We start from the raw sequence: 72,089 nt of genomic DNA on the forward strand, positions 1-72,089 counted from the left end.
TGCAGCTTCACAACACAGAGAAACGACGTGTCATTGGCTGGGAGTGCTTGTAGAGGTGATTCCTGTTAACCCTCTGCATCCTGCAAACCTGACAAAAATATGTTCTGCTTTACTAGAGCTGCAAGACAAGGGGTATCGGCAGCAGGAACACAAAGTCTGCCATATCATTTCCTGCCTGCTGAGGAGTATTGTTTTCTTCCTTCACAGCCTTGCTCAACGGTGGATCGATGTGATATCCTCACACTTCCTACGGTGATATGCACACCTGGTAAGATTGTTCCTAGTGCATACATCAGCTTTTACAATGATATCCACCCCTTGTTTTCCTTAAATTCTTTGTGCACACATTAACTCATACTGTGATTTGCACACCTTTAAAACGTTTGTGCGGTTTTTTTGTTGGGAGACATTTTACAGTGATCTCAAGTCTCATTTTTGGAATATCTCTGTACTACCACTGTGAAGTGAATTTATCATAGCTTATTTGCTTATCCTATTTTTTACCGCTGTTGCAACTTGAGGTGCAGATTACTTTACGGTCAACGCTTATTTTCTCACCTTTGTTTTTATCTTTTGTCACTTCATTGTACACCCACTTCATTACACCCTGAAATGTATTGCTGTTAGTTATGGAAGCTTCTGGTGATAATGTGGTACAAGTACCCGCTGCTTCACCCCAAGTTTCTGTTACCCCACCACCCTGTTTCTTGATGCAACCTGGCACACCACAAATGACTTGGGATGATTGGGTTTTCATGTTTGATAACTATTTAGAAGCACTGGACGGAGGCGAGTTTAAGACATCTTGTGAAAAAGCCGAACTGTTGAGTGTTGTGGGTATGGAGGCTCAGAGAGTTTTTAGATATCTCCCTCAAGATGTCTGGTACTAATGGAGAAATTATTCAAGATGTGTATGTAGAGGCTAGACGCAGACTTGAATTATGTTATGCCAAGGAAGAAACCTTAGTTATGTCTAGATACAAGTTTTACACACAACATCAGAAGGTAGAAGAGAGCTTTGATGTACTTGTGTCTAGATTTCGTGAATTATCCACAAACTGCAAGTTTGGAGCGATTACAGAGTAACTTAATAGGGATCAACTTATTGTTCAATGTGCCAATAAGAAAATCCAAGAAAGGTTATGGGCTGCTAAAAACCTTAGTCTCAGTGATGCTATGGGTATAGCCAAAGTTTTGGAACAGTCCAATGTGTGTATGAAGGAATTAGAAAAGACTGATCAGAAAGTGGATGTTTCGAAGGTTGGTGCTGTGAATAAATTCCCTCAACCCAGTACTTCTTGAGGTACATTTTTTGTTCAAAGAGGTAGGTCCTTACCCCCCACTGTTTCCAACAAATGTTGCAATTGTTGTGGCAGTCTCAGCCATAGTTCTGATTCTAAGTTTTGTTTTGCTCAGAATAAAGAATGTTTGAGGTGTGGTCATTTTGGTCACTTTGCAAAGATGTGTAGGTTGGCTCAAATGCGCAAAGTTGCTTGTGTCACTGAAGATGATACTAAACTGGTTGAAACTACTGATAGGCTTTTACGTGTTGATGGGGGCGTGCCTGGAGAGGGAGAGGATGATTCACGCAGACGCAATAGACCCAAAGCATTGTTTAAAGTGAATGGCAAAGAGGTGTCACTCATGGTAGACGCTGGTTCCAAATACACTATTGTCCCCAAAACCTTATTCACACGCTTGTGGGGAGGTACAGTTTTGGAACCCAAGGATATCACACCTTCTGGATATCAAGGGGAAACTATAGACATATTGGGGTTCATGGTATCTCAGATTGAGTTTGGAGGTGGATCAGCTTCTGCGAAAGTTTACGTCATCCTGCCATTCTGGGTTGGGTTCACCAATTCGATTTACATATTAAAATTGAGCCAAGGGCTCCCATGCAAGTCATGGTTGTTGATGATGATTCTCTTGAGGATATTTTAAATTCCTTTAAGCACGTGTTTAATGAGAAACTTGGTCTCCTTAAAGGTTACGTTCACAAGATTATTTTAAAGAAAAACGCTAACCATGTACAGCACAAACTCAGAAGGTTTCCTGTTGTTGTGAGAGAAGGTGTTAAAGCATTATTGGAGGGTATGCTTAAGGAGGGGATTATTGAACCAGTCAAGGCCTCCGAATGGGTTGCACCTGTCGTGATCCCACGCAAGGCAGACGGTCGCCTGAGATTTTGTGTGGACTTGAGGTCGCTCAATCAGAATATTGTGGATGACACCTTCCCACCCACGGCCAAATATCAATGAATTTGTAATGTTACTAAAAGGTGGCAATTTTTTTCTCTAAATTAGACCTCAAGAGCGCATACCACCAAATAAAGCTTCACCCGGACTCTAAACCACTCACAGCTTTCATCACTTTAGAAGGGACTTTTCAGTTTACCCGCATGCCTTTTGGTCTCTCATCTGCTGCCAGCGTGTTTCAACGCATGATGTCCCACATTTTTAAAGGTGTACCCAACGTCTTGTAGTTCCAAGATGACATCATGGTCTTCAGTGCAACATTCCAAGAAAAAAATGCCATATTAAATCAGACTCTACAGAGAATCTCTGATGTTGGAATAACTTTGCGCAAGGACAAGTGTTCTTTTCTCACTGAAAGTGTTGAATATCTAGGCCATACGCTGTCATTCGAAGGTGTTAAACCTAAACTTAGCCTTTTTGGAGCCATTGAGCAAGCCCCAAGACCCAATAATAAAGATCAGCTAAGATCATTTATGGGTCTCATTGAATATTATGATAAGTTTGTTAAATATTTTGCTGGCACGACTGAGAGTCTCAAAGCCCTTTTGAGAAAAGGTCAAAGTTTTATGTGGGGAACTAAACAACAAGAATGCTTTGATGACATTAAGAATGAGATTTGCAATGCTGGCATTTTATCGCCTTTTGATGTCAAACTACAGTCAATAATAACTGTTAATGCGAGTGCTACAGGTTTGGGTGTTGTCCTCTACCAACCACATTGTGGTATGGAGAGAACAGTAGCATTTGCTTCCAGGACACTCTCCAAGTCAGAAAGTAACTACTCAGTAATCGAGAGGGAGGATTTGGGTGCTGCTTGGGGGATGGAATACTTCCATAACTTTGGCTGGGGTGCTGAATTCTCATTACGTTCTGATCACAAACCTCTCCTCACCATACTTTCTCCTGGAGGGGCTGGCAAAGGATCAGCACGCTTAGCCAGGTTAGTGGCCAGGCTGCAAGAGTGTCATTATTTTCTTGAGTACATTTCTGGCTGGCAGAATAAGCGAGCTGACTGTTTATCTAGGTTGTTTATAGATAGTGCTCAGGCAGAAAACCAACATGATGATCCTGTTGCCTCTGTGGAGGATGTGGTTCATGAAGGAGCAGGTGCATTTTCCCAGGAGGATTGGAATGTGGAAATGTCTAGAGACGATGCTCTTGGAGAAGTAATGCATCTAGTGTCTTCTGGTAGAAGAAGAGACAGTTGTGTCTCTACATCTGTGCGACCTTTTCTTAGAGTGTTGGATGAATTGTCCACTTGTGGGAGAAAAATATTCATGAGAGGTGACAGGTGTGTTCCTCCGTCTGGTGTGAGAAATAAAATTATTCAAATAGCACATGAGGGTCACCAGGATTTGACTCAGCGCCATGTTAAAACTCAATTTTGGTGAGCGGACATGGATAGTCAAATTACTGATTCTGTTGTCAATTGTAAAGTTTGCAAGGAAAGTGAGAAGAGACTCGTGGTAGGCAAGCAGGTGGTCCTGGGTCACATCTCCAATCCTGGCAAACCCTGTCATAGCTTGTGCATAGACTTCATCAGCCCGATGTCTGACATGGATGAAGATTATAGATTTGCCCTGGTTTTGGTGGATGTGTTTTCCAAATGGCTTACTGTTGTGTTTTTGAGGGGAATCTCTGCTATTGTACATTGTAAGTCTTAAAAAAAATGTTCAGCAGGAAGGTACCCCTTCTCTCCTCATTACTGACAATGGTACCCAATTAGTCACCTAGGATATGGAAATCTTTCTCAGGATGCATGGCATCACTCACCATCGCACCTCTTTATACAATCCCCAGGGAAATGGCATGATCGAGAGGGCCAACAGAACAGTGAAGGGTGGCAGTTTCTTTTGGTTTGGGAGTGGGCCCATTGCACAATTATAAAGGAAGCTACTTCCAAATCCCCTTTTGAGATTACAAGAGGCAGGTCTCCTGGGAACAAGATGGTGCCCTCCTGGTTGGAAGAGTTGGTACATAGAGATGGCTCTCTCATTCCAGGTGATTTAAGGGGTGGAGGCTCCAAGGCGTGTGTGGTAGAAGGTGATTGGGTCAAGATCAAACCTGGGCGCACAGCGACGGGTCTGTCCAAAGTCAAAGGACCCTACAAAGTTCTATTTGCTTTTGACTATTATGTCACTCTTGAAAATGGTGAACGCTGGAATCAACGCAGAGTAGCTTTGTACTAAAGAGGTGGTGTTTGTTCAAGAAAGGAAGAGAGAGAGAGTTGAGGTGGCTACTTGTTCATAGATGATGTGGATTTTGGCCAAAATGGACAAAGTCAACAAGTCCCTGCTGCGTCAGGGGAGCCTGTCTTTCCTAGTTGTAGCAGTGAAAGGATCACCACTGGTGTGTACTTCGAGAATGATACAACCTCTAGGGTTGGTTGAGTTTGTAGACAACCCAAGTATCTAAAGGACTATATACCATAATCTTTCTTTTTCTTGCATCCTTTTATCCTAGTTTCCCTCATACCTTTGTTTCAGTCTTTCTCCTCTCCTTGGTCTTCTTGCTCTTCCTTTTCTCTTTATTATGGCTTCTCCATCCATCCTTTCTTCTCTTTTTCTGTTCTGTTATTGAACAGAAGGGGATGTGTTATGAAGGGCTCGTGTCCACAGGCGCCCGAGGACGCCTCGCGCCCTCGAGGTCTCATTGTCACTGACAATTGGAACGCAAAGTTTGAACGGGGAGTGGAGAGACGATTGGAGGCTAACAGCGGTGCGGTCGCCTGTCAAGTGTTGGTTCGCTGTCTCCTTGGATTCCAGCTTATAAAGTAGCCACTTACTACTTTCATTGGCCCACTGTATTATTCCCATGCATAACACTCTCCCACTCCAAGCTGACGCCTAACTGAAAGCTTCTGATAAACTCTGTCTTCTCTCTTCATACTCAAGCACTCAAAATCATGCGCCTGCACCCACTGTCACTCATCTAGACGAGCAAAGATTTAACTGGTGGCTTCATCTTTACTTCTGTCCAAGAACAAACAATGCACCTCTACTGTTCCCAAGGTGTAATACCCGTCTCAGCTCATACATGAACCTACAAATGTACGGCATTACGTTGCAAACTCACCCATGCATGAGGACTAGCCTCCGTGCATACTCCATACACACTCTTTAGAACGATCAGAAGGTCTCTATTCAAAATGTCCGTTCATAGATAATTTAATCGCCCTATTACCAAGCTGTTGCTAACACCAGTTAGCGACAGCTTGTAGGCGATAGCGGGCATTTTGGGGCCCACTTTGCCTGTCAGCGATAATTATCACTAATGACATGCAAAGTGGGCGTGCCAAAATGTCAGTCGCTGCAATCGCTATCGCCTATGATCAACACAGGCGTAGTTTTGGAAATATTCGCGCTAAGCGCGAATATGTCCAAAAGCTAACGCCTGCCCTGACCAGTTCTTAGCCATGTTATCCAATGAGAGGTGGATAACATGGCTAAGAGCATTGTCACGGTAATGCCTGAATATCGCTGTATTGACAGCGATATTCACGCATTTCGCCTGTTTTTTATCGCTCCTGAGATAAACCTTGCTAATAGCAAGGTATCTCAGCGATATAAACAGGTGAAGGGCGGCGATATAAATATTCCCGCTAAGTCAACACAGCGATAATTATCACTAGTTGTTGGTAATATGCCCCCTGGTGACATGTGAGTGACCTAACAGTAAGGTCAAAAAGCACGCTCTTAAAGTGTGTAGATTACTCTGCAGTTTGGAATGCTATTCTGCCGTTCCAGTTTTCTGGTTGCTTTACTTTCTCTTAAAAATGGGAATGAAGCACAACAGAAAAACTGCCAGTGTGAGCCCCTCGACAGGGTACCAGCTGGGTTTTGAGTGGAAATTGGTAGCTTTACGGAGATTCCAAGTTGTCCTAAAATCACTCAGTCACTCGGAGTCACTGCTAACCAGAGAACAGATAGTTGGACTCTTGTGGCGGTAAGGGGAGCACAAAACTTCAGAGTGAACAAACGAGCACAGGAGGCATATCAAACCGGCACGCCCAGATGTCCAGATGGAGAATTTTTTTCAGGAGGGTGAATTTAAAATTGCTGCTGAACTTCCTAATCAGTAAACTAGTTGAAAACGATTGGCACATGACTGCCTATCACCGGCACACCTTGAAAGTACTGGTCTTTCATCATTCTTGGAGCTGTAATACTAATTCGGTTCAACTGAACCAATGCAACTACAGTAGGTGAAACAATGATTTGGTAAAGGGAGTTGTGAAGTCTGGAAATGTAGGCTTTTGGTGACATGGCAACTCTAGTTTATCGATACGCCTCACGTCCTGCCTATCTAAGTCCACACATCGCGTATGAATACACTTTTTTTTGCATTGCCATACAATGCTGATCTCAGGTGTACGGATGCTTTCTGACATCTCGCCAAGAATCATAGTCGGAGAACCATCTCAACGACAGTACAGGTATTTAATGGAAGATATTCGCCTCAAGGATGTCTGTGTGTAAGAGCTTGTTTGGCAATGCTCTGCTCATGAGCCCTGCTCTTTCCCACAGTGAAACCTGACTGGGCGTTTCTCCTCCAGAACGCCCTGCCTCTGCTGAGAAGTTTGAACTTGCAGGGCCAAGGGGGGGCTGCTGCAGTCTAATTAACAACTCAAGAGCGATGGCTTTAATGCGCACGAACCAGTCTCAATCTACACGCCCACCAAGTGCGCATCAAATGCTCCTAACTGTGGAAAATTGGCTCTGACGTTCACTTTGACTGCACCATTTACTGTCTCCTCAAATAACCCAGAGATGTCATGTTTCACGCTAATTAATTGAACGCCAGAGACAACCGTGACACGTGAAAGATTCGTTTGTAATGTGCAGTCATATGGCCTGCAAGGGAACATCAAAGGTTCTCCCTCTTTATCTCTTTAGCAGTAACTGCAATAACCACGCTGTCCACACTGTCTCGGTTGTTGACATCAGGATTGACAGGATTCGAAGCTCGAGAGCACTGAGTATGAAACGCACAAACTCAACAGTTTTTAAACTTCATGTTTCGCCATATATAATATCCAAGAACCAGGGGCGGAACTGGGTCTCCTGCAGCCCCTGCAGTGCAGAGGAGCCCCCAACCCTTCAATGGGCCCCCCATTCAGCCCAATGCCAATACATACCTGTGAGACTCAGCCTCTGCCAAGGACAGAATATTACTTTACTAGTGATTCTGTAGGCAGGGGCCCAGCTTCAAGGGGGGTATTTGGGGTTTTCCGATCACCCCCCCCCCCCACCCCCAGGATGTGTTGTCTTACTATTAATTTTGGAACAGGGGCTGTTAACCTGGCACCATTGGCGTGGTTCTCCCTTCCATTTTTGTTGCTGTTGCCTCATGTGTTTTGCTGGTGTTAGCTGCTCAGAGCACTGTGCCAACCAGTGCCACAGTGCAAGTGCTCCCTGTATAAAGTATATATGTTGATTGGACTCCAAGATTGGCTTATTGGGTTTACTGTCAGTAAAGTGCACCAGGAGTGCCCAGGTCTTGTAAATCCAAATTCTGCTAGTGGGCTTGCAGCACTGGTTGTGCCACCCACAGAAGCAGCCTGGTAAAATGTGTCTAAGGTCTGCCATTGCCATGCTGACTGGGCAAGTGCACTCACTTGCCAGTCCCTAACCTTCCCTTAACTTCATATTAGACACCCCTATGGTAGGCCCAAGGGCAGGGTGCATTGTAAGTATAAGGTAGGACAAGCCTTGATGTGTGTGGCATGTCCTATTAGTGAATTACAGACATTTTCGTTTTTCACTATTGTAAGGCTACCTGTTCTCATAGGCCAGAATGGGCTGTTAGAATTTGTACATCCTGTGATCCTAACAGACTCAGGGAACATGATAGAAAATCAAGTTTAGTATGCCTGCACTAAGAATACTAAAATACATCTTTTAGTAAAGTTATTTTTAATGTTCTGTGTTTGCAAATACCACTTTTAGAAAGTTGGTATTTGCTTGCCTAACCTTTTCTGCCCGCCTCTGCTAGGATGTGTATCTGCTGTCTGGTTTCTGTGTGTGACAGGGCAGGGGAATTCCAGGAGACTGGCTGGGCAGCCAGGTGGTGAATATGAGGATTACACCAGGATGGGTGGGAGGAGCCCTTGACTCTGAATAGGGCTGTGCTCTGCAACCACAATGCTGGCTCCACCTCCTGTGGAGCGTCTGATGCCTCTGCCCTGCACCCTGAAAGAAGAAGGCAGCCTCATGTCAACAAAGTGCTGAAGAACTGGACTGAACTAGGCAAAGGCCCCCTGGCCTCAAAGAACAAAAGATTTGTAGTATAAATATAGGAGCCCTGCTCCTAAGAAATTAGATCTTGCTTGAAACAAGAAGAACCTCTGCCTGACAAGAAGGAACTGGGAAAGCTGCCAGGAGGAGTACTGTCCCTGACCTGGGGGATTGGCCTGCAGTGGCTGCCTTGCTGTGAAAGGAGAGGAAAAGACTGAGAGAGACTTTTATCAACTTGTGCTTCAACAATCTCCAAGGGCTTGTGTGTGAGCTTGCCCCCTGAATGGAGTCCCAGGACTATTGGACTCCTCCTGCCTCAACTAGAACTGCTGGAATCTGCTTCTGCACCGTGCCGCTGGACCCGCGATCCAAAATCCGCCTTGAATCCCTGATTTCTGCAAAGCCAGTGCCGGGCCGCCTCGAACCGTGTGTCTCCGCTCCGCTTACGAGCCATAGCTCGCACCGTACGACAACCAGGCTGCACCCCACATCGCTTTCCTTCCCCTCTTCAAGCCACACCGCATCACTGCGTTCCAGCCGCTGGTTGGAGACCCGTTCGCATTGCAGGGCTGAATACGGCTCGTACGCCGCAGCGTAATGGCCATCCTGCAACGCACCGTCTACAACGAAGCATCCCCACTATGAGGTACGGCTCGCACAACGTGCCGCACAGTGAACGCCTGGAGACGGAGACCCAGACCGTCCACATCGCTCCCTGGAGTCCCGCTCCAATGCCTCGCACCACAACACCTGCACGAGCCGGACTCGCATCGGGAAGCCGCCGACAAAGTCCCGGGTACGCCTTCACCTGCACATGCATCGTCCATGTCAAAAGCTACGATCTTCAAGGTACTGTAACCGACTCGCACCCCAGTGGTGTGCGCCTCGGACCGGAGTGTCCGCAAAGTTGTTGTATTGCATTAAGACTCTTTTCCAACGTAGTACGAGTCGCACAGGGTGCGCGAAGCACACAGAACCCTAAAAATACGCATTTTTAAAGAACTCTTGAATCCTGAACAGTATTGTGGCCTATTTTTAAACGTTATTGGATCTTGTGTTAAGCCTTATATAAAATACTTATTTTTGATACAAACCCTAGTGTGATATCCCTTTTGTGGTTTTATCATTGAGTTACTGTATGTGTTCACAAATGCTTAACCTGTAGCACGCTTCTGAGATAAGCCTTGTTTGCTTGCGCCACACTACTTAGAGGGTGAGCAGGGGTTATTTTAGAGGGTGATCCCCTTATCCTGACTACAGGAGAGGGTCAATGCTTGTTACAAGTATTTACCTATGCCAACCAGAGACCCCCAAATCTAACAGTGGCTTTAAGTCGGTTTTGGTGAGGTGTCTGTGGGATTTCACCTGGGAATTTTGCATACAAAAATTGACAAAAACACACACACTCCCTCTCTTCTTTGTTTTGGAGACCCTAAAAAATGTTTGTTTTACAAAATATTGTGTTTCTCTCATTTAGTGCTCCTATTAATCTGTATTCCTCTTCCATTCCACTGCCTCTGAAGCCTCTCTCACGCGCCCTGCTTGCCATATAATGTATTTTAACATCATATACCAGCGTGATGGTTGGCAAATCTTTTGCTCACACCCCCTCAATTTTACTGACCAAGCTACTCCCCTGTAGGTGTAGGTGGATAGTAACTTAAGCTGACTACAGGCATACAAATGTGGTGTTGGAGAAGAGCTTCAAGAAGTGGCTGCCAACTTTGGACCTGAGGAGCCAGGGGTGAGTCTCGGTGCAGCTCAACATGCTCTGATTCTGGGCAAATCACTTAATCTATCCCTGCCTGAAAAGCAAACAACAACTAAATATGAAAGCTTGTGTAATGTAGCTGGGGCTCATGTGAAGCACTCCAATACCTTCTGGGTGAGTTTGAGCTCTAGAAAGCTGCAAACAAAAGACCAAATAAGTCTCTCATTACCGAAAGGAATACGCAGATACAGGGACCCAATTCTGACCCCATACCGATGACCAGGTCTGAGCTAAGCTTTAAAAGGAGCCAAGAAACCACTATTACAACCCAGCCAGCGCCCAAAGTCAAGTATCTTATTCTTAACGGGCGTGGCTTGCGCGCAGCTGTGTGATGGCGGTTCGTGCTTAAACTCCGGGACACTTGAGGCTGTCAGGACGATTTTTTCATCCCCAGAGGCGGCGTTTCTTGTCTGAACCCGGGATTTTCGATTGCGGATTATGCCGTGACCAGCTTGACAGGCATTTCACCACTCTTTGCCATCAGGAACCTGCATTTTTTGTCTTTGGAGGTGCGGCTCATGGGACTTCGCGGGCGTCCGCCATTTTGTGCTTGGTGGCGTCGCTCGCGTTTTCTCTTCAGGACCTGTCTCTCTTCACCGGTGATTACGACTGGTGTTCTTACGGGTGATGAATATCACTTCCTGCATCTTTGGATATTAATTATGAGTGGCCCGCCCGACTGGTGAGTGTCTTCTTCTTTTTTGACATGTTGGAGCTGTTTCTCCCTTACCTCTATGTCGTAATACTTTTATGACACCTTTTTTGGGTTATACTGGTACACCTCTCTGAGACTGCTTCCTTGGATCAGTTCCTCTTATATTTTGGCGCTCTTTTCTTGGTTTTTGCGCGCCATCTAGCACGAGGTGTGTTCCTTCAAGTGCTATAGAGATTCCTTTACGCTCTCTTGCTACCTCTCCGTATGGATGACAATATGGGTCCTTCTCCCACCACAAAAGATTCTAAAGGTGCTTTGAAGAGGCTTAAGCAAACGTCTCCTACTCCAGAGTCCTCACAGAAGGATTCTACTTCCACCTTGGACACTATCTTATCTCGCTTGAATGCGGTCCATGATATTGCACAATCTACAAAAACCAATACGGACTTACTACAAGTTGAAGTGGCAGCTATTCGTAATGATTTTAAAGCGCTGTCTCTTCGAGTTACCAATGCTGAGTCCCGAATTAGTGGTATGGAGGACAATGCGCAACGCCAATCTAAGTCGCTTCATCAAATGGAACGCTCAATGGCGGCATTATGGAGAGACCTCACTGCACAAGAGGATCTGAATCGGAAGAGCAATCTGCGCATTTTTGGTCTGCCTGAGGACGCAGAGAAGTCAGCCTCCTCTATGATAGACTTTTTGTACCAATGGATTCCAGCGACCCTCCAAATTTCCTTTCAGAAGGATTTTTAAATTGAGAGGGCCCACCGTGTGCCCACTTTCCGTCCCAAGTCAGCTGCTCAACCAAGGGTGGTCATTTTTAAACCGCTGCGTCATCAACACTCTGAACAGATTTTGGCTCATACGAGGAAGATTAAGGCGGTAACTTGGGAAGGTCATCGTATTGCTATATCACAAGATTTTGCCAGAGACACTGTTATCCGACGGAAGGGCTTTCTCAATTTACGCAAACGCCTCCTCGATATGCATATTCCTTTCTCCTTCGTTGGCCCTTCGAAGTTTCGTATTACCTTCAAGGGTCGCTCGAGACTATTTGAGGAACCTTCTGAGCTCTCCTCCTTTCTGGATAACCAGCTTGAATTCCAGATGGACTCTGATCCAGCTTCTGGCTCTTCTGGCACTTGACTTCAGTATGCTTGTGCTGTAGAGTGTTTCTTTTGCTCCTGTTAGGATGTTATCTTCTGTTCCTGTCACGATGTTTCTCTTTCCATTGATATTGTGATATACTTTTACTAATAATTATTTCATATTTCGTCCTATAAACTTATACTGCTTTGTGACTTATACATTATGTGCTACCTATGTCTTTTTCTCTTCAGTTCTTCTCTTTTTTACATTGTACTCTCAGCCCATTCTATACTCCCACTTTCGCCTAACCTTTCTGTTGTTTCATATTTTTCCTTCCTTCATACATGTCTATTTTTCTTCCTTCTTTTTCTTTTTTCCTTTTTCTTTTTTAATGTACAACGTGTTTCCCTCTTTCTTTTCTTCGTGTCTCTTCTTATTTTATAATATAGTTATATATATTGTTCTCATTATATGATTTTCTGCTGATGTTTCTCTATAATGTATAAGCGGTTTGATAGCTCCACAGTTTTACCTTCGCAGATTTCATTGGTTTAGGTATATTCTTTTTTAGGTCTCTTTGTTTTATGCTTTCATGTATTTTCCTGTATGCACTCATATATAGGTGATGTATTACTTACCTTTTTATTTATACCCATTACTATCTGATATAGCACTCCTATAGTTTATGCTCAGTGCTTAGTTATACAGCTCTCTCTTAACTAACTGCATAGGTTGATTATGGTCTTTCTATTTTTTTTGGCTCTACACATTTACTATGATTACCTACAAGTATTCATGCTTATTGTTTTTTCAGATGCTCTTCATTACTGAATTTATCTTTTTCAACATTCAGTTCCCATTCATCGAGATTTGGCTGTATTTTATTGTTAACCTAGCTCTATTACCTTGTACCTTTTCTTATTATTCAGTTTTCCTCTGCTTGCTTCTACTCCATATGGCTCCTGATCTCTCTGATCTTTTATACCTTTCTGTCTCCCTCAAGCTCTATTAGGGGATGTATCTATCTATTCTACGTCACTCCTGGCTGTCCCTCTTGCTTGTCCCTTCATGCCCCCCCGTGCATGAACTTGGCCCTTCTTGGTCTTACCCCTGCGGTTTTTGCTTTCCTTCTCTTCTTTTTTCTCTTTTCTCTCCCCTTTATCTCGCTCTTCTTTTCTTTCCTTCCTCTTTCCTCTTCTCTTATCTCTTGGATCTTCTGCTGGTGCTACTGTCTTATGGTGTCTTTGTCATCTCTGCCTCTCTATAATTTAATTTGTGGATTGTCACCTCTTCCATCAATGTTTTACGGATTTTGGCATTTTGTAGGACTATGCCTGGTTTGAACATTTTGTCCCTTAATGTTATAGGGTTGAACCATCCAGTAAAACGAGCCAAAATTTTGGATTACTGTAAATCTCCTTCCTCGGACCTGGTGCTACTTCAAGAAACGAACATCTCCTATAAGGAGGCGCTTTTTCTGAGGAAAGATTGGGTCCTGGATGTGGTCTGTTCTGACGCTTTGGGCAAGAAAAACGGTGTGATTAAGTTGGTTTCTAAAGCTTCTGGTTTATCAGTGATTTCAGCGGAGCATGATTCGGAAGGTCATTGGTTGTTGTCTAGACTTTCTAATGGACAAACTGACCTCTATGTTTTGAATATTTATGCTCCAAACAATGACGATCCTTCCTTCTGGTGTAAGATTTCAAGAAACTAGCTGATACTCCACATCAAGGCAATCTAATTGTTGGAGGTGACTTTAACTTACCACTAGACCCCCTACTAGATAGAAGCTCAGCTTTCTCATTCCACCCTCCTCGAGCTCACAAACAACTACTGCATATGTGCTCTTTACATACACTTCAGGATATCTGGCGCCTTCATAATCCTACTGGCAGTGATTTTTCTTTCTTCTCCTCTCCTCATTCTAGCTTCTCTCGTATTGACTATCTCTTAGTTCACTCATCTCTTGTGCCAATCTCGTCTTCTCCACATATTCATCCTATCCTTGTTTCTGACCATGCCGCTGTCTCCTTTTCTCTCTTACATCTGACCCCTACACAACGACCTCGCTCCTGGAGGATGAATACTGAGATTCTACACGATGTCCCTCAAGTCTTAGCTTTACAGGAAGAGATTGACAATTTCTTCTCTGATAATGAAGGTTCGGTCGACTCCCCCATTGTGTTGTGGGATGCTTTTAAATGCACACTTCAAGGTCATATTATCAAATGTATGGCGAAGAGAAACGCGGACATCAAAAAAGAATTACAGGACTTGGCGGACTCCATTAAACAAAATGAACTTCTTTTTCGTAGTTCAAAAGATCCCCAACTTTTGCAAACCATTAAGAATTTAAAATACTCATATAATTCTATAGTCACCAAGAGAGCTCATATTGGAGTTCAAGCCCAAAAATCTAAACGTTATTGTTGGGTGCTGCAAAGCGTTCTACCTTGCCAGCAGCCGCTTTGGCCCTTGATGCCGAGAAGGCTTTTGATAAGGTTTCCTGGCCCTTCTTACATGCCGTCCTTCGAGCTCATAATCTTGGTGACTCTTTTATTAATATGGTTATGTCTCTCTGCTCCCAACCTAGAGCGAATATTAGAGTTAATGGGGCTACCTCTGATTTTTTTAATCTTCGTCAGGGCACGAGACAGGGCTGTCCCCTATCCCCACTTTTATTTCTGTTATCCATTGATCCGCTCCTTCGGCTTATTGATCTACATCCGAATGTCAAAGGTTTTACTTTTGGTTCCTCCTGCATTAAGACAGCTGCATATGCAGATGATGTCCTCATTTTCTCGGACGACATTGAGTTGGCTATCCCCACTATTACAGACACTATTGATCTCTTTTCTAAAGTATCTGGGTATACCCTTAACAAAGACAAAACGGAACTGTTCCCTTTAAATGCGTATTGTTTCCCAGCACATATGGGTACAGCTGGCTTTAAATGGCAATCCAAACACCTTAAATATTTAGGGATCTGGTTTTGTAGTACTCTGCATGACACGGTACTCTATAATGAGGCGCAAACTCTCATTAAAGTCCGTCATCTTCTGGATACCTGGTCACCTAAACATATCTCTTGGTGGGGGCGCCTTCAAACCCTGAAAATGATGATCACACCTATTATACATTTTGTGTCTTCTATGCTCCCGGTCAAACTCTCTCCTTCCTTTTTTCATGACATTGATTCCCTCACCTCTAAGTTCCTATGGAATGATAAACGATCTAGACTTGCATATAAGTATTTGCGCAAACCCTACTGTGGAGGTGGTTGTAACTTTCCTGATTGGGAGAAATATCAAATTGCCTTCTTAGCCTCGCAAGGGGCTCTCTGGTTCTCTTCTAACCCTCGACATGTACCCTCTTGGATGTTGATTGAGCAAAGTCTTTCCTCTCCCTTGCCACCTTCGTCCTTTCTGACTTCTTCCACTTTATTTATACCTTTTTCTCGTACTATAATTTTGGACACCATTGCAGCGGTCCGTTCCATTGATAAGAAAGTTACTACTCCCATCTATAAATCGAGGTGGTCTTCCTTATGGCGTAATCCTCGCATCAAAATTCTTATCGACGCCGCTTCAATGAATTATTGGTCTTCCAAAGGGATTACCTTAGTCAAACATCTCTATCATTCCAATAATGATCCTCTGCCCTTTTCGTCTTTAGCCCACCAATTTTCTCTTTCTGATCTGGATTTCTATACTTTCTTAAAAATTAAAGTGGCTATCTCTAAACTACGTTTGGTCCCAGACTCTCCTACTATTAGGTTACTTCATGTATGGCTTAAATCTGGTCATGTGGCTTCTAACATCTATACATTTTTATCTTCAACCCCATCTACCTCATCTACTGTCACGCAGCAAAAATGGTGACGTCATTTTAATCAGGACTTCATTAATCATATCTCTTTTGACACTTGGAAATTGATTGGCAAGCTTTCCTTACGTAACAGAATTGCCCCTTCCTTAATCCAATCTAAACTCTTCTCCATCAATCTTCTCCATTGGACTCGAGTTCGCCTGCACGCTCTACACCTGAAGGAGGATAATCTTTGTTGAAGCTGTGGGCTATTTCCTGGGGATTTTATTCATATGTTTTTCAATGCTCACTCCTACAAAATTATTGGGATTTGATACATAAACATCTTATGTTGATTTTTAACACTAAGTTCCATCTCTCCTTCCCCATGATTCTGTTTGGTCCTTTGGCCTCCCGAGATCCGCTACATTTAGAGCCTTTAGACTTACAACTACTGGATCTTCTGCTGACTGTAGCGGTTAAAGTGATTCTTATGGAATGGAAATCCTTTTCCTCTATCTCCTACCACACTTGGTGGGCATGGGTGTCCTTTTTACGGAGTGCGCATTCCTCCGTGGCTGAGGCTCATCTATCCCCGAATATCTCTAGCGGTGTATGGGGACCCTTGGATACATACATGGAGCTTGCTAAAAACGGATTGGTAGATCAGTATCCCTTTGTGGAGTCTGTCTGATGTGATATTCTTTCTTTCTTTTTATGTAGCACTACAGTAGATCCTTTCTCTCTCTTTTTTCCTTTCTCTTTCCCTACCTTTTTCTTTTCCTTTTCTTTACTCTTCCTTCGTCTTTTCTTTCTTACTTTCTCTATCTTTCTCTTACCTTTCTTTCTCTTTCATTTTTTCATTTTTTTTATTACAGTGATACTCTGGATGGCTCTTAGTGCCTTTTGTTTTGCTCTTCCTTCCTCCCGGTCCATTATCATATTTATCTTATTTACCATGTTTTTAATGAAATACTTGTCACTTGTTTTGCTGCTTTGCTGCATTATCCTTGATTTCCATCCCTTGTATCATTTGTCACTGTATTTATTTCTTCATTGGCCTTTTTAATGCCAATAAACTTTTTGAACACAAAAAATACAAGTATCTTATTCTTAACAACTGCTGTGTACTGAGGCACAAGTGTGAAAATACTTCAAGCATTACAAAAGTGAAATGTGGAAAACCTTATATTGTTTCATGTTCTAGAGCTCATATTTGTTACAGAGATTTAGCTAACATGACTCCTCATGACTCAGTGTAGACATCCTACCAAAATGTAAGATTCTCCACTCTGATTGGTTTTCTACTGTAGAAGGAGGGTTGCCTTTATAGACAAAAACATGTCAAGGTCACTCTGTGACATTCTCCAGTGTCACCCCAGACTGAGCTCCTTCTGGCTTAATCTTGATCCTCAATGTATAATTGCCAGTTTGCACATGTGCACTGACCACTAAGCCCAATACTGCTTCTGGCACTTCACCAATTACATGCCTATTGTCATTCACCCTGCAAGCAGCCGATTTCTTACTTCTTGTCCAAGAGCAACATTTGACAGGAATGTACAATTGGCTTGACACTTCTTGTTCTCTCAGCCTTACACAGATGATCACTGGAGCCACTCGTGTAGCTTGCGGCATGATACATCTAATTTTTACTTCTTCTAAGCTGATCTATTTTGGCTCTGCCCATCCTCTCCGATGGGCAGATCATTTTGCCCTTCTTTTTCCTTGGACTCGATCATCTAATTAAACACCCAAAACCATCCATCTGCCATCTTTTGTCAGAGTTTGGTCCAAAATAATACTGGGCCATGTGTTTACAGCTTCTCTAACACGTGTCTCCAGCATTCTCAGGATGCGCTAATACCAAAATTCAGCATTACATCATCTGGATTAACGCTCTTTCCAATATTGTGGCCACTATAACATCTTCTACCAACGTTTGCCCTCGCCTAAATATGCCTTGGTATATCTGTCACTTTACAGACATAAACAGAACTGAACGTATCTGGCACAAGAATTATTCAGAAGTAAAAGCATCTGTAAGACTAGCTTGAAAATCTCTAAAGCTGTTTTCAAAAACGCTACAGCAGAAGTTTCCTGCACTTGCATTTCCGAAGCCAAAAAAGCACCATTGGAGAGCTATAAAGTTGTCAAAAATCTATTTCCTATTGCACCCAAGGCATCATCCAGTCCTCACAGACCCTTTTTGATAGCCGTTCTGACAAAGTTGACACAACATATAAAATGTTAGAGCTTCTTTCCTCATTTCATATTATGTTTCAAAATTTCTGGTGGAGTCTGTGGTATCTCTTCCTACTTTCCATCCCTTTGGCCCTTGCTTGGAAACCTTTTCCTCCCAACAAGAAAAGGTGACATGATATTAAAGCTGGATCCCAAGAAGATCCTGGTCCCAACACGACTAGTTCCATCAGTCGTAGCCTTGGCCATCATTGAACTCTGTCATGCTTTATTATCATCTTCTGGGCTTCCAGACTTTTGGAAACAAGCTATTGTCCGCCCTAAGTAAAAAAAAATGTGATGATCCTTCCATTAATTCTCACCCTGTGTCAATGCTGCTGCTGGTTTGTAAGATTTTTAAAGATTCCACCAATTATGGACTTTATGTCTTCACTAAGTAAAATACTTTTCCGGACCCTGCACAAGCTGGCTTTCGCTCTTGCCGCCACACTGAATTTGTTCTATAAATTGCATTACATAACCATATACTTATTCTGGGTAATGGTGGAAGTGCTGTGCACATCCTCCTGAATCTCTTCATCGCTTTTGGTACTGTCTTGTACCACCACCCTGAGAATTGCATTCTCAAGTTGTGCCCTTGACTGTCAGGCTTCATTCATCTCTAGCCATTCATAGGCCATCTAGCTTTTCTGATTTCAATCTAAGTTCAGAACTCTTTCTTGTGTAGTCCACCAGGGGGCCTCTTTCATACCTACCCAATTTAACATTTATCTTTGCGCTCTCGCCACACAGCTAAGGCACTTCAAATGTAAACTTTTCATTACGCCAATGACACAGAGCTACTCGTACAGCTCAATTCTATCACTGTTCTTTCTTTCACACAAAAGATCAGTAAACTTAGTTCTGAAAGTTTTTTCTCTCCCCATACTTTGAGGAAAATTCACTCTTCTCCCTTTACATGATCGTAGAACTACTACTCAAACGCTGTTAAACACACAGTTGTACTATGTTAACTGTCTATTTGGCCTGGTCAATTACTATAGCCTTATTGCCCGCTGCCGAGGGCTATACCAGTGATTAAAGACCTGAGGGCCAATAACGAGGTAGAGGGTGTTTAACAACAACCGATATAGCCAGAAGCAAAATGCTTATAAGGCTATTAGAACATTTCACCCACCTAGGGCAGAATGTTCTAAATAAAAAGGGAGAGATAGAAAGACAATCATTTGAATGTTTTAGCAGAAGGCTTATACCTACCATTATAAGTCATGAGCCATTTCATTAATCTCAATGGAGCCCTAAACATTCTAATTTTTCAATCTCTTTTAAGGCTTCAAATTAATTAAAGTGCTACGCCAGGCTTAGTGTGAATTGCCTCACAGAGTCTCTCTATGGAAGCAACAATTCAATCTTAATTGGCTACCTGTAGTGAACAGAATTTCCTTCAGTTTAGGGGTTTGTCAACAGATAATTCTTGGCCTGGGCTCTTTCTTGGCACTTTGTAAGCTACCAGTGCACACAGACTCGCTGCTCTTAATCTGCACACCTGCCAAAAATGCCATTGTTTCCCCATTCCGGGCTGGGTGTGAAAACGTATCCCTAACAGCTAAACAGCTAAGGCACTCCATAAGTCCGGAACATGGTCCGACTGAGAAAGTTGGAATGGCGCACCTAACATCACATGTACTGCCAGGACCACAACAAAACTAACAACACACTGGCAGCTAACCCTAAAATGTGAGTAGAACACTACACAGCATTGATCACCCTCCCTCCCTTTTGTTCTAATGCAAGTTCAACAGACCGCTCATACAAAGCCCACAGCCCCATGAACCCAGCAGGGCACACACCACAAGACAGGACCCAACGAGAGGAACACTCCTACAAAGGGGCTCCCATCAAATACCATTAGTAAGGAGAACCCTTACAAGTCTGCAAACTGGTATGTCATTGAATCGAAATCTGATGTATAAATCAGATTGCACCATACATTGAGTGAAAATGAAAGAATGGGAAAAGTGTATCTCTTTTAATACACCCACAGTGTCTTATGAAAATACCCGTCCTGAAGAAGGCCTTCCTCCAAACATCAACATAGGCCCACTCCAGAAGATCGAAACGCGTCGGCGCAAAACATCTTCGAGGCCAAGAGCTACCATTCACTGTACCATATAAGTGTACAGCTGCAATGTACCATGAGAGAAGAAAGTTGGGAATCTACCCTGAGATAGCATTAAAGCTCTGACCTTCTTAGGGCCATAGATATATGGGAATATATAAGCAATAGAGAGGATCAATAGGTAACCAGGTCTCCATCAAAATCACCTTAAGGACACCAGTCAGGTTACATCAACAGATGTTTGTGATATTTTGGATCTATCTTCAGAAACAATGAGGTGACGTTTTGTAGATAAAAAATTTAATACTATAACGTTAGGCCTTCTGTGTTCCTTTGATTGTATAATTTGTCTAACTAATCGTTTTTTTCGTATGAGATAAAGTTTATAATGTTGTGTCAAACACAGTCAAGCACTGATCGCCCTTGGTCTTTATGGTGCTATTTGTAAATTAATATGTGTACATGTGTGTAAAAATAGTGTATTTAACTTTAACAAGTAAAAATACACAAATGCATTTGGTAACAAGTTTGTAAAAATAATTTTTTTAAAATCAAAATTAATCACGGGGAAGCAATATTAATTTGTAAATGTTAATGGGAGTAAAATCCATTTATGGACGCCAATAGGAACACTTTGGAGGGTTCTTTATAGGAAATGTAGTTGAATTCATGGTCTGGGAGGAACCCTTATGCTAGCAACAGTTAAACCTCAGCACTTGTGGACTTTTTTTCTTTGCTGTCAATCTAATCACTACTTCTTCCAGACACTATGAAAGATATGGCTTCCCTCAAAATCCAGCACTTTCTATTTTTTTAAGTTTAATATGCGTTATTGACATACAGGTTCACTATACAACATAGGGCGATATCATAACGATACTTCAAAATAATCAACAAAGTGTTACAGAAATTGCCATAAAACATAGTAGAAAGATGTTTACAATTTTAGGGTTTATAAGGAAACAAAAGGGGGAGGGGAAAGAAAGGGGGAAAATAAGGTAAACTCTGCAACTGAGGATCATATGGCAGTAACTATACATCTAAATAGAAAAGGGTACAATTTATATATTTATATACATCTTTATAATGTTGAATATTAAAAAAAAGAAGAAAAAAGGCAAAGAAATGAAAGAGAGAAATTATGGAGGTAAGACATTTTCCGAACAATTACAAGATACTTGAGTAATAGAAATCTTATTTAAATAAATAGTGGTAACCAAAACATATCTCTATTTATTTGTGGATTACAACAACAACCAAAAGTAGTATCCAATCTATGATAGTGGCATACATTATTCTACAAAGATTTAACTGAGAGCTTATTTGAACATTTCCAATTAAGGGTAATCTGTTGAAAGGCTAAGGCTACCATGAGATCAAACAACCCTCGTTCATGAGACAATAACCTAAGTGAATCTGATAAACTTCCCGTAAAGAGAAGGATATTTGATGAAGGAGTGTGTAGATCAAAAATAGTCAAAAGCCTTGACCAGATTTGTGACCAAAAAGAAATTACTGGGGAACATGAAAAAAGGAGGTGACATAGATCAGCCGATGGGTGATCGCAAGACCAACAGGTCTTTTTTATCAGAGTGAGTAAAGTTGGCAATGTAAATAGGAGTAAAAAATAGGCTGTGATATAGAAAAAACATAGATTGAGTGGTAGATGCAGATCTAGAAATTTTTAATGATTTAATCCAGATCTTGCTCCAGAAGACAGTGCTCCATACACAGCCCAAATCAGACTCCCACGCAAGCTCCACCTTAGTTTTAGTGCGCTCCGGATCAGTGGAGTTGAAAAATCTATAAATGAGAGAGGCCTTTGGAGACAATTATAAGATTCTAGTAAGCGGAGGGGTGAGAATAAAAAACTACCAGAATAGTTTCCATTGATATGCAAAAAAGAACAATGAAATTGAAGTGTAGCCTGGAATTGGGGAAAGGAACAAGGAGAGAGGCCATCAAACATGTCCTGAACCCAAATGATACCCTTAGATCTCCAAGAGCTCCAAAAAAAGGGTCTGTTGTTAATAGTAAGGAGACGGTTGTGCCAAAAAGGAGAGCATAAAAATATGTCTCTAAAAATTATCTTTCATTGTCAATGAGGTCTAAACAATTAAGGGTGGGCGGCCAGCTACGCTCCGTGCACGGAGTGCACGGAGTGCCGTCTCCTACGCATTTTGCGTAGCGGACGTAGCCAGGCGGCACTACGCGCGCTCCACAGACGGTGCGTAGCCGGCCGCCACCCGCCTCCCTCCCGCCCTCCCTAAATACATAAATAAATGAATAAAAAGCTTTTAAAAACACTTACCTTGTCTGCCGCGTCCCCGGGGCGCCCTCTTGCCGTCCCGCGATGCGCGCCGCCATTTCGGATCCTAATGCGCATGCGCGGGCGGCCGCGCATGCGCATTTCTCGTGAGGAATGCGCATGCGCGGCCGCCCGCGCATGCGCATTAGGATCCGATTCGGTGGCGGCGCGAATCGCGGGACGGCGAGAGGGAGCCCCGGGGACGCGGCAGACAAGGTAAGTGTTTTTAAAAGCTTTTTATTCATTTATTTATGTATTTAGTGAGGGCGGGAGGGAGGCGGGCGGCGCGGAGTGGGGCTACGCGGAGTGCGTGGGTGGGCGTAGTTGTGCGCCCACTTCACGTAGCACCGCGGAGCCCCACTCCGCCCACTACGCCCAGGGAGCAAGTGTGTTTGGCCGTAAAAGCTAAGTTTTCTGGGAAAGAGAAAGGGGAAAGCAAGCTACGTTCAATATTAACCCATAGAGGGGTGAGAGAAGAAATGCTTGTCTGGAACCAATGAGAGACCTGTTTGAGACAAAATGCTTTATGATATAATCTAAAATTTGGGAAATTCACACCTCCAATAGATTTTAATTTTGGTGAAATAAAGAAATTCTGGATTTTTTACCATTCCATAGAAATTTGGAGAGAACAGAGTCCAATTTTTTAAAATAAAAAGAGGGAATATGAGCTGGAATCATGGAAAGAACATATAGTAAGATAGGAGTGACAATCATCTTAATAGAATTCAGGCAACCCCGCCAGGAGAGAAAAAGAGAATTCCAGGAGGAGAGTAATTTGGAGACCCAATCGAGAATTTCTTTCATATTTATTGTGATTGAGTCCGGAATGGAGTTGGTAAACCATAAGCCTAGGTATTTAATTCTAGAGCTATACCAAAGAAATTCAGTCAGGTGGAAGTGATGTTTGGAGCAAAATTTGGTTATGGGAAGAATTTCTGTTTTGTCAGAGTTCATTTTGTAACCCGATACTGCCAAAAAGTCTGAAATTTCTTGTAATAATGGGGGGATAGAAGATTCTGGATTTGATATAAAAAGTAAGATATCGTCTGCGTAAGCAGAAAGCTTCAAATTATGATCTTCATATAGAAACCCAGAAACTAAAGCGTTATGATGAATGTGAGATAGAAAGGGTTCAAGGGATAAGATTAAAAGAAGAGGAGATAAAGGGCAACCTTGTCTGACACCGCAGTGGAATGAAAAACGATGAGAAACAAGACCATTAACTATAATGGAGGCAGTAGGTGTGATGTAGAGTAATGAGACCAAAGAAATTAATTTAGGTCCAAAACCATGCCATCGGAGTGTTTTAAATAAAAAATACCAATCGACTCTATCGAAGGCCTTTTCAGCATCGATAGATATCGCAGCTAAGGAATAAGATAGAGTAGACGCTTTGTTCAAAACATTAAAGAATAATCGAAAGTTATAGAAAGCTAATCTATGCTTGACAAAACCACACTGCTCTGGGCCAATTAAATAGGGTAAAAGTTATTCAAGGCGAAGAGCTAATAGTTTAGCGAAGATTTTATAATCTACATTTATAAAGGATGTAGGATGATAATTTTTACTGAATTTAAAATCCCTACCCTCTTTATGAATTAGACAAATAGATGCTTCAAGGAATGTACCAATTGCTTTCCCAGTAGTGCAAAAATACTGAAAGAGGTTGAATAGTTTTGGAAGTAAGAGATTAGAACATTTTAAATAAAATTCCACTGAAAAACCATCTGGACCAGGGGATTTCTTTTTCTTTAATGAACCTAGAGAGCCAGCGATCTCCTGAAGCGATGTGTCTGATTCCAGAGATTTTAAATAATGATCTGAGGAAGAAGAGGGAGAAGTATTGCTGAGATAAGAATCGATAAGGGGGTCTGATGATGGTGATTCCGTAGTATATACATTTTCGTAAAAAGAAGTACATTCATCCAGAATGTCATGATCTTTAAAAGTTGTTTCCAATCCGCTGATTGAAAAGAATCAATCAGAGAATGTTCTTTTCTGTAATTAAGATAGTTAGCCAGGAGTGATCCCACCCTACTATGGCCTTCATAGTATCGGGCGCTGCTACAAAGCAAAATAGAAGAGGCATTATCTGAAGAGATTTTATTAAATTCCAACTTTGCATGGACATGCTTTTGTAGAGTGAAATCCGATGAAGAGGTATAAAATTGATGTTCTAAGCATTTAATATTTGCTAGTAAGGCTTTATGTTGAGTAAGGGCATGTTTCTTTTTGCGAGATACAAAATCAATGATGAAACCCCGGGCAGCTGCTTTAAAAGTGTCCCATACCAAGGCAGGAGAAATAGATGCATCCTGATTAAGAGAAAAGAATTCCGCCACAAAAGAAGTAAAGGAGGAGGAAAACACTGGATCTTGTAGAAGAAAGTTATTAAATCTCCATCTAGAAGACTTGGGCTGTGGACGGAGCAAATCAAAATCAGCAATCACTGAAGCATGGTCAGAAATCAGAATAGGTTCAATTGAAGATGAGATGAGAGTTTTAATGGTTTGGATAGGAATAGATTATCTAATCAAATAAGTGAGCCATGTGGAGGGGAGAAAAAAGAAAAGTGTGCTTGGTCTGGGTTACAAAGTCTCCAAGCATCTACTAAATGTGTCTGTGTAATTGTACTATAAAATTGTTTGTGGGTTTTGTGAGGTACAAAACGTACTTGGGATCTGCGGTCAATAAAGGGGTCTCTGATCTGGTTGCAATCGCCCCCAAGGATAAATAATTCATCTTTGTGTTGCAAGCATTTATTTGTAATAGTGGGCCAGAAGGCATAATCTGGTTGAGTTGGATCATAAATATTGAAGACAGTTAAAAGAATGTTGTTATTAATGAGCAATTTAAATAAAACCCATCTAACATCAATATCTATTTCTTGTGAAACAACAGAACATTTCAACCTTTTATGACATAAAATAATGACTTTGTTTTCCTTTGTAGAAGTAGGCGAAACAAGAACAGAGCCAACCCAATTACGTTTAAGTGTAAGAGCCTCAGCTTCTGACAAGTGACTTTCTTGTAATAAAACTAAATCAGGATTATAGGAGGCTAAATGTGAGATCATTCTCTGCCTCTTTATAGGGTTAATAAATCCTTTTACATTCCAAGTAACAACTCTGAATGGAAGAAAATAGTATACATGGAATAATAGAGCCAACAACAGTGAAGGAGTATAGGAAAAATAAGCAGAGCAATAAAGAAAGAAAAAGGTAAATAAAACAGATGTACCAGGAAGAAAATAGCGATATACATGCTAGAGGAAAGGAGAGAAGAAGGATAGAAGAGTGTAGGAAAAAGGAGGAACAAAAGACACAACCAGACGGGACAGTACATGTCAAAATGACAACTGTGATACATACCCTTTACGGGGAAGAAGAAGTGAGGACCAATGAGAACCGTTACGATGCTAGCGAGTGTGGTATCTATGAACTGTAAATGACGAGATTAATAGGTGTGCGCATTTTCGCTACGCTACTTAGAAGGGTTCGTCTTATTTACAGGTTCTTCAGTTTCAACCCTCGGGTTCCATTTTAGATACGGCATCCATTTTGTTTCTTGCCCTCACGTAGTCAGCGAACAGGCAAATGTCTGCCTCATGATCCTGTGATTCCCAAGACTGGGGGATGGCACGGCAAAGACAGATGGCTCCGCAGCTGGGTAATCTTCCCACGTTGGCCTATTGTTTCAGCTCCGCATGCGCTCGGCTCGAATCCTTTGATCCTGGGATTACGCTTCCGATACAACCTCCACACTCCTTCTCCTTCTGTTGTCTGACTTCCTTGCACCTGTTCCTGTCTCTTACTCTCGTCCTTTTACAACTAGAGTGGAATGTGCATAGCAGCATGATAATGTGCTTTTACAGTTGGGAACCGACAAATGTTACTGTGATTATGTTCCGGGTTTCCGACACCATGAATGAAGCTTTTTAAGTTTATTGTGGGAACTGAGTTGTAACCTTTTGTTCGTTACGTTATTGAATGCTGAAAATGTGTATAAAATGAGCGACGCACATTTGCAATTTGAAGCAGACTCTTGGAACCTACACTCTGTTGTACTTCCCATGACTTTTGCATCCCTGCAGTAATAAACGCTGATCTTTGACGCCGAAGGAAGTGTCCCGTGTCTCTGTCACTCGTGCGCCGAACAGGTATCCTACGAAGGTTTCAGGTGTTGTTCCCTGGCACCGCTGGTTCTTAAAAGTCCAGTCCTTCAGTTGGCGCCCAACGTGGGGCGACATCAGCGGTACCGGTCCAAACCCTGACGATTGCGAGGAACTTCGTGTGAAATCTCCGAGGAAAAGGTGCACCCCGCTTCATCGATCCTGTTGTCGAAATAAGTGGTCCAAAGATTTTTCCCGCGAAGATTCCCGCCTCCTGACGGCTGCAACGGATCGATGCTCTGACTGTCGACCTGTTTTGGTGCCTGGCGTAGTCCTTTGTATGGCGAGACGATAGACGGGCCTTCCTGGTGACGCCATCGAGCTCTCAGTTAAGTATTTGTGGGTCGCTCCCAGTCCTTAGTTGTTGGTGCTTAGTTGTTTGCATGGTTCCATTGCATTCGTGGTCCTTAGTTGTTGGTCCTTAGTTGTTATTTGACAGTTGCAATTGCCAAAAACCGAGGGTTTTGTCTTTCACGAAGATTTAGTACTTTGGTAACCCTTGAAGTTTGATACTTGGTTAGTGTGCATGATGCCTAGCCGTAGTGGTTTCATTGGTTTCTTCAAATGTTGCAACAAGGATTCCCGGCTGGAGGACTCGTGTCCGATACCTCCAGTTGGAACTCCGATATATGAGCTCTATAGTCGACATGGTGTGAGCCCTATTATATATAATGACTGTTGGGTCCGTTATACGAGAAAGGATGGTGTCCTTAGTTGGCCACCACACGGAAGTTTTGGAATGGAGATTTTAGATAATCTAGAAACTAAATTATTTAAGAAGAAAGCTAGGCCAGCTATGTTTGATTCCCTTCGGTTGTGGCGTAAAGAGGCCAAACAGAAAGAAATCAAACAGCTTAAAAAGAATCGTAAAGAAGGTATCGTCCCGATAATGCAAGTTGTACAACAATGTCAGCGAGATAAAGAAGAAAAAGAAATATAAGTTTCTACTAGACTACATGAGAATAGACAAATGTTATCCGGTATTATCAACTAGTCTTGATAAGACAGAAGAGGACTCGAAGGAGGATCCTCTGTTAGCGTATTTGATGAAATCGCCACCTCCTTATGCACAGGGTGCTACAGCCCCTGTAGTTCCCCCTGTAGTCCCTCCTGTAGCTCCTCCTGTAGTTCCTCCTGTAGTTCCAGCGGCTGCTGGTCAGCCTGTTGTTGGTCCTGCGTTTGTCCTACCACCTGGTCCTATTCCTACTGCTCCTTTGCCTGTACCCCCTCAGTCAATTGTTCCTGTTACCTCAGCCGTCCCGGCTACCTCTGCTGCCCCTACGTTCACTTCTAATGTTGTTGCTCCTGTTCTTTTTTCTCCTTCTGTTCGTAATCGTATCCCTAATACTGTCGCTACTCTTTACTCCCCACTTTCTGGATCGTTATTTCGACCCGATGTCTCTGAAACTCCTCAGAGGCGCAGTCAAATCCCTGGTGGAAGGGAGAACGCCACGTTGGTAACTATGGCGCGTAGATGGATAAGACACCCTGCTAACTACCCGCCGCGCGTGGTCTTTGATACGTTTTCTCAGTTTAATGAGCCCACTCAGAGATTTGTGTTTGAAGAAATGTGTAACTTTTTGAGAGAAGAATGGTATAATGATGATTTAGATAATGTACCGCCCGATATGACTGAACTTCAGAGTCAATTTTCGAATGGCATGATTGTAGGTGGAGATGTACGACGTGCATTAGAGCGATTATTAGCCTTACGGTGCACAGTGTTTTCTCGAGTGTCGTTTGATGACGATTCCGATACTCAGAAAACGAACTCTGGTCAGTATCCTATGAGAGAGGTTCCGCCAGTATACATGCCAGGTGATCCGCAAGCTAATCCTGTGATTCTGCCATACTTTCAGAGAGTTTGGATACACCTCCCATGGAACCGATCAGAAGTTTTGCAGGTGAAACAATCTTTACCTGATCCACGCAAGAATCCGGCAGGTTATTATAAGGAGTTGTCTCAACTGGTAGACGCTACTATTATGAATCTTGCGGACATCGACATGCTGTTTGGCAATGTCGTACCACAACCGATTTGGGCGAAAATTCGCCAAGAGAATCATTTAGTTGAGTTGGGTGGTGACTGGGCTACACTAGTAGCGGCAGATGGACGACAAGTTGGTGGGGCTAAGCCTGAGCAGTTAATTACGGAGCTGCCTCAGAAAATCATTACACTTATGAAAACGCTCATGCCAGCGATGAAGGTAAATTGGGACAAATTATCGGCTTGTAAGCAAAAGAAAGACGAGAGTGTCTCCGATTTCTTTACTAGATTTGAGGAGGCATTTGTCGATCATAGTGGTCAGGACATGAGCACCGAAGGTGGTCAACGGTTATTTGTTGATAAGTTTGTGTTAAATTTGTTGCCTGAACTGTGCAACAAATTGAAGAATTCAGAAAGTGCATGGGCTGTTTCAACCACTGCACAGATATTAGCTACGGCTCAATATTATGAGAATAGGGAAAAGGAAGAAAGTGATCGTTCAGATAAGAAAACGAAGGAGCTCAAAACAAAGGTTTTGTTACAGCAGGCATATCCTCCACGATCGAATCAAAATGATTTGCAACAGCAGTATCGACCACGAGACCAGTCCACTAGAATGCAGTCACGATCTGACTTCTCCGACTTTAGATCTACGCTTGGGTATAATCAGTGTGCATATTGTAGAAGAGAGGGCCATATAAAATATTGAGGGACACCCCCGCGCCGCACGGCCACCAGCTGCTGCGTGTGCCTCCTTGCTGCCCCTGCTGCCGCCGTGTGACCACGCCCCCTGCCACCGAGCGGCGTGGTCTCCTGCGAGATAGCACTGCACTCCTGTACCCCTTTTTTCTGCTGTGTGCCCCCTGACTGTTGAGTAGTTATTTTGTGCATTTGTGGTCGTTATTTTGTTTATTTGTACTGTGCTCGTTGTTTGCCGGTCCCCCTGTTTAGCGCTGTCCTCCCTGCCCGCTTCCCGCCACCGCCGCTAACCACGCCCACTTTTCTTCTGTACCCTCCCCGCTCCCGCCTCCCAGCTGCTCCGCCCTCCCTCGCACTTGGCCATATATGGCGACCGTGCGACGCAGGTGAGTGTGTCCTATTCTAGGACACCCCCGCGCCGCACGGCCACCAGCTGCTGCGTGTGCCTCCTCGCTGCCCCTGCTGCCGCCGTGTGACCACGCCCCCTGCCACCGAGCGGCGTGGTCTCCTGCGAGATAGCGCTGCACTCCTGTACCCCTTTTTTTCTGCTGTGTGCCCCCTGACTGTTGAGTAGTTATTTTGTGCATTTGTGGTCGTTATTTTGTTTATTTGTACTGTGCTCGCTGTTTGCCGGTCCCCCTGTTTAGCGCTGTCCTCCCTGCCCGCTTCCCGCCACCGCCGCTAACCACGCCCACTTTTCTTCTGTACCCTCCCCGCTCCCGCCTCCCAGCTGCTCCGCCCTCCCTCGCACTTGGCCATATATGGCGACCGTGCGACGCAGGTGAGTGTGTCCTATTCTAGGACACCCCCGTGCCGCACGGCCACCAGCTGCTACGTGTGCCTCCTCGCTGCCCCTGCTGCCGCTGTGTGACCACGCCCCCTGCCACCGAGCGGCGTGGTCTCCTGTGAGATAGCGCTGCACTCCTGTACCCCTTTTTTTCTGCTGTGTGCCCCCTGACTGTTGAGTAGTTATTTTGTGCATTTGTGGTCGTTATTTTGTTTATTTGTACTGTGCTTGTTGTTTGCCGGTCCCCCTGTTTAGCGCTGTCCTCCCTGCCCGCTTCCCGCCACCGCCGCTAACCACGCCCACTTTTCTTCTGTACCCTCCCCGCTCCCGCCTCCCAGCTGCTCCGCCCTCCCTCGCACTTCGCCATATATGGCGACCGTGCGTACGCGCAGCGGGCGCGCCGATTGTGCGCCGAAGGCGCGCCAAAGGTAAGCCCGTCTGCGCCCGTCCGCACCTGGACCGCGCCCAGCACCGGAACCCCTGGCCCCCGCAGACCCCAGCCCACCCGCCGGACGTACGACGCCGCCACCCTCAACGCACTCAACGCCGGCCGAACCCCTGGATGCTACCGAGCCACCCCGAGACGCACCCACGGACCCTTCAGCTGCCGCTCCTGCAAGTTCACCTGCATCCGGACCTGCACTACACCCGCACCCACCAAGACCAAGACGGACAACAACAGCAGCCACCTGAAGTGCATCCTGCTCAACACCCGCTCCGTCCACAGACACGCCGTCGAGCTCTGGAACCTGCTCGACACCACAGACCCAGACGTCGCCTTCCTCACGGAAACCTGGATGAACGCCTCCTCAGCGCCCGACATCGCCATCGCCATCCCGGACGGCTACAAGATCATCCGGAGAGACCGCGTCAACCAGACAGGAGGAGGCATCGCCATCATTCACAGGAACACCATCCGCATCACGACCAACACCGATGACACCATCGCACCCGCCGAACACCTGCACTTCCAGATCCACGTCAACCCCAAGACCACCCTCAGAGGCACCCTCATCTACAGACCCCCGGGACCACGCACACAATTCAGCGAGGACATCGCCGACTTCATCAGCCCGCTCGCCCTCCCCTCAGCCGACTACATCCTCCTCGGGGACCTCAACTTCCACCTGGAGAACAACGACGACCGCAACACCACCACCCTGCTGGATAACCTCGCAAACCTGGGACTCAAGCAACTGGTGACCACCCCCACCCACCTCGCCGGACACACACTCGACGCCGTCTTCTCATCCAGCAAAGACATCGCCTTCAGCCACGCCACAGGACTCCAATGGACGGACCACAGCTGCGTCCACTTCACCTTCAGAAGAACGACGATCCACCACCACCAGCAACAGGTTGCCCGAAAAAGCTGGAACAAGATCACAGCCGACCAGCTCGCCGCCTCCCTGAGTCAGCACCCTCCCGCCAGCTCAGCGAACCCCAGCCAGGCCGCCAACAACCTCACGAAGTGGATCAGCAACTGCGCGGACGAACTCGCCCCTTTGAGGACCCCGCCCAGCAGATCCGGCAGCAAGAAAGCCCCCTGGTTCACCGACGAACTCAAGAGCTCCAAGAAGAACTGCCGAGCCCTCGAGAAAGTCTGGAGAAGTGAACCAACACCGGACAACATGACCACCCTCAAGCTTGCCACCCGGAAGCACCACCAACTGATCCGCGCCACCAAGAGAACTGCATTCAAGGACCGGCTGGACAACAACGCACACAACTGCAAGGAACTCTTCAACATCGTGAAAGAGTTCTCCAACCCCAACGCCGGAAACAACGACATCACCCCATCGCAAGACCTCTGCAACTCCCTCGCCTCCTACTTCCACAACAAGATCACGGACATACACAACAGCTTCAGCATTCAACCATCGCACACAACGACCGCAGCAACGCCGCCCACCACCACCCTCCGCGCCTGGACTCCGATCAGCACCGATGACACCGTCCGCATAATGAACTCCATCCACTTCGGATCTCCGACCGACCCCTGCCCTCACCACGTCTTCAACAAGGCCGACACTGTCATCGCACCCCACCTGCGGGACATCATCAACACCTCCTTCGACACCGCCACCTTCCCGGAGGGCTGGAAGCACGCCGAACTCAGCGCTCTACTAAAGAAACCAACAGCGGACCCCACCGAACTCAAGAATTACCGCCCCATCTCGCTCCTCCCGTTTCCAGCCAAAGTCATCAAGAAGACCGTCAACAAACAGCTGGCCGCCTTCCTCGAGACGAATGGATCCCTCGACCCCTCACAGTCTGGCTTCCGAGCCAACCACAGCACCGAGACCGCCCTCATCGCTGCCACCGATGACATCCGAGCCCTGATGGACAACGGAGAAACAGCGGCCCTCATCCTCCTAGACCTCTCCGCGGCATTCGACACTGTCTGCCACCGCACCCTAGTGCAGCGCCTCAGCAACGTCGGAATCCAGGAGAAGGCACTGGAATGGATCGTCTCCTTCCTCGACGGAAGGACACAGAGAGTCCGTCTACCACCGTACAAGTCAGAGGCCACCGAAGTCATCTGCGGCGTCCCTCAAGGATCCTCGCTGAGCCCCACCCTCTTCAACGTCTACATGAGCCCCCTCGCGCCCATCGCACGCCAACACAACCTGAACATCATCTCCTACGCCGATGACACCCAGCTGATCCTCTCCCTGACCAACGACCCCGCCGCTGCCAGAGCCAACCTTCACGAAGGGATGAAAGATGTAGCCGAGTGGATGACGACCAGCCGCCTGAAACTGAACTCAGACAAGACGGAAGTCCTCATCCTGGGCTCCTAGCCCTCCGCCTGGGACGACTCCTGGTGGCCCCCCGCCCTGGGCACCGCACCCACACCGACAGACCACGCACGCAACCTGGGCTTCATCCTGGACTCCTCCCTCTCCATGACCAGACAAGTCAACGCCGTCTCCTCGTCATGCTTCAACATCCTGCGCATGCTACGGAAGATCTTCCGGTGGATCCCCACCGAGACCAGGAAGACGGTCACCCAGGCCCTCGTCACCAGCCGACTGGACTACGGCAATGCCCTCTACGCCGGAACCACCGCCAAGCTCCAGAAGAGACTCCAGCGGATCCAGAACGCCTCAGCCAGACTCATCCTCGACATCCCCCGACGCAGCCACATCTCCGGACATCTGAGAGACCTGCACTGGCTCCCCGTCAACAAGAGAATCACCTTCCGTCTCCTCACCCACGCACACAAAGCCCTGCACGATCAAGGCCCGAGCTACCTCAACAATCGCATCAACTTCTACGCTCCCAAACGCCACCTCCGATCAGCCAGTCACGCCCTCGCCGCCGTCCCCCGCATCCGAAGAACGACAACAGGAGGAAGGTCCTTCTCCTACCTGGCCGCCAAGACCTGGAACTCCCTCCCGGCCGACCTGCGCCTGACCCAAGACCACCTCTCCTTCAGGAAGAAGCTCAAGACCTGGCTGTTCGAGCAGTAGCAGCACCCCCCCCCCAAGCGCCTTGAGACCCTCCGGGTGAGTAGTGCGCTCTATAAATGTCCTTGATTGATTGATTGATTGATTGCCCAGCTTTGCGTGACCGGCTTAACGGTGTGTCGGCACGAGGGGGTCGTGGTGGTCCTCAACAAGCACCCCGAGGTAGAGGCCGCGGTGCCCCTCAAAATGAAAATCATGAGCGCCCTCATACCCCATCAGACGCGAATAATTATTTTGACCAACGAAATGTGAGGTCCGATAAATCAGCACAGTATCATGTGGACGATTATTACGCCGAACATGAGATTGATGCAGGTAACCACTACTAGGACAGCCACCGACAGAGAGAGGGAGTAGTATCAGTTCCGGTTGATCAGAGTGGGCCTTATGTCGCAGTTGCTACATCTGGCATAGTTGAGCCTTTTCTGTTAGACACTGGTGCGACGAAAAGTTCCATCATGCACTCGAAACTCCCTGGCGCACCTTTGTCCGGCTTAACAAATGTTTCCATTGGATTCTCTGGCGCCCCTGTTAGCAATCCTGTCTCTAGCCCTTTGTCCCTTACGATTGGTCCTCATGAGCTAGAGGCCCCATTGATTTTATCTACTGGTTGTGGTGAGAATCTTTTGGGCTTGGATTTGTTAAAACGGTTATATGCGACTTTGTACTGCTCTCCTGCGGGAGTGGACCTTACATTAGGTCAGAGAACGATCTCTCCTATGTACTTATCAATTGATAAGTTCCCACCGGAATTGAGTTCCCTTCCTGCGTCGTTATGGGCTACGGGTCCCAATGATGTAGGCTTATTGAACATCCCACCTTATGGGGTTCAGTTGAAATCGAACGTGCGTTTCCCACGTATACCACAGTATCGTATCTCTTTTGATGGTGAGCGAGCACTATTAGCGATCATTTATGACCTGATCGAAAAAGATGTCATTGAAGAGACTCGAGGCAATGTGTGTAATAGTCCTGTGTTACCGATTTTGAAACGCACCGATCCAACTAAACCTCCTGTATACCGCTTTGTAATTGATTTACGAGAAGTAAATAAAATCGTGATTCCCCAGTTTCCTGTGGTGCCTGACATCACGGCTTTGTTGACCCTGATTCCGGCTTCGGCCTCCTGGTTCACGGTAATCGACCTAAAGAATGCTTTCTTTAGTATTCCGATCGCTGAGGAAAGCAGAGACCTATTCGGATTTTCACTGGGTGGTCGCAGTTTTAGATTTAAACGCGCACCACAGAGCTACTGTGAGAGTCCATCGATCTATAGCCAAGCACTTAAAAGTCAGCTTGATGCATTTGTGTTGCCGACAGGCGCAGCCTTAGTTCAATACGTTGACGACCTATTAGTGGCAGCTGATACAGAGGCTATTTGCAAAACCGCTACAGTATCATTGTTGCAGCACCTATGTGACTTACATCACAAGGTGTCACCTTCTAAGCTACAATATTGTTGTCAAGAAGTAACCTACTTAGGTCACTTACTGTCAAAGGATGGGAGAAGGTTGACCCCAGAGAGAATTGCAGCGATTGCTCGAATGACTGTGCCAAAGACTCAGAGAGATGTACGTGCCTTTCTAGGTATTACGTCATACTGCAGACAATGGATTCCAAATTTTTCATTGTCTGCGAAACCATTGATAGCCCTTACGTGCAAGGATGTTTCATCTCCTTTGCCATGGACTGAAGAGTGTCAGAAAAGTTTTTCTGAATTGCGTGATGCGTTGTGTTCGGCTCCTGTGTTGGGTACTCCTGATTACAATAAGCCGTTCACACTTTATGTTCACGAGAGGGACGGTTGTGCGTTGAGTGTGCTGACACAACAATTTGGCGACAAACAGCGTCCATGCGCATATTTTTCTTCGACCTTAGACCCCGTAGCTAGAGCCTTGCCGAGTTGTTTGAGAGCAACAGCGGCAGCTGCGGCGTCCATTCGACAGTCCGCAGGTCTGGTCATGGATAATATGCTCACGGTGATGGTCCCGCATGCAGTCGACACTCTCTTGAACCGAACGAAAACTCAACATTTGACGAGCGCAAGGTTGTCTGGATATGAGTTGACGTTATTGGCAAGTCACATACGGATAAAACGGTGTAATGTGTTGAATCCAGCAACGTTGTTGCCGATCAACATGGAATTAAGTGATGTAACACCACATGATTGCTATTTGAGAACTGAAGAAGAGACGAAGGGTCGTATTGACCTGAAAAACACTCCATTGGTAGATCCCGATGGTACCTTGTATGTGGATGGTTCATGTTTTAAGTTACCAAATGGTGATGTGACGACTGCCTATGCTGTAGTAACATTGAGTACGGATGTGGAATCTGCGAGATTGAGTCAGAATTCGGCCCAAGTGGCTGAGTTGATCGCCTTGACGAGAGCGTGTGTGTTATCCAGAGGGAAGCGGGTGAATGTGTTTACAGACAGCCAGTATGCTTTTGGTGTGGCGCATAGTTTTGGTCGATTGTGGAGAGAAAGAGGATTTTTGACGTTGCATGGTACGAAGATTCAACACGGACAGCTTGTGAATGACCTTTTGGACGCACCTACATTGCCTAAAGAGGTGGCAATAATCAAGTGTAGTGCGCATCGGAAGGTGACGGATGATGTTGGCCGCGGTAATGCGTTTGCGGATGAGATTGCGAAGGAGACGGCTAGAGATCTGACAAATCGAATGTACGTTGCGAGTTCAGTAAGATGGCCAGCGGAGACTAGTATGTGTGAGGACACAGTTGAGAGTGTGAAGAAGATACAGAATGAAGCTACTGAGATGGAAAAGACTCAGTGGAAAGAGAGTACGGGAAAGTTAGACGTTGGGTTGATTTGTCGGAAAAGCAGAGATGGATGTTACCAGATGCATACGTGCTTGCTGTTGTTACTATGGCTCATGGTACATCACACATTAGTACGAAAGGCATATGTAAGTTGCTGTCGCCCGTGTGGAAGAATGATGGAATTACTAAATGTGCGGAGAGAGTGGTTAAAAATTGCATGGTATGTTTGATGTATAATCCTGGCAAGGGCACCCCCACTCCACGTGGTCATTTTGCTCCTCCCACATGTCCCTTTGAAATTATTTAGTTAGACTTTATCCACATGGAGAGATGCAATAATTTGAAGTTCGTCTTGGTTGTAGTTTGTGCGTTCTCCAGATGGATTGAGGCTTACCCCCTAAAGGATAATACTGCCCTGTCCACAGCAAAGGTCCTACTCAAAGAGTATTTCCCCAGGTATGGAATGCCACGGATTGTATGGTCAGATAACAGAAGTGAGTTTGTGGGAAGTGTAATGAAGAGTGTATGTCGTGGTCTTGGCATAAATCAGAAATTTCATAGTGCTAATCATCCTCAGTCTGCGGGTTTAGTGGAAAGATATAATGGCACTCTGAAACTGAAACTTGCCAAAATCCAGGCAACGACTGGTCTATCATGGCCCGACGCTTTGCCTTTAGCTCTCTTATCGACCAGAGCGACTGTGCACTCTCGAGTAGGGCTCAGCCCATATGAGATTGTGTTCGGCCGTCCTGCGAACATTTGGGGAGTTCCGAGGCCTAAAGAATTTGACAGACTTGAATATCCAATGTTAATTGACTATCTCTATGATCTGACTGCTAAATTGAGTTTGATTCATTAACAGGTCTTTGAGGCTCTACCGACACAAACAGAGGGTCCTGGTCATCGGCTCCAACCCGGTGATTGGGTTCTTACCCGCAACTTTGGACGAAAACGAAATCTTGAGCCAAGGTTCGTGGGACCTTACCAGGTGTTGCTGGCAACGAGGACTGCGGTTCGGCTGGAAGGGAGAAAACACTGGGTGCATGCCACCCACACCAAGAAAATTCCGCTCCCATTGCCAGCAGATAGTTGGATCAGAAAAGGATTCGGCTCGTCTGAAGCTTACGTCCCTCTAAGTTACGTGCCGTTTAGTGACGCGCAGCTTGTAGGAGATAACACAGTAAGACCCGACACCCCTGTTGAACCATCCGGAGTTAACCCTCTTTCAGCAGCATTGGAGATTTCAAGTTCTGAACAATTGCGTGGACAATCGAACACTCCTTTGCCGTCTGATCCACTGTTTGAAGAGCAGACTCGCCCCGGAAGAAGTCGATACTTTCTTCGACCGCGCTAACAGACTAATAAATTATTTTTTTATTTTTTCGAATTTACATCACCTCTATTGTTGCCATAAAAATTGTGGACATTACTATATATATATATATTGTGTACCTTTTTCCTTACAGCTAGGAGGCGTATATTGAACTCAATGAACTCTTGATTAAAAACCTTTTCATCTGGGTTAACCGTAGGGCCGTGCGGGTACTTCCTCCTGTTTAGCAGGTATCTGACACTAGGTCGATTACTTTTGTCGATTTCTGGGAACTCCTGGGGATTGATAATCGCTACTCAGAACGAAGTGCGTCAAGAACGTCACGGACGGTTTTTAGAAGATGGAGTCTTCTAAGCTGTTGGAAATTGAGAAAATGGTGGCGCAAAGATCCAAACTGCACAAGACATTTCAAGAAAAATGTTTTTTGTTACAGGTTTTTATGTTGTTCCTAACTGTTTCTATGCTGCTGGTGGGTGGAGTATATTTTGGTTTTCAATCATTGCTACCTTCTACTTTACCTACTCCTCCTTCTCATGATTTAAATTCTGTTTCCACTATGTCTCCACATTCCTTTCATCTTCTGCCCCAACATGAACAGGTCAGACGTGCGGAATTTATGAACAATTCTTTTGTTCAACTTCTACATCAGCATCAGTTGGTGATGAACACTACCAATTGTTGGGTATGTGGGTTAATGCCACATACCATGGATAAGGGTATTCCGTATTTTGTCCTTCCTTATAGCCCCCAGGGGTCAGCTCGAGCATTCCAGACCATGTTCCGTAGTGCACTAGATTCCTACCCCCATCGAGAGCCTCGCTCTGCAGACCCTGGTCCTGGCCCGTACCACAAGTCTTTGGCGATAGCAATTGCAGATTTAAATAGAGATATTTTTGACGCAACACTTATCCCAGAGGAAGAGGTGCGAGCTTATAAGGATCTGAGTGAGGTCGAGTATAGTACATCAGTGAAAAATAGGCAGTTTAAAAGCTCATCTCCAATCTGGATCGTACCTCATCTCGGTCATTTCTGTCTGCAAGGTCTTGGTCACAATCCGAGAGCTCAGCTTGGGAAGAGTGCTTGTGTTGATACTTACGTTTTACCAATGCTCTCTTCCCCTGTCTTTCTGACTGCCAAGGGTACCTATTTTGTATGTTATGATCGCGCATATACGTGGTTACCTCATGACTTCTCGGGTACCTGCTATATCGCGAATCTTTTGCCTCCAACTTTCACTGTTGCCTCAGATTATCACAAAACTAGAGTTGTGAGAGGTGTCATTAGTAAAGAAGATACTGCCGGTCAAGAAGCAGGAGATTTCTTTAAGGGTTTCCTACCGTTTTGGGGTCCTATGGTCAATAGCAGGAATCTGAGACAGTTAACTCGTGTAGTGGAAGCAACTGCTAACATAACTGCAGGCGCCCTTGGTAATCTGACAGCAGAGCTTCAAGCTGATAGGCTTATGACGTTACAGAACCGTATGGTTCTAGACGTAGTACTAGCAGACAGAGGTGGTGTGTGTAAGGTCATCCATTCGAGCTGCTGCATTTTCATACCTGATAACGCTCCAACGGTTTATCAAGCCATCTCGAAGTTGCATAAAATCTCGGAGTCCATACACGTGGACGAGGGAGATTGGACGCTTCTAGGATGGTGTTGGGGTCTGATGTCAACTTGGGGTTGGAAAATTCTGATGATTATAGGGGTTGTTGTGACGTTTCTGTTCACGTGTTGTCTTTGTGTGCAGTGTGGTCCTGCCTTATGTGGCCTTTGTGCTACAGCATGTATAAGAAGGCCATCTGTTACCAGCAAGACATTGATGAATAAGATGATGTTCCAACAACACTTGAATGATCTGATGAATATCGACATTGATTATGATTCCGACTAGTGCTTGCCTACATGAGGGCAAAAGGAGCGTCTGAGGACCAATGAGAACCGTTACGATGCTAGCGAGTGTGGTATCTATGAACCGTAAATGACGAGATTAATAGGTGTGCGCATTTTCGCTACGCTACTTAGAAGGGTTCGTCTTATTTACAGGTTCTTCAGTTTGAACCCTTGGGTTCCATTTTAGATACGGCATCCATTTTGTTTCTTGCCCTCACGTAGTCAGCGAACAGGCAAATGTCCGCCTCATGATCCTGTGATTCCCAAGACTGGGGGATGGCACGGCAAAGACAGATGGCTCCGCAGCTGGGTAATCTTCCCACGTTGGCCTATTGTTTCAGCTCCGCATGCGCTCGGCTCGAATCCTTTGATCCTGGGATTACGCTTCCGATACAACCTCCACACTCCTTCTCCTTCTGTTGTCTGACTTCCTTGCACCTGTTCCTGTCTCTTACTCTCGTCCTTTTACAACTAGAGTGGAATGTGCATAGCAGCAGGATAATGTGCTTTTACAGTTGTGAACCGACAAATGTTACTGTGATTATGTTCCGGGTTTCCGACACCATGAATGAAGCCTTTTAAGTTTATTGTGGGAACTGAGTTGTAACCTTTTGTTCGTTACGTTATTGAATGCTGAAAATGTGTATAAAAGGAGCGACGCACATTTGCAATTTGAAGCCGACTCTTGGAACCTACACTCTGTTGTACTTCCATTGACTTTTGCATCCCTGCAGTAATAAACGCTGATCTTTGACGCCGAAGGAAGTGTCCCGTGTCTCTGTCACTCGTGCGCCGAACAGGTATCCTACAAAGGTTTCAGGTGTTGTTCCCTGGCACCGCTGGTTCTTAAAAGTCCAGTCCTTCAGAAGACAACAAGGAGGAGTGGCGACAACAATGAAGATGACAAAGCTGACAAGGGAGAAGGCACCACACCAGGACGCCAACATAACAGTTACGGAATAGACAAACCGAATATGAAATTACCTGCAAGGAAGGAAGAAAGATGAAGAAAAAAGTCAACACACTTCAAATGAAAAATACATACATCGAGAAGTGACTTGTAAAGGAGGCAATCAATAGTATAACAGAAAAATAATTATGCAGAACTATAAAAGTCAAGTGACAGAAGATGGGCCTGGAATTTCCATCGATGTTGTAGAATGTGAATGAATGAATTTCCTTAAGTCCGCAGGACCTTCAAATGTGGACGTATTATTCTGAAATGTCACTTTGAAGATGCATGGATGGAAAAGGCCATATCGAGCTCCGAGGGTGCGTAAAGCAGGTCTTAGATCAAGGAAGTATTTTTGCCTTTTGGCCGTTGCTGTAGAGACATCTTGGGAAATAAACAACTTAATGCCAGACCAGACAAGATGTTTCTTAGCCTTGGCTGCATTTAACACTTGAAGAAGATCTGTAAATTGTAAGAAAAGAAGAATCACTCCACGAGATTTTGATGGAGCAGACGTAGAAGACAGACAAGGACCCAGTCTGTGAGCAAGCTGGATATTCAAATTGGTCGAAGGAGGAAGGTCCAGTAGCTTTGGAAAGAAGGATGTGACGAAAGCAACAGGATCATTCCCTTCGAGGCCCTCCAGAAGGCCATATAATCATAGATTATTACATCTGTTCCTGTTTTCAAGGTCTTCAGCAGATTTTTTTAGAAATGAAATATCCTTCTCCAACGTTGCTATCTTCACAGCAGTATCCGGGTTATTACCAACACGTTGTTCAACTAAGGAAAGTCAGGAATCCATAGAGGACCACTTGTTATCCAACACTTATAGGCGATTATAAGTCTTTTCAATAAAGGAGCGCAAAGCGCGTATCTCTTCCACAATAGTGTCTAAAGATACAGGAGCAGGAAGTTTAGGAGGGGAAGGCAGATCTTGCTTAAGACGCTTGTTGGTCATGGGGGTTGCCTGCATCTTAGAATTCGGCAAAAGGGGTGGTATTGAGCGAGAGGTAGAAGTAGATGACTGAGCCATATCTGCTGTAGAGAACCAACAGTTCATGGAAGACTCAGTACATGAAGAATCCGCTCTGGATATCCCGGAAATGCCACCCTTATTTGAACATGATAGGTTTTTTTCTTCTGCCCATAAATAACCTTGAGATGTGCAGTCAAGAGATGAGCAGTCTATAAAAGGGCACAGGCAACAATAGGCAAATATTTCCCTCCAGTAGACTCCCAGAACCAGAGAAACAGATAGTCTGCTATTTGCGCAGATCCCCGCAGACCAAAAAGGCTCCAGGAAAGTCAAAGCGCGGCAAAACCAATATAGGGCCATTAAAATACCAAATATTGTGAGGGAACAAGCCTCAAAAATAGTCAGAAACAAGCGACTGGAAAACAAAATGGCTGCACAATATTGAGATACATTTTAAAGTCCCAAAATAAGTGTGAAGAAAGCCAGCAATAAGAATGAAAAGACTTTCCTTCAATGCAGGGTGTGTTCCGAAGTCGTTTTCGGTCCGTTCCTCATGTCTTCAAGAATGCAGAAACCGGATGATAATTACGGCACTCCCGCCGCAGTGCGGAGCTCCTATATCAGGTGGCCATCTTGGGCGCTGCCATGCGCGCTCCCCAAATCCAGCACTTTCTAATCTGCGACAATTTAGTTTTGTCACTGCATAAGCATCTGATGGTTTGAAAGTGCTAGGATGAATCTTGGGCTGTACAAATACCACAGAAAACGTACTCATTTATTTTCACAAAGCATAGAAGTGATGGAAGAGTAAATTATATCATGTATTTATCAAAAGAGAGGGGGGACCAAGGAGCTAATTAATGTCCAGTGTCCGCGCTCCTTATATTAATATTTAATCAAAAAGAGTTCCTATGCCAGGGTGCAAAAAGTCACCCATGCATCAGGGTGGAAAAAGTCACGCATACAGTGAAAGAATAGAAGAAAAAGAAAGTTAAATAAATCCTGGGTATAAAGGACCCATAACTGTGAGAGGGAAAGTCAATCTTGATCATTGACACCTAGGCAAAGTAGGCCTTTTGGGTCGATAACTTTTAGCATTATTGACTGCCAAGGGTATACTTATGAATCTTATCGCTTAATGTTTACCCCTGCATTATTCTTACTCTATAACACTTGCACAGTGTAGTAGAGTGTTGTAGAGTGGAGTTACATAGAGTGCAGTAGTGTGTGAAGCAGTGGAGCTGCGTAGAGTGGATTTTTGTACAGTATTGTAGAGAGAGGTAAAGCTCGTATAGTGGAGTAGAATGAAGTGGATTGGTGTAACGTAGTGTGGAGTATAGTACAATAATGAATATTGGTGTGTTGTAGAGTAGAGCGGCATGGAGGGTACTTGCTGGCATAAATAGCAAATTGTTACAAATCGTGCAGTACAGTGGAGTGGGGTACAGTGGATAAGCGTAGAGTGGGGTGGCATACGTGGAAGTGGCGTGGTGTAGGGTCGAGGAAATTGTTATAAATTGGAGTGGCATTTCAAACAGTAGAATAGAGTGCTGTGTTGTACAGTGTTGGAAACTGTCATAGAGTAGAGTGTTGTACAATAGAGTGTACGGGCATGGAGTCAAGTGCTAATTTGGACAGTGGAGTGTATGAGGACAGACTGGAGTAGAGACTAGTAGAGTGGCCTAGAGTGTAGTAGAGTTTTGTAGAGTGGAGTTACATAGAACAGACGAGAGTACACTGCAGTGTTGTAGACTGAAGTAGCGTGCAATGGAGTGGCATAAAGTGGAACAGCGCAGAGTGGAGTAGCATAGATTGAAGTGGTGTACAGTGAAGTGGCATAGAGTGTAATAGCGAACAGTGTAGTGGCGTAAAGTGTAATAGCGTATAGTGTGGTAGCGCACAGTCGAGTAGCATACAGTGAAGTGGTTTAGACTTGAGTAGTGTATTGTAGTGTATTGTGGGTTGGAGTTGAGTGCAATAGCATACAGTGGAGTGGTGTACAGTGGAGTGAAGTAGAGAGAATTACCGTATAGCAGATTGAAGTTGTATACAGGGAAATAGTATAGAATGGAGTTGGGTATTGTGAAATCGCATATAGAGGAGTACAGTGGAGTGGCATAGAGTAGAATAGCGTAGATTGGAATAGCGTACAGTAGAATAGCTTAGAGTGGAGTGACGTACAGGGCAGTGGTGTAGACTGGAGTAGTGTACAGTGGAGTGGGGTAGAGTGAAAGAGGCATAGAGTGGAGTGATGTACACTGGAGTGGTGTAGAGCAGAGCAGCGTATAGTGGAGTGGGATACAGTGGAGTAGCATACAGTGCAGTAGCATACAGTGAAATGATGTAGACTGAAGTGGCATAGAGTGGAGTTGCATACATTGTGATAGCATAGAGTGTGGTAGCGTACAGTCGAGTAGCGTACAGTGAAGTGGTTTAGACTGGAGTAGTGTATTGTAGTAGTGTATTGTGGGTTGGAGTTGAGTGTAATAGCACACAAAGGAGTGGTGTACAGTGGATTGGGGTAGAGAGAATTACCATTTAGTAGAAGGGCTAAGATTGAAGTTGTTTACAGGGAAATAGTATAGAATGGAGTTGGGTATTGTGAAATAGCGTATAGTGGAGTATAGTGGAGTGGCATTGAGTAGAATAGCATAGATTGGAATTACGTACAGAAGAATAACGTAGAGTGGAGTGACATACAGTGCAGTGTTGTAGACTGGAGTAGTGTACAGTGGGATGGGGTAGAGTGAAATACCATATAGTGGAGTGGTGTAGTGTGGAGTGGGGTCAAATGGACTACCGTAGAATGCAGTGCATAGAGTGGAGTGATGTGCACTGGAGTGGTGTAGAGTAGCGTATAGTGGAGTGGGATACAGTGGAGTAGCATAGAGCGGAGAGGTGTAGAGTAGAGTGGCTTAGACTGGAATAGAGTATGGTGGAGTAGCATACACTGCAGTGGCATATAGTGAAATGATGTAGACTGGAGTGCCGTAGAGTGGAGTTGCACACAATGTGATAGCGTAGAGTGGACTGGCATAGACTTGAGTTGTGTAAAATGTAATAGCGTAGAGTGGAGTAGCATAGAGTGGAGTGTTGTACAGTGGAATGACATAGAGTATAATAGTGTATAGTAGAGTAGCATAGAGTGGAGTGGCATATAATGGAGTGGTGTAGACTGAAGTGGCGTCCAGTAGTGTGGAGTAAGTGCAAAAGGATACAGAAGAGGTATAGAGTGGAGCTGCATTCAGTGTAATAGTGTAGAGTGGACTGGTGTATAGTGTAGTTGTGTATGGTATAATAGCATAAAGTGCTGTGGCGTAGAGTGGAGTGTTGTATAATGGAGTGTCGTAGAGTGTAATAGTGTAATGGTATAGAGTGGACCTGCGTATAGTGTAGTTGTGTAAAGTATAATAGCATAAAGTGCTGTGGCGTAGAGTGGAGTGTTGTATAATGGAGTGTCGTAGAGTGTAATAGTGTATAGTGGAGTAGCATACAGTGGGGTGGCATACAATATAGTGGTATAGACTGGAGTGGTTTACAGTGGTATGGGGTAGAGTATAATAGCATAAAGTGGTGCGGCATACATTACAGTGGGGTCCAATTGAATAGGGTAGAATTAAGTGGTGTAGCGTGGAGTGCTATATACTGGAGTGGCGTAGAGTGTAGTAGAGTACAGTGGAGTGGCATACAAAGGATTAGCATAGAGTGGAATGGCATACCATGGAATGGCATAGAGTGGAATAGCATATACTGGAGTATCATATAGCTGAGTGGCATACAGTGGAGTGGCGTACACTGAAGAGGTATAGAGTGGAGTTGCATACAGTGTAATAGTGTAGAGTGGACTTGCGTATAGTGTAGTTGTGTATGGTATAATAGCATAAAGTGTAGAGTGGAAGTGGAAAGGCATACCGTGGATTAGTGTACAGTAGAGTGTTGTAGGGTGCAGTTACATACAGTGGAATAGAGTAGAGTGGAGCGGCGTACAGTAGAATGGCATAGAGTAAAATAAAGTATAGTAGTGTAGCCTCCAGTGGAGTGGAGTATAATGGAGTGACGTAGACTGGAGTGGCGTACAGTGGTGCTGCATACATTGTAATAGTGGAGAGTGGAGTCTTGCATGCTGGAGAGACGTAGAGTGGAATAACATGTAGTGGAGTGGCTACAGTGGCAATGCATATGGATGTATGTGAAATTTAGAGGCAAAGTAGAGTTTGGTGAGCACAGTAATGCAAAACAGCAAATTGCGCTGCCTTGCGTTCTCCAGATTTACCAATCAACGCAGACCCACAAATGGTGGACTTGTGTTCCTTTGTAAATCTGACTTAAGAATTGAATTGCCCATGCAACACCATGAGTGACACAAGGGAACCGCAATCCAATAAAACAGCTAGGCCTTTGTTATATTTTGGGCCATGGTATACCGTGATAACGTGGCAGTATACAGTGGTACACGTCGATGACAAACCAGTAAATAATTGGGCAATGAAATTCTGCAAAAGTACCGCAGTGACGGATATCACTAAGTTTAAATGGCTTATAACTTAAAAAGTTTGTGCCCTATTTAACTGCAGTACCCAAAAAGCATCATCTCTGCACCACAATGTATAATCCTGCGGAATTTCATGTTAATCCATTCAGCCGTTTTCACGCTACGTCAAATACAATAGTCTATGGAAAATGTATTGATGGAAAAACGTGTTTTGAGACTCCCTTTTATCTTTGCACTCCCTTAACAATTCTCCACAAAAATTTACATCATCTAAAAATTTGGAAAATGCTATAATTCTGGAAAGTTTTAAGGTGGTTCATCAAATGGGGGGGAAAGTTATTAGGGAGATGATATACGATCAATCCCTATCTTTGGGAATTCTAACTATAACTATATAGTGGCAATCAAATTTAATGTGATTTCTTTATTTTTATCTATTGTATTTGTTATGTATTTGTGTATTGATTTACATAATCATGTGACCATAAATGTGTTAGTTGTTCATGTAGTAATTCAGAAACTTTACATATAAAGTCTGATTTATTTTTCGGGCTTCCTTGTCACTTTTAGCAGCATTGTGTTACATATGAAGCCCAAAGGGAGAAAAAGGCAATCATTATTATTATAAAAATTAAGATTATTTTATTTTCCTAGTGGCCAATTATCATCTCCTCCAAACTATAGTTTTTGTGGCTCACTGCTAGGGTAAATTTTCATTTTGTTATACAGAGATACATAGGACAGATGGTTTTTGTTTGGCTAGTTGGGCCACTTTTATTTTGTGACCCAGTGAGCATGCAAAGACACCTTATGCAGATTAAGATGTATTCTATTTGTTATGTATTTGTTCTAGGTTTCTATTAGCATGTGACCATAAATGTGTCTTTCAGTTGTTCATGTAATAAATCAGAAGCTTTACTTATGCAGTCTAGTTTATTTTTTGGGCTTTTAGTAGTATTGTGCTACATACGAAGGCCAAAATGAATGAAAGGCAATCATTGTTACTGTTATTAAAGTTTAGATTTTTTTTTTCCCTAGTGGACAATTATAATTTTCTCCAAATAGTTGTTTGTGTGGCTCAATGCTGTGTCAATTTTAATTTTGTAACACAAGGGTGCATAAGAAAAAGGTTTTTGTTTTGCTAGTTAGGCCAGTTTTATTTTGTGAGCCAGAGAGCATGCAAAGAAAACGTATGTAGATTAAGATGTATTATATTCTTTATGTATTTGTTTATAGGTTTCCATTAGCATGTGACTACAAATGTCTTTCAGTTGTTCATGCGGTATATCTGAAACTTTACATATGCAGTCTAGTTTATTTTTTGGGCTTCCTTGCTACTTTTAGTAGTATTGTGCTACAAGATATCATTAATATGGGAAACCTTATAACTTAGAAAATACTTACTCTACTCACCTGCAGTACCAGAAAAATCATCTGTGCACCCTGATAGCAAATGCTGCCAAATTTCAGCAAAATCCGACTGCTCATTCTAACGCTATGTGAAATAAAAAAGTCCATGAAATATGCATTGGATTTCAAGCTGGTTTTAGGACCCCCCTTTTTTCGGTGCACTCCCTTGACATAACACCGTGAAATGTTCAGTCCTCCGACAATGAAACGGGTGCAATAGGTCTGAAACGTTTTGCGGACATTCGTCAAACCGTGAAAAGTTCTTAAGGGACAAAAAATCCTTTTCTCTGGTGACCCTAACTATAACTACCGAGTGGCTACTGTCAATCAGTAATATATATGTATATATATGTATATATATGGGGTTTTCTGTAAGAAGAGTTTGAGGTTCTGTGAATTCTGAACCCGTGGGTTCCATTTTGTGTATGGCAGCCATTTTGTGGTTGCCCTCACATAGGCCATGATTGTGGCTGAAACTAGTCTTTTGAGGACATGTACACCTTAGCTCGAGTTCATGCTGACTCCTGTTTGACCTGAGTGAACTGACCTTGTTGCCTGAAGCTGACCTTGTTAAACCAGTTCTTGCCCTTTAGCTGATCAAGATTGAGGATAAGAGCACAGGACATCATAAAGTTTTACTGCACACAAACATGCCTTATCCTACTTCTATCTGTTTCTGTTCCTTCTTTTATGGTCTGTTTATGATATGGGTTGTGGTCCTTTTATTATGGGTTTGTCCGGCTTGTGTAACAAGGAATGTTAGGCATTTTGCATGCTTGCAAAAGCAAGGACTGCCCCTTACTTTTATGCTGAGTTGTGTAACCCTGAGCATATATATAAGACCTCTGTTCTCTGTATTCCTCAGACTGCCTCGTTCAGTTGCTACGGCTTCTGTGTGACGTGGCCTCACTTATTAAATTTAATAAAGATGTCTTTTCATATTTTCAGCTTCTGTGCCAAGTTCTTTTTTATTAGTAAGTATTCCCTGAGAATGAAGATTTCAGTTCTTCAAATGGCGCGGCCAACGTGGGCTTCATCAGAGAAGTGACTTTCTGTGGGAGTGATCTGGTCAGAGGACTGAAATCTACTGAGGAGGACAGAACAGGATTCTACTAAGGAGGTACTCTGTGCACAGGGATTCTGGAGATTCTTTGATTCTGCAGCCCAGTATATTTCTGATCTTCCTGATTTTGATCCTCCACATGATGTCACTCCTGACTGAGAACCTTTTTGGCGTGAGTATTCTAAAAAAGACCGTTAGGTCATGTAGAACTTGACAATTAGAATTTGGATAACCTTTTGATTAGTAAAAATAAGAATTACAAGTGGGTCGCTCCCACGACTTTGTTTGGTTTCTTGGTTTTGATTTGGTTATTGCAATTACCAAAGCCGAGGGGTTTGGTTTCTTGGTTTTTGATTTGGTTATTGCAAATTACCAAAGCCGAGGGGCTCGTATATTTGCGAGTGTATTGGTAGAGATAACCCCTTGAAGTTTGAAGCTAGATTAGTGAGCTATAAGATGCCTAATCTTAGCAAATTTGGGACTGTAGCTTTGGAACTTTGGAATTTGTGTTGGCCAACTTTGGATTTGTATAGGTTCGGATATGTGAATTGCAATTTGTGTAGGCAGGTAATGAGGAGATATTTCTCCATTTGGTTTAGTTGAACGGTGCACGTACGAAAAGTACCTTAAGCACCACTTTGATTATAATACTTGCGTATTCCGCAGTATTTTTGGCATGCCCGTTTGTAAGCTCACATGTAAAAATGTGTTGCTTTTTTGGAAGGTACCATAGTGTGATGTGAAGTAAATTAGCCGGCCCCCCTAAAGGGAATGTCTAAATAGGTTTAGATTTACAAACATATTTCTTCCTTGGTGATTTTGTATCCCCAGGGAATTAAAATATGACATAATATAAAACAAGGATCCTTTGTTCTGCGCAGTTTTATGAATGAAGATATGCAGAACGATTTTGTTTGGTGTTCTGCTAGCCAAAGCTAGTGAATTGAGTGTATTTTCGCTTCTTGGACATACATCAGTCTGTTGGGCTGTTTTTGCAGTCTTTTTTTTAAATTTTATTTTTAAAGGTTTTATTGAAGAAAACAAGAGAAATTTACATATATCGGGTGTCATACATAGAATACAATATTGCGATAGGTGAGCGAATAAATCAATGTGGAAAATTCAATTCAAAGGAGTATGCAATGTCATCTTAGTTCGGTACATCAATAGGGAGAAGTACGATCAACAATCCAGCGAAGTAGCAGCCAGCAGGGCTCATCCACCCATAGTTCAGGATAATGAAGACAAATCGGACACCCCGATACATAAGAAAATCAATACAGGATAAACAACCCGTCTCTCGTAAAAGAAAAAAGGAAAGAAAAAAAGGCCATAGAACTAAACTAAGGCAAAATAACAAACCCCTCCCCTAGCCCCCCTCCCTGCACCCCTGCAATGGCTACGGCCCATCCCCACTAGCAGTGTGCCCGTCGCCCCGGAACTAGACCTAAAAGAAGGAAAAAGAAAGAGTGGAGGAGGAAATTTCAAACAGGCCCCCGGTCTCCCTTACCCCCCGCCAGTAGCAACCCGCCCCTATACGTATCCAGAATAATAAAATGCAACGATTAAAATCAGACGGGGGGGAGCTTGTAAGAACCACCCAACTCCCGCGCTAGTATAGGTTACAAATCCCGTATCAAATAAAGTCATTGTTCAAACCCAGCCAGTCAAAGTCAACCCTGGCCACTGCGATTTTTCATGCAAGCCCTGTCCGCTCGATCCGCCATCCCAATGAGAGTATCAAAATGTTGAGAAAGTTCAAAGTCAATACGGAAGGATTGAGGGCAGGATAATAGTACACAAAGTCTAAGAGTCAAACGATGTCCGCTGTCCACCAAAGATAAATCGCTAAAGCGTATTTGAACCATCCAGGAGAAAAAGGGTGAGGTAACAATCCTACAGTCACTGGAGAACTCGCTCTGAAATATAAGATCATCTATGTCCATCTGGGGCGGTATCGACACAGGGCATGATGTAGATTCGATAGTCCGGGGCTTGCTAGCAGTCGTTCAGGGGTCGACAAAAGATACCAAGTCTGGCTTCAGCGCGGGGCCCTCCGTATCAGACGCTTCTTGCTCCGCGGGTAAAACGGCTTTTTCCAGAACCAACAAAGGGTCGGAGTCCGGTCTCCGGCAGATGATATCGACCGTTACGACCATCCTCTGGATGATGATGGCGGTGACCTGTGAATGGAGCTCCCCAATTTTTTTTTGTTTTTGTTTTTTTTGTTTTTGGAAGACCTTTATTGTGCAGAGTTAGTTATAATACAGTGTACAGTTCACGGCATTCAAGGGCCAGCCGGGCAATGAATAATCAAACAAATCCCTGTCTGGATGACACAGCCATTTAGCCGGTAACCCGGGGGTCCGGCGGCGAAACACATGTACATGCATGTACTATAATCAGGTATTTAGTTGCGTAAATGATAGGTCTACATTTTATCTTTTATTATCAACAAGAACAGTGCAGAGGTAATCAAGCATTAGTGCCATTGTGAACAACGCTCAAGTCCCCACTGAGGGCCTGGGAATCCGCTGGGGTTAGGCGATAGTGGGGGAGCTGTCGATGGGCGGTGTACCAGATGTGTGTGCTTAATGCTTGCGCGGGTGTGGTAAAACGTGTAGTGGTATAGCTCACTGAGGCGTAGAAGCAAGCGGTGATGCTCGGCGCAGCTTGTCTGCAGCCGTCATGTATGTAGGCCAGGATATCTAGCAGTGTGGTGTATTTGCATCTCTCCAGTGCTGTAAGTAGGAGGTCGCAAAAACGGGGGGGTGGTCGGTGTACGGCATATCCTGGTCTAGGTCGACGTGGGTGGGGTTTCAGTGCGAGTCCTCGCCTTTCTGCAGTCCGCGAGCGCGGCCGCGTCTCGGCGGTCAGCAAGTAACGTGTGTTCAGTGAGGCATTGCTTCCTGCTAGCTATGTAATGCGTCTGTTATCTCCGTCTGCAATAAGAAAGGGGGTCTGGTCGGGAAACATGACCAATGAACTAACTGTTCCCTATGCCTACGCAATGGTGGGAAAAACCTGTGGGTGAGAAGGCAAGCGAGGTCAGGGGGGGGGATGGAGATCAGCGTGGGTTCCTGTGGGGGGTCAGCTGGTGCGAGGCGAGGCACAGTGGGGCGTCTCGCATTATAAAGGGGGGGAGTGGGAGGGGGGCTGGCAGCATGTGTTCAGGTAGGCCAATGTGAGGGTAGAGGTAGGCGCGCAGCGCGGGGCAAGCGTCAGGCGTGTGGCAGAGAGGTGAGATAACCAGTACTCGCGAGGGCAGGGCTTAAGGCCTAGGGAGGCAAGGGAGATAGGGGAAAGGGATACAGAGCTGTGGTCACTGCGTGCGCTGGTAGGTGTCGCAGTGGTGACGGGGCCTGTTGTCTCAAGGTATCCCCTGTTCCTGGCAAGTGTGCTGGAATGCCTTAAGGAGGTCATCCCAGAGCTGGGCGATGGGGAATTTTCGGAGTCCTGCGGTTTCCTCCAGGAGGAGCACCGTGCTTTCCGCTCGTGCCCAGTTGGTAAAGGAGGCGTACCAGTGTCGAATGTGTGGGGGGGTCGTGGCCTTCCAATGCTTAGTAAGCAGGCACTTTGCCGTTATGAGGCCCATGTGCGCTTGTACAGTCCCAGGATGCACGCCTCCCACGTGTGTGACATCTGTTCGTCAGTGTCGTGTGTGTGACAGTATGTTCGTCTGTCAGGGCAGTGCCATAGCATGTGTAAGAGGTCTGCCCCATTCAGGGAGCAGCGTTGACAGGTGGCAGTCGTGGTTGCAAAATACCTATTCATTTTGTCGGGCGTGAGATAAGCACGGTGCAAAATGTAAAATTGGATGATCTTAAAGCGGGGGTTGCGTGGGATATTTGTTGGGCCGGCTAAGATCATCTCCCATTCCTTCTCAGTCCAATCCCGTCCCCGGTCTGCTGCCCATTTTTCCCGCAGTGGCATCATGGACGGTTGCAAGTGTGCCTGTAGGGCTTGCGCCAGCCAGTGTATGATGTGTGAGCCGTTGCCCATAACGTGCAGATATTGCATAAAAGCGTGCATCGGTGGTTCCTCTGTTATGTCGCCCCAGGAGGCAGTAAGGGTGCGCAAGAGGGACAAATGTAGCAGGAACTGGCCAGCCGGAAGGTCCGTGCCAGCCGCTAGGTCCGCGAAAGTGAGTATCTCTCCATCTGCATACAGGTCACCCAGTGTGTCCACACCTGCTTGCGTCCAGCTGGTCAAACGTGTCTCAGTCAGCGCGCCTGTCGGTCCGGGAGTGCCCAGAAGGGGTAATATCGGGGCATATGGTGTTGTTGCCCGGGTGAGTCGTAGACATCGCAGAAAGCACTTGCGCGCTACTGCGAGGTGCAATTGGGAGGGGCAGGGGGTCCGGGTTAACGGATGGAACAGTGTGCAAATTTGTGTTTGCGTCCAGGCAGCAGTGTTCGAGGTAGTATCCTTCAGATGGTTGCCGCTTAGCCACCCCGTCACCCACTGCATCTGTGCCGAGAGGTAGTACAGCTCCATGTTGGGAACCGCTAGGCCTCCAGAGTCAGTGGGCATGTACAGCTTGGTCAGCGCCACGCGGGGGCGGCCCGCGTTCCAGATGAGGCCACGCAGTAGGACCTCCAGATCACGAAATATTTTATTGGGCACGTAAGTGGGAATATTGGCGAAATAGTACAGCAGCCTAGGCAGCACGATCATTTTGGTCAGTGCTATTCGGCTAAGCACATTGACGGGTAAGGAGTTCCAGAAGTTGATTTGCGCTCGAATGGAGGTGATCGTCCGCAGGAGGTTCCCCTCCAGAACGTCTATTGGGTCCCGATAGATTCGTATCCCTAGGTACCGAAACGTTGTGGGGTACCATTGTAAGCTCCCTCCGCCCAGGTGGATGTCACATTCTGGCGTGTCCGGGCTAAAGGGATATGCCCCTGATTTAGCCCAATTAACGTGCAATCCTGACATCTCCTCAAATGTTCGGAAAACGTCAGTTAGGGAGGCGGGGATATCGGTTATGTCTCTAAAGTACAGCAATAAGTCGTCAGCATAGAGTGACACTGCATGCAGGCCATCCGCCAGTGGTATCCCCCAGTCAGGTCCCTGGGTCCTGAGGATTGTGGCCAGGGGCTCCATGGCCAATGCGAACAGTATGGGTGATAGGGGGCAGCCTTGCCTAGTGCCCCTTCGCACTCGGATGACGTCTGAGAGCAGTGGGCCCGTGCGGACTCGGACTGTTGGTTTGTCATATAGAAGGCCCACCATATCTTCATAGCCTCCCCCTAGCTGGTACTTTTCAATAACCGCTCTCAAATACGGCCACTCAACTGAGTCAAAGGCCTTTTCCAGATCTAATATCAGGCATCCTGCTCTGGGCCACTGCTGTACAGCATACTTCTGTATCCGAAAGAGGCAGCGGATATTGTGAGAGGTGTGTCGCTTCGGGACAAAGCCGTTCTGGTCCTGGTGTACCAGTCGGGGTATATAAGGGGCCAGTCTCCGGGCCAACGTGGAGGTCAGTATTTTGTAGTCAGTGTTTAGTAGCGCCAGGGGGCGGTAAGAGCCCATCTGCGTGCTGTCCTTGTCAGGTTTGAGGATAGAGATCAGAGTGGCCTCATTTAACGTTGGGGGTAAGGCCGCATCTTCCGTAGCTGTGGCGTACATTTTCAGAAGTTCCGGGATTAGGATATCAGAGCTAGCCTTGTAGAATTTAGCCGGGAGCCCGTCTGGGCCTGGGGATTTGCCGTTGGACAAGTTAAATATAGCTTCGCGAATCTCATCAGGTTCGAGCTTGGCTCCCAGCTCGTCCTGCTGCGCACCGGTCAGCTGTGGCAGCTGTAGAGGGGAGAGGTAGCCAGCTATGTCCGGGCAGGGGCTCGGTAGCCGGGAGCGATATAGTGCTTCATAGTGGGTGGTAAACGCATCATGTATATGGCATTGCGTGTATAGCAAGCCCCTCCCTTCCACGTGTATTGCCGTCACTGGGGTCGAGCGATTCTCTTGTGATATCAGCCAGGCTAGGAGTTTGCCAGGTCTGTCACTCAGGTGGTGCGTCCTCGCCGAGTGCGCAGCATAGTTAATGTTGCGTAGTCGTTCCAGTAGTTGCGCATGTTCTGCTTGCGCCCCCTGTAACGAGTCAGCATCTCCCCCAATAGCCTCATCCTCCCTGTCGAGCAAGTCAGATTCCAGCCTAGTCAGGTCACCCTCCAATTGGTGCCTCATGTGCCCCTGCGTCCTCAGGCAGTGGCCTCGGATCACCACTTTAAAAGCGTCCAATTCTACCTGAGGGGAGGACGCCGTGTCCGTGTTGTCCTCAAAGTATTGAGCAGTGCGTGTGAGGAGGGAGTCGCGGAAGGCCGCGTCGAGTAGCAGTGCAAGCTGTAGTCGCCAGGTGGGTATGGGGGGACGCGGGCGTTCCCAGACTATGGATAGAAAGTGCGGGTTATGGTCTGAGTGTGTGCGGCCCATGTATCGCGCTTCTGTTACTAGAGGTAGGAGTTCAGTGGATGCCATGAACCTGTCAAGGCGGACATGTAGGTCGTGAGCGCCAGAGTAATAGGAGTAAACCCGTGTTCCGGGGTTGCGCGATCTCCAAACATCATGGAGGTCCCCCTGCGTGGCCCACCCGTGTAATGCCCTTGTGGCGCCCCGCACGGGTGCGTTAAGTGCGGGTGGGGAGGAGCGGTCTAGTGTTGTGTCAAGCGTGCAGCTGTAGTCCCCGCCCAGTATCCATGGAGCCGCGTGCCAAGTCGCCATTATTGTGGAGAGGCGCGTCAGAAAGCCTCCCTGATCTATGTTTGGGGAGTATAGGGACACTAGAACCACCTGTTGCCCATCCAGTCTGCCCTGCACCACAACGAATCTGCCCTCTTGGTCTATGGTGGTATCAGTGGCTGTCCAGGGGGTTCCAGGACGGACCCATATCAGTGCGCCGCGAGCATATGAGGAGTAGTCCGTGGCATAGAGTTGGCCACGCCATCTGCGGTGTAGTGCCTGTACCTCAGTCTTGTTCAGGTGTGATTCCTGAAGTAGTGCAATGTTTATCTTGTGCCGTTTTAGGTATGAATATATTTGGTAGCGCCTAGCCGGTGTGTGCATTCCCCTGACGTTCCAGGTGCATATTCGTATTTCAGCCATAGTCATCATTCGTGTAGTTCCCTCCAGCCCCCCCGCATGTCAAAACCCTGCCTGTAGCTCCCCACCAAGTCCAGTGTCCCATCTTCAACTCAAAATGACTGCTATTCTTCAACACGATGTGGAATGATCTCCAGTGGTGTAGAGGGGTAAGGAAGAGAGGGAAAACATATAGCCTCAACATGGCAACATTATCAAGAATACCAAAGGGTCGGCTGCACAACATGTCGCCGTCCAAACGCTCGAGTGAGCTCGTAAGCTATACAGTTCTAGGGGGTATCGTGTGACTTAGTCGTGAAAGAATGGTAAGTACAGTGTAGTTCTTGGGGAGTGTGGCATCCCTCCCGGGTGGGTAGAGAGGCCGTTGCTGCCTGGCGTGCACCCAGATCCTGCCGCTCGGTACGGTGTCAGCAGCGCTCCCAAATGTCAGTGGTGGGGGTAGGGCCTTCAGGGGAGTTCCCCCTCTTCGAGCGGCCAAGGCAGTGGCGGCAAGTATGTGCATCGCTTCAGTCTCGATCTTTGTTTCCTGTCAGTGGGTGGCCGGGCCGTGTATAGAAAGCAAAAAGTTACTCACAGTGTCTGGCCCGGTCCCGATCTCCCCGAGCTGGGGAGTCTGCATCCGTAGGTAGGTGCACAGGATACCTGTCAGGAGGTGAGACAGGTAGGCGGCTGCCTAGTTGAGTCTGCGCTGTGTTCCGGAGGCGAGGTGTGTCCCGGCCCCGGGCAGCCGGAAAGTTCTGCTGCTTGCGGCGGGTCTCGAGCTGGGGAGTCCGCAGCCATAGATAGGCGCTCAGGTTACCTATAAGGAGGCGAGGCAGTTAGGCAGCAGCCCAGCTAAGTCTGCGCAGTGTTCCGGGGGTGAGGTGAGTCCCGGCCCTGGTCAGACGAAAAGGTCTGCTGTCTGCGGTGTGACTTCCGGAAGTTCCTCAGAGCGTTGGGTGTCCGGTAGGCCATAAACCGCTTTATCGTCCGTTAGGGATGCGGTTGGGCTGGCGTTCGGGTGTGGCGATTGGGCTGGGGAGCTGCTGATCTCCACCACTCTGCGTAGGGCATCTCGTTGTTCCTGCAGGATTTGATCCATGGACGGAGAGTGTGGTGCTGCTTCTCGATTCTGTGGGGATGAGGGCGTCCTGCGGCGGCGCCGCTTTCTCGGTCCTCAAGTTCGTTCCGTGGTGGTGGTCCCCCTAGCTTTCCTAGGTGCGGCTGGCATCCCTTCATCTGACAAGGCTTTCCTACATGACTGGTCGCTTGTAGCGTGGAAGTGCACACGTGATTGGCTCTGTCTGATCATAAAAACAGCAAAAATGACAGCAGATAAAATACTGATAGAAATTCAGGTCCTAGAGGGGCAGATCAAAACAACGATCTCATCCAGTAAAACATTTACTAAACATCAAGAAGAGGGCAATAAGTCTAGTAAGGAGTTCAGAGATTCGATACTCTTCAGTAAATTGGAAAAGTTTAAAAAAGATCTCGCCAAATTTACGATGGAAAAGGTGTATCCTTACACCAGCGACACTTTCTGCTCCACCAACCAGAAAGCTGGAAATAAAGGTGGGTCCAACTATGGGAGCTCTAGCACCGATGGAGCCTCTAGTGATTCTGATGGATCAAACACCAGTCAGCTATCTTTCAAACAGCAAGGTCGTGGTGGGAATAGGAGAGGGTGGAGAGGATATAACCAAGCCTTCTCCCAACCACAATGCCCACCATGGTGGCAACCTTCACCATGGGGCCAACCACCCTTTCCGCCAATGATGAACCCATATGGTCCACCCCCATTCTATGGAAATTACAACCAACAGCCTTTTTTAGGGGGGGGCAGGAGAAGCAGGGGGCGTCAAAGAACTCCCAGACAAGGACAGGTCCGCTGGAACATCCCACCCCAGACCATGGATCTGAGGAGCGGGAGAAAGATACCACAGGACCAACCATCAACCGCAGCGGGACCAGTTTAGTCATCAACTTGAGCTTGCAACAACTAACAGAGACTCAAGAGCAAGTATTGAATAAAGGTCTGGGATTTGTTTCGACAAATCGCACGGATCCGTTCCAGGCTCAAATTGAATTAAGCAAACTCTATAGCAAAATCAGACTTCATTTTATGTTTGCGAACAAACCAACTGTGAATTCGCAATGCAGCCACCCTAACAATACTGGATTGAAGAAACCTTCGACATTTAACCCAACTACCCTAGGCCAACCTCCCAAGGTTCTTACCTTTGAAGAAGCTGTCAACCATGACGTACGAGAACTCTTCACTGTCAGACAGAGGATGTTTTCCAATCTGACTAAAGACGAGCAAATTGCCATTAAGGATCTAACTGAGAACCCCCTCATTGTGATAAAACCAGCAGACAAGGGGGGAGGGGTGGTTATCCTCGACGTGGAAACATACCGCAATGAGTGCCTACGCCAGCTCAATGATGGCCGGGCATATAGAAAACTCAAACAAGATCCAACAGCTAGATTAACTAACATCGTAGCTCACATCGTTGAAGAAGCATTAGCAGAAGGTTGGCTCACTCCTAAAGAGGGCCAATATCTTCAAGTTTCCAATCCGGTCACTCCGTACTTCTACCAGTTGCCAAAAATACACAAGGTCCAACGCCCTCCACCTGGCCGTCCCATTATATCTGGGATAGGTTCACTACTGGAACCTTTGTCGACTTTTGTCGATGTGTTTCTCCAACCTATGGTACTGGAGATGCCTTCTTATTTGAAGGACACCAAAGATGTTCTAAGATTGCTACCCGACATCGAATACGACATCAACACAGATTTGTTGGTGTCATTCGATGTCGAGAGTTTGTACACATCTATACCCCAAACGGAGACTTTACAGGTGATAGAAGAGCTATTGCTATCACGAGACATAGACTCCATAACTCCTGTCAGACTCATTATGACCTTAGCAACACTGGCTATGACAGAGAATTTCTTCTCTTATGAAGATTCTCTTTATCTGCAGATCAGCGGGACTAGTATGGGCAGCGTTTTTGCCCCTAGTCTCGCGAATCTATATATGCATCATTTTGAACAGCGGCACGTGCTCGCAGACACTAACCCCCATCTTGAGTGCCTGCGAGCGTGGAAACGCTACATCGACGACATTTTCGTGGTGTGGCGTGGGGATGTAAATCAATTAACTGAATTCCATGAGTGGCTGAATCATCAGAACCGCTTTCTAAAATTCACAATGGAATATAACACATGCAGACTAGCTTTTTTGGATCTTATGATCATTGGTACAACCGATGGCCTCATATCGGAGCTCTATCAGAAACCTATGGCCAGAAACTCTTTGCTAAATTACCATAGTTGCCACCCCAAGTCCCTTCGTGACAATCTGCCTTATGGGCAATTTTTATGTATACAGAGGAACTGTACAAACAAAGTTTCTTTTGAGGTACATGCTAGTAATCTAACATGGGATCTTTTGGATAAAGATTATCCATCACATTTGGTGGCCCGATCAAAAAAACGGGCAGCAAATAACAACAGAGCTAGCCTATTAGAAGTAATGCCGCTGAAAGAAAAAACCGAACGAATGACTTGTGTCACGACATTTGGGACACTATCAAACAAGATCACCGGCATTATCAAAAGACACTGGGGCATCTTAAATACAGGAAATGACAAACTGCCCGTCCCCCTTTTTGCTTTTAAAAGGGGACAAAACCTGAAGGACAGATTGGTCCACACCAGACCAAGGGTGGAAATTCCAAAAATGACAGGGACCCTGTGGGAGATGCCCGCAGTAACCGGACACCATCCATGCGGACAATGTGCAGCATGTCCACAGACCTGCAAATCAACTACAATTAACATCGGCACAGAACATCCATGGGAACAGCGCAGGTTTACGAACTGTAACAGTTCCAACCTCATTTACTTAATCAGTTGCCCTTGTGAGAAGAAATACGTGGGCATGACCACGAGAAAAATAAAGGTCAAAATTTCCGAGCATAAAAGCTCGATACGTTGCAATAAACAAGCAACAAGAATGACCAAACATTTCTTAGAGGCCAAACATGCTCCGACTGATCTACACTGGACAGTTCTGGAACAGCCAGTAATTCCCAAACACATTACTGATGTAAGCACCTTCCTACACAAGAGGGAACAAAGATGGGTGTACAAATTACAAACAGATAGATCAGGCCTGAACGAAGACATCCCTTGGATGTCACTATAAGGAGTGGACAACTTGTCAACTATATGCAGCGTGATATACCAGTGATTTGGAGGGTCAAGTACCACATAACCAGTGGCATGTACTGTTCCACATCTCCAGCAACTGCTGTCATTTTTGCTTTCTACATTTTTGGAACTAATGATATTTATTCCAAAGCAAATATAAATAACATACTACATTGCCTTTGTATAGCTGTCCTTAAGGTAGATTACCCTGTTGTAAATATGCTTTTACTGACTTGTACATATTGATCACAATTAACCTGCCGGGTAGTGCAAGAAGTAATAATGAGATTCCACTGACTAGCGGTAAGAATCGGTATGGCTCCGGTTTTTTGAGTATACATACATTCAACACATTGACTGGGTTGTTTACATTGTAAGTGTCTCTTCTATCTCTAAGTATTCGGCCGCAACCGGCCAGCATACTACATTCCCCGACAAGCTAACGCGCGTAATCGAGCGCGTCACAAGTCCGTCATGCGAACTACACTTCCCAAGAAGTTTGTAGTTTTGTCGCATGCGACGGAAACCGTCATGTGACTCTTCTGACGAGCGACGGAAAAGAATTCAAATACCCGCTTCCTGTCCGTCTCGGTACCTCCCACTGACAGCCAAGACGGAGGCGAGGAGTACCGACGGACAGGTAAGGGGTTTGGTAGATCATGTTTGTTACACGGCGAGCTCGAGTGATCAGTCTTTGCTGAAAGACTGTTAGCCTTGAAAAGCGATTTCAGCGCATTAGAGAGCACCGCCGACACTTGGGTGCAGTAAAAGCACCCGCTTTGAAAAGAACCTAGACGGGGAAGTTTGTACTAAAGGAAGCCTGAGCGCTTACATCTTTTACTAAGTGCCAAGCTTTCCTGTGTTTTATTTCTTCATCTTTAACAAAATTGACCCTCCCCATACCATGCTGTAATTCAATACCGCTAACAATCGAATAGGTTGGGGTAAGGGTGTGTCTGGCAAACCAACTCTAGAGAGGTCCTTCTCTTTCATGTTGTTCTTTTTCTTTACACTCACTAGAGCGGTGCTCCATTTGTACCTGAGCTGTAGCCGGGTGAGGTGGAGAGTTCATTCCCCAGATTATGGGTGAGTGAATACTGAGATTTATTTTGTTTATCTCCATATGGTCACTTTGACCTGTGCTACCAGATTGACTATAGAGTAATCAGTGACTAATACTGTTTGGCATAACATGTAATATCACGAGAGTTTTTCCTCGTGTCTAAAGCCATCTTGTTTAACTATGTGCATTTTTTTCTTAATTGTTTGTGTATGTTTGTTCGTCCACCTGACGTTGACCATCTGGATCATTCTGTTTGGCGACCTCAGGTGATATGATTTAATCACTACAAACACTAAGCAGTAGCATTTTATTGTGAAGGTCCTGATGAAGCAGACAGGCATCGTGTGAGCCTATATACTCTGCAGAAACATGTCGACCCAGTTTACACCTAAGTAGTTATTTGTTGACACTACTTTGCACTGTTTTTTAACCTTGGGTGTGGGTAGGATCCTATTAAAAGCTTTTTTCCACTCCTACAACCCAATATTATTTCACTTATTCACATGCTACACATAGCATTTTCTGCACTGCTAATTAACTTACAACATTTTTTTACCCCCTGATACCAATATAGTTTACATTATTCCATCATTGCATCCTTCAAACACGATTAGGACACAATCTACCTAATCCAAAGTGGAATTTATTCCACTTCCTTCTGGTGAAGGATCCCAAATGATGTAGGGCGGTACAGGACGGTTATCTGATGGGAACATATTTTCACCATGTATACTTTGGATTCATGGACTGTATCCTAATAGCACATAGTGGTTTAGTTGGCTTTTCTCTCTGTTTCTTGACCCGTTGTTATACATTGTTTTTCATCCCTTCATCTAGCCAAGCCTCCGCTTCCTCTGGGCTGGTGAAGAAGTGCGTCTTGTCCTGTGCAACCACTCTCAGTTTGGCAGGGAAGAGAAGTGAGTACTTGAGATCCGCTTGGCGCAGTCGTCTCTTCACTGCCAGGAAGGAATGTCTCTGTCTTTGTACTTGCACGGCGGTGTAGTCAGGGAAGAACATCACTGTGGCATTGTCTATGTTGACTTCCCCTAGCTTCCTAGACTCGCGTAGTATCGCATCGCGGTCCCTGTAGTTCAGGACGCGGAGTAGAAATGGTCTGGGGTTTGAGCCAGGGGGAAAAGGTCTCATGGGTACTCGGTGGGCCCGTTCCACCACGAAATGGGGTGAGAGCGCGCCCTCTGGCAGCAGGTCTCGCAGCCAGTCCTCTACGCGGCGAGCAGGGTCCGTCCCTTCCCATTTCTCCGGAATGCCCACTAAGCGGATGTCATTCCTTCGCGCCCGTCCTTCCGCATCCTCTGCGCGGTCTTCCAGAAACTCCACTCTGTTTAGGAGGTCGCGTATGTGTTTACCTGCCTGGGTCACCTTCGGTTCGATGGCTGCCACCGCGCCTTCCAGCGTCGTGGTGCGATCTTGAAGTTTCTTGTGGTCAGCTCTGAGGTGGGTCAGGTCTATTGCCACCCCATCTAACCTGGTCTCTAGGGAAGTGCGCGTCTATTGGAGGGATTCTTCCATCCTCTCCATGGCCGCCAGTACGCTGTCCAGTTTCGATGCCACGTGCTCCGCGTCCATCTTGGGCGCCACTTTCGTTTGCTTCCCCTTCGTTGACGCGGATCCCGATCCAGTGCGTGTCATCACCCCTCCAGACATGGGCCAGGTAGAGCGTGCAAGCGGTCCTCGCTATCAAGTGGAGGAAAGGCTGCGGTGTGCAGCACGTAGTTGCCGAGGGAGGACAATCTCTGCGGGCCTCAAGCTCTCTTCGTGATGAGGGGTGCGAACTATGCAAGTATCTGGAGTTCGTGGCTGCGGGCCCTCGGGCGGTATGCGGCGGGCGCCGCCCGTCGCAGCGTCAGTAGTGCCAGGTCACGGGAGGCGAGTGCTGAGCAAGCGGGTAGTGGGCTCAACCGCAGCTCCGCCAAGGTGTCCGGTCCGCACGTGCCAGTTTTGTACTGTCCGTGGCACCCAGGTGCGTAGGCTCGGCCTGGCAGCGGGCAGCAGGAATGGGTCGGCGGCTCGTCTCGGGAAGGGCGAGGGGGTTCTCCAATCTGTCCCCGGTGGTTACGTGGGATTCGCGCCTCTGGCACCAGCGCGGGGGGAGCACGGGCGACCCCAGCAGCCGCTGCGCTTAACCAGTATCCCTTCCTGTGATCGGGTGTCGCCTGCTGCAATTCGCGGCCCCCAACAAGTAGTGCTCTTCAGGGAGGGGGGGAGGGGTGCTCCCAGACTCAGCCGTCCCCAGGTTTCAGAGGGGGGGGGTGTTCAGTCAGCCCCAGGTGCCCCCGGTAGTAGCATCTCCAATTGTAGGCCTCTCCTCTCGGGTGCGTGTAGCGGGGACAGTGTGTAGCGAGGGTGATGAAAGGCGCCGTCCCCTCCCTAGCACTGCACCTCCGGTTTCAGGCCCCAGCTCACCTTTTTGTCTGTGGGGCTCTCCAGGCCCGTCCCTGGGCAGAGTCACGGCCATCCAGGGCTCCTCGCCGCCCCCGTCTGCGTCCTCGGGGGCTGCAGGCACCACCGCTGCAGGTTGGGTGGGTCTCAGGGTCAAGTCCGGCACCGCCAGGGGCCGCCCAGCTGTACCCGCGGGCCCGCACCAGCTCCAGCGGCGCCCGCCACAGGCCGCGTTTCAGGGCCCTCGTAGCGAGGCGTCCCAGCCGTGTCGCAGTCGAGCCGGCCTCAGCGTCGTGAGCGTCCTCGGAGCGGGGTCTCACTGTCGATCCGCTTTGGAGTCAGCCAGCAGATGGAGAGTGGGTGCGGGCAGGTCCGCCGGCAGTTTCAGGCCGAAAGGATAATTTTCAGCGGAGAAATGACCCGGTGTAGGGGAGCTTAGGCGGGAGCTCTACCCGGGTGCGTCCGTCTCCATTGCGTGTTAAGCCACGCCCCCCGTGAATGGAGCTCCCCAATGGCGGCCATTACAGTATGCAGCGACGGTATACATTCCACCCGCTCCATCGCCCCTCTCAAAGCGACCAAGCAGGTCTCTGAACCCCGGAGGTCGACTACTCCGGGGCACCAGGCACAGGCAAATCCGATGACAACTGTGGGCACTCTCAAAAGCGCGATCTCAACACCGTCGCCGCCAGCGAGGAACCAAGCCCATCGACCCCGGGAGCCCAACGGGGCCTCCGGGCAGCGGCTCCCCGACCACAGCAACCGATGCGTGACGCCGCCATAGCTGCGAGAGAAAACTGCCTCCGATCCACCATCCAAATCGGACAAGAAACACTCCACTTCGGGAGACCGGACGCTACCCGCGTCCCGCGGCCGATGTTATTCAACTCCAACCCGGCTGGGTTAGAAAACGAGGCCACGGCTTCAACTCTGGGTTAGGCCGAGAATGGAACACGGCGTATCTTCGTTATTCAAGCAGCTAGAAATTCCGGGATTGCACCTTTAGAGTCAGGAACACATCAGCTGCACGGGAGGCCAGTGAGAAATCAGGATAATCGTCAGGATTTGTGCGCAACTGGCGGAGGTCGGCGGAGTCGGGAGCTTATGCGGCCATCTTGGTTGCTAGCGTAGCTCCTCCTCCTTTTTGCAGTCTTTTTGAAACACAATTGAGAAGCGTTTCTTGTAAATATGACTTACAACTAATATTTACAAATGGTTTGGTTTAAGTACAGTCTGTGGGCTGTCCTTTGTTTTTTGTTCTGAGTATTGGTTTGTGGGTTAAATGTGTGTTTAAATGTCTATGTGGTTTTCACATTAGTGCAAACTTCTGTAAGTGAATAGCGATGGCGCTATTCATGAGATGCATGGCTAAAGCGCACTGTATTGTGTGTCCTGAGTGTTTTGACCCCTTTCTGTTTATGTCTGAAATGAGCTCAATGTCTGTTCGTGGTTTTTCTTGATGTTTTCAGTCTATTAAGCAACATTTTGTAAGCATATTCTTGGGTCTGTTGCTAAATAAAATTGTCCTTTTTAGAAAGAAAAAAATGGCGCAAACATTTTGTCATGTTTCAAGTTAGGCGTCTGTGCTTGGGCTTATAAATAAATGTGTCTAAAAATGATAGGCAAGGGATGCAGCTTGCTCTTATATGTGGAATTATCAAAAATAATTGGGTTTATTAAAAAATATATTAATTATGAAAAATAATTATTAAAAATAAGAGCTACAAAATTCGTTTTTTACTATTCATGAAGCTTAATGCTCATACTATGACATCCTAGCATTAAAATTTAATTTAAGTTGTGCTATACCGCATAATGAGAACATTAGCATATGGAATTTCACTTAGCGCAGGCGTACAAAACTCATTTTTCTAAAGATTTACATGGGATATGTCTGATTAAAAATCTCTGTAATTTGTAAAGAACATTCTGAGGATGATTAATATGTATCACAAGTATAGGATATTTATTTTTAAGTACCCCAAACACCAAAGTCGAATTTGGGTAAAATAGACCATTTAAAACAGCATTCTTGCCATTTATGATAGCTTTAACCCCTTCGCTGCTAGGCCTTTTCCCCCTCCTGTGCTAAGGCTTTTTTTGGTGTTTTGGGGTAGTGCGCGCTTAGGCCCTTGTAACTTTTTGACCACATAAGGGATCCGCGCCAAATTTGCGTCCTTTTCTTCCAACATCATGGGGATTCTAAAGGCGCCCAGGGTTTGTAGATTCCCTTGGAGGGGTCCCAGAAATTAACCAAAATATAGTGTTTTTTTTGTTTTTTTCAGAAAAATGGGAAAAACGGGCTGCAAATGAAAGCCTCTGGCTTTTTCCCTGAAAATGGTATCAAAAAAGGGTTTGTGGGGCTGAATTCTCCATTTTCTCAGCTTTTAGGGAATGACAGTGTTTTGTCAGAGAACCGAAATTTTTCACTCAGTTTTGGCATTTTTCTGGGACATAGCCTATTTTTGCTATTTTTAGAGCTTTCCACCTCCTTCCAGTTAATGGTAGAAATGAGTTTGAAAGCAATAATGGATCCTGGAAAGCTTTACATTTTCGAAAAATAGACAAAATTCTGAATTCAGAAAGGGGTCATTTGTCTAAATCCATGAAGGTTTCGTTATAGAAACTAACAGTTAGATATTGGAATATTTGAAAATTTGTTGAAAACAACAGCCTTTTGTCTCAACGTTTTCACCTATAACTTTCTCTAATTTTGACAGCTCTTGGAAAGCAATATATCGTTACATCCGATAGACCTTCCTGGTTGTGGGGATATATGGGACTTGTAGTTTCACCAAGAACCCGACGAACCCAGATCCAAACACTGAGCAGCAACTTGCAATGGTATTTTTTCATTTACTGGGTATAGTGCACTTTGTCTTGGAAAATGTACACATGGAATAATCTGTATGAAAGACACCTATGTATGTATGAATTGGGTACAAATTATAGAGTTCAGAAACAGTATATAATTGCACATTTTCAAAGTTGGGAATACTCATACTAGCATGAGAATTATTGGTCATTTTTCATAAAGTTTTTTTTTCTACACAATATCTTTCATTCAAAGGGAGAAATGCAAGAAAGCTCAATTGGTAATAACAGTTGATTTACAAATCTGAATTACCCCAAGTGTCCCGATAAAAACGGTACCTCACTTGTGTGGGTCGGCCTTGTGCCTGCGACAGGAAACGGCGCAAAATGCAACGCACCTAAATTTTGCAGTTACAAATTGACCCTTTTTTGGCAAAGTGCCTACCTGTAGTTTTTGCACCCTAGTTCTTCCGGCACCTAGGGAAACCTAGCAAACCTATACATTTTTGAAAAGTAGACACCCAGGGGAATTCAGGATGGGATGACTCGACTGCCTACCACCAGGTTTTGTTACCCAGAATCCCTTGCAAAGCTCAGATTTTGACAAAAAAAACACATTTTCCTCACATTTCTGTGGTGGAAAGTTCTGGAATCTGTGTGGATCAACAAATTTCCACCCACCCAGCGTGCCCCCAGGTCTCCCGAAAAAAATGGTATCTCACTTGTGTGGGTCGGCCTTGTGCCTACGACGGGAAACGGCACAAAATGCAACGTGGTCGCTCCTCAATTTCCAAGTGAAATCTTAAGCTCTTTGGACAAAGAGACTACCTTTTGTTTTTCAGCCGTAGCTCAACCAGCACCTAGGAAAACCTAGCAAACCTATACATTTTTGAAAACTAGACACCCAGGGCAATTCAGGATGGGGTGACTCGTCTGCCTACCCCCAGGTTTTGTTACCCAGAATCCCTTGCAAACATAACTATTTGACCAAAAAAACACATTTTCCTCACATTTCTGTGGTGGAAAGTTCTGGAATCTGCGTGGATCAACAAATTTCCACCCACCCAGCGTGCCCCCAGGTCTCCCAAAAAAAATGGTACCTCACTTGCGTGGGTAGGCATAGTGGCTGCGACATGAAACAGCGCAAAACGCAGCATGGTCGCACCTCAATTTCCCAGTGAAATTTAGCACGATTCGGACAAAAAGACTACCTTTTGTTTTTGCGCCGTAGCTCTGCCAGCACCTAGGGAAACCTAGCAACCCTATACATTTTAGAAAACTAGACACCCAGGGCAATTCAGGATGGGGTGACTCGTCTGCCTACCCCCAGGTTTTGTTACCCAGAATCCCTTTCAAACAAAAGAATTTGACCAAAAAAACACATTTTCCTCACATTTCTGTGGTGGAAAGTTCTGGAATCTGCGTGGATCAACAAATTTCCACCCACCCAGCGTGCCCCCAGGTCTCCCGAAAAAAACTGTACCTCACTTGCGTGGGTAGGCATAGTGGCTGCGACATGAAACAGCGCAAAACGCAGCATGGTCGCACCTCAATTTCCCAGTGAAATTTTGCACGATTCGGACAAAAAGACTACCTTTTGTTTTTGCGCCGTAGCTCTGCCAGCACCTAGGGAAACCTAGCAAACCTATACATTTCTGAAAACTAGACACCCAGGGCAATTCAGGATGGGGTGACTCGTCTGCCTACCCCCAGGTTTTGTTACCCAGAATCCCTTTCAAACAAAACAATTTGACCCAAAAAACACATTTTCCTCACATTTCTGTGGTGGAAAGTTCTGGAATCTGCGTGGATCAACAAATTTCCATCCACCCAGTGTGCCCCCAGGTCTCCCGAAAAAAATGGTACCCCACTTGCGTGGGTAGGCATAGTGGCTGCGACATGAAACAGCGCAAAACGCAGCATGGTTGCATCTCAATTTCCCAGTGAAATTTTGCACGATTTGGACAAAAAGACTACCTTTTGTTTTTGCGCCATAGCTCTGCCAGCACCTAGGGAAACCTAGCAAACCTATACATTTCTGAAAACTAGACACCCAGGGCAATTCAGGATGGGGTGACTCGTCTGCCTATCCCCAGGTTTTGTTACCCAGAATCCCTTTCAAACAAAAGAATTTGACCAAAAAAACACATTTTCCTCACATTTCTATGGTGGAAAGTTCTGGAATCTGCGTGGATCAACAAATTTCCATCCATCCAGTGTGCCCCTAGGTCTCCCGAAAAAAATGGTACCTCACTTGCGTGGGTAGGCATAGTGGCTGCGACATGAAACAGCGCAAAACGCAGCATGGTCGCACCTCAATTTCCCAGTGAAATTTAGCACGATTCAGACAAAAAGACTACCTTTTGTTTTTGCACCGTAGCTCTGCCAGCACCTAGGGAAACCTAGCAAACCTATACATTTCTGAAAACTAGACACCCAGGGAAATTCAGGATGGGGTGACTCGTCTGCCTACCCCCAGGTTTTGTTACCCAGAATCCCTTACAAACATAACAATTTGACCAAAAAAACACATTTTCCTCACATTTCTGTGGTGGAAAGTTCTGGAATCTGCGTGGATCAACAGATTTCCACCCACCCAGCGTGCCCCCAGGTCTCCCGAAAAAAATGGTACCTCACTTGCGTGGGTAGGCATAGTGGCTGCGACATGAAACCGCGCAAAACGCAGCATGGTCGCACCTCAATTTCCCAGTGAAATTTAGCACGATTCGGACAAAAAGACTACCTTTTGTTTTTACGCCGTAGCTCTGCCAGCACCTAGGGAAACCTAGCAAACCTATACATTTCTGAAAACTAGACACCCAGGGCAATTCAGGATGGGGTGACTTGTCTGCCTACCCCCAGGTTTTGTTACCCAGAATCCCTTACAAGCATAAAAATGTGACCAAAAAAACACATTTTCCTCACATTTCTGTGGTGGAAAGTTCTGGAATCTGCGTGGATCAACAAATTTCCACCCACCCAGCGTGCCCCCAGGTCTCCCGAAAAAAATGGTACCTCACTTGCGTGGGTAGGCATAGTGGCTGCGACATGAAACCGCGCAAAACGCAGCATGGTCGCACCTCAATTTCCCAGTGAAATTTTGCACGATTCGGACAAAAAGACTACCTTTTGTTTTTACGCCGTAGCTCTGCCAGCACCTAGGGAAACCTAGCAAACCTATACATTTCTGAAAACTAGACACCCAGGGCAATTCAGGATGGGGTGCCTCGTCTGCCTACCCCCAGGTTTTGTTACCCAGAATCCCTTACAAACATAAAAATTTGACCAAAAAAACACATTTTCCTCACATTTCTGTGGTGGAAAGTTCTGGAATCTGCGTGGATCAACAAATTTCCACCCACCCAGCGTGCCCCCAGGTCTCCCGAAAAAAATGGTACCTCACTTGCGTGGGTAGGCATAGTGGCTGCGACATGAAACTGCGCAAAACGCAGCATGGTCGCACCTCAATTTCCCAGTGAAATTTAGCACGATTCGGACAAAAAGACTACCTTTTGTTTTTACGCCGTAGCTCTGCCAGCACCTAGGGAAACCTAGCAAACCTATACATTTCTGAAAACTAGACACCCAGGGCAATTCAGGATGGGGTGACTTGTCTGCCTACCCCCAGGTTTTGTTACCCAGAATCCCTTACAAGCATAAAAATGTGACCAAAAAAACACATTTTCCTCACATTTCTGTGGTGGAAAGTTCTGGAATCTGCGTGGATCAACAAATTTCCACCCACCCAGCGTGCCCCCAGGTCTCCCGAAAAAAATGGTACCTCACTTGCGTGGGTAGGCATAGTGGCTGCGACATGAAACCGCGCAAAACGCAGCATGGTCGCACCTCAATTTCCCAGTGAAATTTTGCACGATTCGGACAAAAAGACTACCTTTTGTTTTTACGCCGTAGCTCTGCCAGCACCTAGGGAAACCTAGCAAACCTATACATTTCTGAAAACTAGACACCCAGGGCAATTCAGGATGGGGTGCCTCGTCTGCCTACCCCCAGGTTTTGTTACCCAGAATCCCTTACAAACATAAAAATTTGACCAAAAAAACACATTTTCCTCACATTTCTGTGGTGGAAAGTTCTGGAATCTGCGTGGATCAACAAATTTCCACCCACCCAGCGTGCCCCCAGGTCTCCCGAAAAAAATGGTACCTCACTTGCGTGGGTAGGCATAGTGGCTGCGACATGAAACTGCGCAAAACGCAGCATGGTCGCACCTCAATTTCCCAGTGAAATTTAGCACGATTCGGACAAAAAGACTACCTTTTGTTTTTACGCCGTAGCTCTGCCAGCACCTAGGGAAACCTAGCAAACCTATACATTTCTGAAAACTAGACACCCAGGGCAATTCAGGATGGGGTGACTCGTCTGCCTACCCCCAGGTTTTGTTACCCAGAATCCCTTACAAGCATAAGAATTTGACCAAAAAAACACATTTTCCTCACATTTCTGTGGTGGAAAGTTCTGGAATCTGCGTGGATCAACAAATTTCCACCCACCCAGCGTGCCCCCAGGTCTCCCGAAAAAAATGGTACCTCACTTGCGTGGGTAGGCATAGTGGCTGTGACATGAAACCGCGCAAAACGCAGCATGGTCGCACCTCAATTTCCCAGTGAAATTTAGCACGATTCGGACAAAAAGACTACCTTTTGTTTTTACGCCGTAGCTCTGCCAGCACCTAGGGAAACCTAGCAAACCTATACATTTCTGAAAACTAGACACCCAGGGCAATTCAGGATGGGGTGACTCGTCTGCCTACCCCCAGGTTTTGTTACCCAGAATCCCTTACAAACATAAAAATTTGACCAAAAAAACACATTTTCCTCACATTTCTGTGGTGGAAAGTTCTGGAATCTGCGTGGATCAACAAATTTCCACCCACCCAGCGTGCCCCCAGGTCTCCCGAAAAAAATGGTACCTCACTTGCGTGGGTAGGCATAGTGGCTGCGACATGAAACCGCGCAAAACGCAGCATGGTCGCACCTCAATTTCCCAGTGAAATTTAGCACGATTCGGACAAAAAGACTACCTTTTGTTTTTGCACCGTAGCTCTGCCAGCACCTAGGGAAACCTAGCAAACCTATACATTTCTGAAAACTAGACACCCAGGGAAATTCAGGATGGGGTGACTCGTCTGCCTACCCCCAGGTTTTGTTACCCAGAATCCCTTACAAACATAAAAATTTGACCAAAAAAACACATTTTCCTCACATTTCTGTGGTGGAAAGTTCTGGAATCTGCGTGGATCAACAAATTTCCACACACCCAGCGTGCCCCCAGGTCTCCCAAAAACAATGGTACCTCACTTGCGTGGGTAGGCATAGTGGCTGCGACATGAAACAGCGCAAAACGCAGCATGGTCGCACCTCAATTTCCCAGTGAAATTTTGCACGATTCGGACAAAAAGACTACCTTTTGTTTTTGCGCCGTAGCTCTGCCAGCACCTAAGGAAACCTAGCAAACCTATACATTTTTGAAAACCAGACACCCAGGGGAATTCAGGATGGGGTGACTCGTCTGCCTACCCCCAGGTTTTGTTACCCAGAATCCCTTGAAAACATAAATATTTGACCAAAAAAACACATTTTCCTCACATTTCTGTGGTGGAAAGTTCTGGAATCTGCGTGGATCAACAAATTTCCACTCACCCAGCGTGCCCCCAGGTCTCCCGAAAAAAATGGTACCTCACTTGCGTGGGTAGGCATAGTGGCTGCGACATAAAATAGCGCAAAACGCAGCATGGTCGCACCTCAATTTCCCAGTGAAATTTAGCACGATTCGGACAAAAAGACTACCTTTTGTTTTTGCGCCGTAGCTCTGCCAGCACCTAGGGAAACCTAGCAAACCTATACATTTTTGAAAACTAGACACCCAGGGGAATTCAGGATGGGGTGACTCGTCTGCCTACCCCCAGGTTTTGTTACCCAGAATCCCTTGAAAACATAAAAATGTGACCAAAAAAACACATTTTCCTCACATTTCTGTGGTGGAAAGTTCTGGAATCTGCGTGGATCAACAA

This window comes from Lissotriton helveticus, chromosome 2_1, assembly GCF_964261635.1.
Source record: "Lissotriton helveticus chromosome 2_1, aLisHel1.1, whole genome shotgun sequence".
In the NCBI taxonomy this organism is placed as follows: Eukaryota; Metazoa; Chordata; class Amphibia; order Caudata; family Salamandridae; genus Lissotriton; species Lissotriton helveticus.